The sequence below is a fragment of the Anabrus simplex genome, chromosome 4, assembly GCF_040414725.1.
Source record: "Anabrus simplex isolate iqAnaSimp1 chromosome 4, ASM4041472v1, whole genome shotgun sequence".
In the NCBI taxonomy this organism is placed as follows: Eukaryota; Metazoa; Arthropoda; class Insecta; order Orthoptera; family Tettigoniidae; genus Anabrus; species Anabrus simplex.
Genome location: NC_090268.1, coordinates 144,855,035 through 144,927,123, shown reverse-complemented (window position 1 = coordinate 144,927,123; position 72,089 = coordinate 144,855,035). Strand labels below are relative to the sequence as shown.

General features: G+C 42.9%; 1 protein-coding gene across 1 annotated transcript; it reads left to right on the top strand.

Moving 5' to 3' along the window:
• The first annotated feature begins 28,036 nt into the window (after positions 1-28,036).
• Positions 28,037-60,494, top strand: LOC136871727 (uncharacterized). Its single transcript, XM_067145267.2, has 4 exons — positions 28,037-28,179; positions 43,788-43,850; positions 43,933-44,235; positions 60,205-60,494. Exons 1-4 carry the CDS (start codon positions 28,120-28,122, stop codon positions 60,244-60,246), a joined length of 468 nt encoding a protein of 155 aa, XP_067001368.2. The 5' UTR covers positions 28,037-28,119; the 3' UTR covers positions 60,247-60,494.
• Positions 60,495-72,089: the final 11,595 nt, after the last annotated feature.

The window sequence follows — 72,089 nt, the reverse complement described above, 5'->3', positions numbered from 1 at the left end:
TCCGCGTGGTGGTACTAATCACATGTAGTTGCATGGTTCGAATACAACCATCCCTTGGTCGCCCCTTTTAGTCGGCTCTCACGACAGGCAGGGGATACCGTGGGTGTATTATTCGTCTGCCTCCCCCACCCACAGGGGGTGTGCGTTTGGTCCGCGAAAGGTATTTTATTTCCCTCAAGTCCGCCGGCAAGCCGGTTAGGACCCCCCTATCCGCCACCTGGGACGCGCCACGTGGGAGTATCACCTCTCCCCCTGCTACGCCAGCGTAGGAGGTTCGTGGCTTTTTCATTAAGGCCGTGTAGGTTGGGTACTAGATACCTCGGTGTAATAAGATTTCTAAGGCCTAATAAGGTAATTTACAGAGCAAGTGCTCCATGTATTACGGAATTTCTGCCCTTAAGTAAATTTGGGCTATTTTGTAAATTTGAGCTTGTAGCTCAGGAAATGTAAAGCTAGGGGCTTAAAGCCCAAAGAATTAAGGTTCTGAATCTTGGATTTTCTCCCAATCTTTTTGATGATTGTTACTTGTACGTGTAATATTGTCATGAAAAAATTGTTAAGTTTGACATTTGGAAAATATAACCTTCAGTTTAAGTTTTAAATTCAATTCTTGACATTGTAGTTAGACCCATTCATCCCGGCACCCCTTCTTTCACCTCTGCGATCGACGATAAACCCTGCAATAATAATAATAATAATAATAATAATAATAATAATAATAATAATAATAATAATAATAATAATAACTGTACCAAGAGGTACACCTCAACTCCGCTCATTCAAAAGAAGCGCCTTAATGTACTCTATCTATCCAACAAAACGTGAAACTGCTACTACATAAAGTTGGGACATTAATCAGAAGATGTCACTACTGCAAAATTGCGAAGTTTATAATTTCTAAGTTTCCTAAACTGATTGGATTAATTTTGGTTGATGATGATGATGCTTGTTGTTTAGAGAGGCCTAACATCTAGGTCATCGGCCCCTATGGTACGAAATGCGATTAGAATTAAAAGTACAAAATTCATCCACTGATCAGAATTAAAAACGTGATGATGAGGAATGAACTGATGAATATGAATTTAAAACAATCAGTGGATAAGACGCGTAATGCCTCACATTCCGAGAAACAATATTACTGACCAAGGGACGGCTTCCAAAGCCCAATCCTGAATCGATGATGCTTGTCTAAATTGGTCAATATCTATGTCAACGATCCCACATAATGGCACTTATCGCTAGTAAAGGAGAACCAATATATTTCTCAAGCTGCGGTACCAATCAATGGTAGCGTAAACCCACGGTGTTCCAAACATTAAGGTACTAATCACAAGTGAGTCGCCTAGTTGGAAAACCAGCTAACTGACAAAAATGTGAAAAATTAGCTTTTAGCGCCATTGGATATATTTTCGCGTCCTCTAGCGATTAGTGAAAGGCTCAGGGTGCAAAACCGACTACAACGTTCTCAAAATGAGCTTTGAAAGAAGCGTTCTGTTGCAAAACCAGCTACGTGTCACGCGTGTTCGGATGCAGAACCAGCCAAGTGGCCAACGGTTGCAAAACCAGCTAAGTTGGGTATATCGACTGCCCGCTTCGCACCGTATGGATGCAAAACCTGCCAACTGTTGCTGTGTTCCGCATTGTACCGTTTATCGCTTATTATTTTATAGTATTTATTTATTTATTTATTTATTTATTTATTTATTTATTTATTTATTTATTTATTTATTTATTTATTTATTTATTCATGAACATAACAGGCGTTCAGCCCCAAATACATGTTCATAATAAAATAGTCCAACCTAAGCCACCACTCTCCACCATATACAAAATAAAATGAACAATAAGACTAAGAATAACAACTGTCCCATTTCTTATTGCTGGTCCCAAACTATCTTACCTCCTCAGCCGGGTCTATGTTGACATTCTACTGCTGGTGTTGCAACTTTCTGCTTGTTATCACTCACACGTACCCACTCATCACGCAACCTTCTTGCTTCAGCATTTTCATCACCTTTATTGTTCCCTGACCTACTCCAAAATAAGCTACAACAGCAACATTACACGATTGCATACCAAACCAGCCATAACACTAACATTGCAATATTCCGTCATTGCAATCCAATCCACCATACCACAACTTTTACCAATCCGCGTTAACATTGCTTCATTTCATTTCATTCCGCCATAACACTCCATAATAAAATTACCTCTCCATCTCCAAAAATTTCGGCAATGAATAACAAATACCAATCACGCATATACCAACACCTCTCCAACATCACATTTCTTCGTCCTCTTCATACAAACAAACCAAAATTTACAAAATGATAATAAAATCACCTCTCTCCAACTCCAAAAATTCAATTCCAAAAATTCAATACTCATACCAGACACCAATACAATAATACCACCTCCCAATCATAAATACTAAGCCTTCAATACTTCCAACACCACATTTCAGCAATACAACACCAACTCCACATTATATACCACCTCTACTTATATCACCACTTCTCTCACACCACATTCCAACGATATAACACCTCCTAAATTAATCATAACACATAATCATAAAAACCAAGCCCTCAATATTTTCCAACACCACATCTCAGCAATACAACACCAACTCCACCTCATACCTCATAAATTAATCATAACACATAATCATCAATACTAAGCCTTCAATACTTCCAACAAAACATTTCAGCAATACAACACCAACTCCACATCATATACCACCTCTACTTATATCACCACTTCTCCCACACCACATTCCAACGATATAACACCTCCTAAATTAATCATAACACATAATCATAAATACCAAGCCCTCATTATTTTCCAACACCACATTTCAGCAATACAACACCAACTCCACCTCATATACCATCTCTACTTCTTCATAACTTTCAACTCCACTAACACCACCTCCATCTCTTACCTCTTCTACAATCATGCCCTTAATTACTTACTTACTCGCTATATTATTGGTTTTTTTGCTTCTTGTTACAATACCCTCATTACTTTTCATAACTCTCCACGTGTCCGCAAAGTTTCTATTTCTCCCTCCGCTCAAACTCTGATTCCGCTCGAAACCTTACTTTTTTACCCTGATCTTGCCTTACTACACCACTACACTCAGCTCTCTCAGCTTCTTGTTGCTCACTCTCCTTGCCCCCATCACCCATTTGTTCTTCAGCCTCTCCACTGCACTGTCCGTCCACTGCTCTTTCCTTGCCGTTGTTCATACTTCCATTTAGCACCTCTCTCTGTTTCTCTTGACACGTTTCAGTAATACTTCCGATAATTACACTTCTACCCTCGTTATCTTTCACTTGCCTATTATCTTCCACTCGTTTGTCTTCCCCATTATTCACTACACTTCTCTTAGCCTCCTCATCTTGTTTCATCCTCCGTTCTAGATCCATCAGTCTATTCACCGACCATATTCTCCTCCAGTTATTGCCTGTCACCACTAATTCCTGTCCTCTGATGACTGCATTCAACCCCTGCTGCCTGGCTCGTATCATGTGTTTTTTAAGGATTCTTTCATTCCTCCACGCTTTAGTTCCCATGTCCCTCCTTATCCATATTTTTCCCTTTGCACGTTACCTGCATTACGCACCACTGGATCAGCCATCAATGTAGAAAATAATTGCACTTTGATAGGCCTATTACCTCTAAATCTTCCCACTCTTGTCACATCATCAATGTCCACTTCACTAAAATTTATTTTCATTTTACCCTGAATTATGTCCACTACTTTATAAATTATACTCGTCTTATCTTCCTTCTTCCCCTCTTGCACTCCATATATAAATAAGCATTTATTTCTGCGACTTCGGGTGTTAGCAACTACGTCGGCTTTCAGTTTCGACATCTCCTCTTCCAATCTCCCTATCTCCTCTCTTAATGCTGAAACTTCTGCACCATTTCTTCTCACCTGTGAAGCTGTGTCTTCTACCTTTTCTTGAAATCACCCCTTCATTTTTCAAACTCCCTCGTTTGTTCCTTGATCATGTTTTTGATTTGTTCGAAGGGACATGTCTCCGCGACCACCTCTTTTACGATTTTTCTGATTGTTTCCATGTCCTCCCAGCTCATATTTCCCCTGGAAGTCGGACCTGGGTTCAGTTCTACTCCCCCGATCCAAAGCAATATCAAAATCACCGCTGCAGAAAGCATACATTCTCCTATTTTATCCAGTTCTATTTTACATCCTCTTGTCTTCACTTCTTCTTTCTTCTTTCTTCCCTCCCAACCACCTATGCTCGCCCTGTACTGTTCTACACCAATCATTGCCTGTAAGCACCTCGCTGACTTCCAACACTCCGCACTTACACTCCCTTCTCCCACTCCAGGGACCCTCCACTCTGTACATCTGCACTCGCCGGTGGCTCTAGGTGGACTGATTATTTTATAGAATATCGACAGCGTCGCAGAAGTAGTGTTAGGTAGGCAGTAATGGTATTGCTTAAGTTAGTAGTACGTGAAGGTAGAGTCACTATCAATTTTTGTGGACGATAGAACAACGTTTGAAATCAAATGTTGAGTTGGATGCTAGCATAACTTTGATTGGTGAGTGTTTTTAATAGCAATTGTTTACGTTAGGGCTGCAGCTAATTATTTATTGAAAGATCCAATATTGTGTTGTTGGGCTTTACAGCAATGAGTCGCCATAATGCGGATTCGGAATGGGAGAATAAGGGTTCAGGTAGAAGTACGACAGGTAGTGATGAAACGTTGATGACTCCTGGTCAAAATGTAACAAACAAGACTACTATTTCTACTCCCAATGGTCAAGAGCCGACAAGAAGAGGCCGGAAAAGACATAAATTCCCACAACAATGGAAGAGGAGTGTACAGAAGAACATGTTATCAACTTAGACCTGACCAACCGAATAACATTGCGAATTTTCTGCGACGGCTGCGGCGGCCAAAATAAAAATACCACTATGATGGGCATGATTATCCGGTGGTTTCTGCATGAAGCTCCGAATACATTGAAGAGAATCATTTCATGTTTTCCTATCGTCGGACATTCATTTATTCCACCAGACCGAGTTTTCGGCAACATAGAACGACAACTCTGGAAGCTTTCTGTTGTTGAAAATACTATTAAATGCGTCGAAATCATCAAGAAATTTTCCACGCTGGTTCGTTTGGGAGATGATTGCACAGTACATGATTGGAAGACTTATGCCCAGAGCATCCTGAAAACCCCAGGAACATGGCACTTCCAGTCCCATAAGTCCAAGAAGCTGATTTTTACGAAAGACCTTGTGTAGCTACTCCAACCACTACTCTTATACCTTCATCTCCTTCACACAATATACATAACATTTGTTTGAGCGCCAGTTGCTTTTTAAGAAAAAACAAAAAAAATTGGTAGAGCATATCTCTTATATCAATTATCTCAAGGCGTGAGGTGATAAACTCACACATCTGGCAATATACAGGGATATGGATCAGGACAATATTAGATTACGGTTGCATTTCCACAATTGAGGATTGTACATGGAACTAGAATCACTTATTATAATTAAAATAAAACTGAGTTTATGACTATAATTTACGTCACAATGAACAAGCATTGACGTATTTTAATTTAACAAAAAATATATATAGTGAGATTTGCGGTAACATTTAAAAGGAAAATTTAATCTAAACAAAGAAAGCTATTGGCATGAACTTGAAGTGAAATGTGATATCGCCGCTGATTACATTCTTCTTCATGTTATGAATGCATAACATGTCTGATGCTTTAATTACCTGATGTCTGCATATACCGCTAATGAACTTGAAATTCCTGGAGAAACCTATGAGCTGAAGTCGGGAGCCGTCTGCTGTTATCTTCTTATGTAACAAGGAGTTGACCTACATACCATGTACGCGTGTAGGAAGCTCCAATGTAAATACGTCCACTCAATAGATAGTAAGAAATTGGAAAATATTATTGAAACACCTTGTGAAGTCCATCCTCATAAGTAAATGATGTTTCACTATCAGCATAGTACCAGTCTCTACTCGGATCCAACTACCACTTGTAGACCTCCTCGATGATTCCAAAACATCTTCAAACACAACTCTTAGCTCTGACCACTACTCTAAAACCACTGACCATCACTCTTCCTTCACTTCTTCCATTTGATTCATATGATCTGATGCCTCTCACCACCGTTGCATCGACTTATATAACCTCGTGATGACCACTCGTCTCCCTACTCTCGGGTCATCCCTTCCACCTCAACATACAGTAGATGGCGAATACAGACACTTGGTCGCAATCACGTGCCCACGCACTGATGTCATCAGTCATGTGTCGTATAAGCGTGCCCAAGCGGATTACAGATGACTATACTGCATGCGTCACCGGGAAACCTACTTGCACATTACATTCTCAGTTAAACTTACCCTCTATTGCAAAATACTCTGCCAGCTCATCTGGCCAGAGTTACAAGCCACAGCATGACTATTTGAAACCAACAAATCTCACTTATTACAATACAGAATAATTACAAACAAAATTCACTTAACCTATGATTAAATACAATAATATGCGTGATACCTAATTATTACAGTCTAAATGATGAGAAACATAATATAAAATCGCATGAATCGGGTTAATAATAATAAATACTGAATGGAATCTGTAACCCTGTTGTACGGTTACACTTGACTAAAAAGTGTGCTTTGTACAAGGAGAGCCTTTTTAAAATTTTGAAGCGTACCAGCCGAAGAGTCTTACTAAGAAAGGCAAAACGTTTACGAACGAACTCCCTTACGTCATTACAAAAGGTAATGTCGTGAAAAAAGCTAAACTCGATGACGTGAAGAGACATTTGGCTCCCCACTATGGAGATCAATGGGACCAAGATGAAACTTCAAGTTTCTTTAAGGACGTGTTCACTCAACAGGAAAGCATTACTGCAGAGCCCAGCAGAGTAGCTGAAAAAACAGACGAAATTATCGAACTAATCGACGACGCTGACGGAGAGAGTGTCGTTTAAAGCTAAGAGTCTGTAAAAATGTGATTGTGGTAGTAATGTACTCTATGTATTAAACAGAAGCTTAACAATATAATATAATATAATATAATATAATATTGACAAAGTGAAATTATTTCCCATTTCTACTTCTGAAAAAATATGACTTCGAATATCATCGCAGTTATTTTTAATAATTAATGATAGTTCAATATCTAATAATGTAAGAACCGCTTTGTCCAAATACATTTACACCTATTTCACGTCTCACAACTCGCATTTTAGGTTGTCCGAATTCCTAGCTTGGATCTTTCAAAAGTTTGCAAAACCTGCTAAACGTGCGTTCGGTTGCAAAACCAGCTAACTGCAAATTTTAAGTGTAAAATACGACTAAAGTACAAATGTACGATTTCTCGCTCTATGGTATTTATGATCCACTACTTTTTCTCTGTTTTTTAAACAGAATCTTTTTCGTGCCTCTTTTAAACCGCTTTAAAACAGTTTTTGCTGTTTTCCCAACATTTAAAAAAAGTGCATTTAGCTGGTTTTGCAACTAGGCGACTAAAGTATTGTACGTCTTAAAGGTAACGCAGACCTATGGTGTTTCTCACACAATGGCGCCACTCATACACAACGCAAACCAATGAGGTTCCTCACTTAGGTGTACTAATCACGGGCGCCGGTATTCCCGCGGTGTTCCTCACATAGTGGGTACTAATCACAGGCAACGCAGACTCACAGTGTCGCTCACATAGTGGTACAACTCATAGGCAACGCCCAGACCCGTGGTGTTGCTCACATGGGTACGACTCACGGGTACTTGAAACCCACAGTGAATCCCGCTTGATTGCTACGAATCACAAAACTTTCCAGTACCTAACAGAGTGGTACTACTCGCACGTAAAGGCGACCCATGGTGTTCCGCGCGTGATGGTACTAATCAAACGTAGTTTCATGGTTCTAATACCATCATCCCTTGGTCGCCCCTTTTAGCCGCCTCTCACGACAGGCAGGGGATACCGTGGGTTTATTATTCGTCTGCCTCCCCACCCAGAGGGGGTGTGTGTTTGGTCCGCGAGTGGTATTTTATTTCCCTCAAGTCCGCCGGCAAGCCGGTTAGGATCCCCCTATCCGCCACCTGGGACGCGCCAAGTGGGAGTATCACCTCTCCCCCTGCTACGCCTGCGTAGCAGGTTCGTGGGATTTATTTTGGTTTTGTTTTGCTGTACATCAAGAAGTTTGGACATTTCTACATACCAAAAAAAACTGTGGTCATGCACTCTGGTGAAAGGTAAAAGGAGTTGTTATTGAAAGAAATTTTGTGTTTATGGGTTTTATCAAGTAAATTAACTTTCATTTGTTTTTTGTATATATTTCAAAGATTTCAACACTTCTTTCTCATTCCGCCAGTTTTGAATCTGGCCAATAAGAATGTTCTGTAATTATTTTTCAGCCTATCACAGGCTTCTTGTTGCTTTTTGGGTGTAAATTTTGAATTTGCCAATAAAATTGAGAGGATGTGTCGTGATTAGTCCAGAATCATTTCGAACAATCCCCTCGGGTATATAAGCTGAGGCTTTTCTGGCTACATTCTCTCTTTGATCGTCGTCTTTCTGAGTGTGTGTGCGTGTAAGACAGGAGGCGGGGCGCCTCATTTTTCGGCAGGCAGAGCAACAGCCAGGCAAAGGCCCCCAATATTCTATCTTTCAAGCTGTCTCCGCAAACTTATCCGAGGGGAAGTTTCGAATTTCTAACTATGTAACCAACCTTTTCTAAAATGTAAATTTTCGTTCGCCTAATGTAACATTTCATAAAGTCTTTAACTGAAAATCTGGGATAGAGAGTGCGTTACCCTCTCGAGTACCCCTTCAATTTTGTTTGAGGTGACTACGATTTTGTAAATGTTTTTCTTTCCTGTAATTAACCTTCATTCGAGTCACCTCAGTAGATTGGAATTAGCCCCTGTATCATTTTGCCGAGGTCCCCGTTAGGATTTTATTCTTCATTACCTAGGAGTGCAAGTATACGAATCCATTTATTTTGTGTTCGGGCCATTAATTTAACCTGTTATTCTTTTTCCACGAAGGCCCAGAAGGTTGGGTACTGAAACATGCTGGCTCAGCATGGTTTCCAAGATGTCTTACCAATATTTCACTGTATAAGTATCAACCTGTTACTACATCTTAGGTGTTTCCAGCTTTTTTCGATAGAGGGCAGCCCCCTCTGTCAAGAGCATTGATGATCTTGTCTCGACTAGGTCTTTTAACTATCTTCTCCTTGATAATTATTTTGTTCTGATGATGGGGAAGATTAATAATATGGAGCCCTCACACACAGGAGTGATATTATTACCTTTCAAATGGATGTATTTTATATTTAAAACCGTGCTAAATCACTGCACGATTAAGGTGTTCTGAAGACTGATATTGTGGGTTAATGTACCATTTTGAATTTGTATATCTTGTGTATGATCGGTCTTTCTTTTCTTTTTTATTTTCGGTGACCGAAAACCCGTCTTGATACTCGGAGAGAGGATGGTATGTGTTTGTGTGCGTTGTTGATATTATTGTGGTGCAACTAAATCTGAGCCTCTGTCTATTATAATGGGTTTCTCAATGAAACGTCTTTGCCCTCGGTTGGAATTATGGTTTGTGTGTCGACCGGAAGATTTATTCTGGCCGTACACAGCGATGTTTGTGGGTGGTCTACGCGTGGCCATGATATATGCCGCTGACGTTTGCGGTGAGTAGGACTATTTGGCCACTATTGGCGTTTGTCCTTATTGATTTTTGGTTATATTGTGCCCTACGAGTTGGCCGGATTTACCTATTAGCACCAATGGCCGTTGTTATTTGCCTTTAAAGCGATTTGTTCGTATGCTTGAATGAATATATGAATGAGCCGAGTAATAAGATGAAGTATCGGTCTATTAAATTTATGTTTATCTGTTCATTATCGCCCCTTTTCTCTCGGGTGCTGTCTCTTCTCCTTATTTAGTAAGCGCCCCGATCCTTTTCGACCTGGACGTTGCCATGTTGATTTATTTCTTTCTTGGCCGCACGCTGGCCCGTGTTAATCTAATTGATTTATTTTCCGTTCTTTTCCCCATTGTATCTGTTTCTCTTTGCCCGCTGGGGTTTGCTTTATCCTGGGTCGGGCTTTTTGTGTGCTCCTTGGTGTGTGGGGACCTAATGAAAGGAGATCGTGGTACTGTTTGTAAAAAAATGAAAGATATATAGAATGTTATTTAATAAAAGATAAAGTAAGAAAAATTGGATAAGGTACTCCCGACTTGTAATTAAGTACTAACCCTCGATAAATGGGAGCAATCGATTTAAGGCCTAGCCTAAAACTATTCTCTTCGCAAATGTTGTATGCGAAGTCGTCAAGAGTAAAAAATTACTAAGATCCCTTGCATAATTATGAAACTGTGCATGTGTGAATTGATGAGTTCAGGATACCATGATTGATTGTCATTCGGGCTAATCTGTATACGTATGTATTACCCAACTATCATCTTATATTTTCCTTTTCCAATTAATTCTCTAATTAACGTTGAGTTTTAATAAACTATCATTTATCACTTATTTGGATTTTGACTCAAAGTAGAGTTAGTTTAAGCTTGTACTGATTTAAGTGAATAACATTTTCAGTTCAAGGCAGAGTTATTCGCCCTTCCTGGTCGCGGTTCACGTGTAGTTTCCTCTTTTATCCTCGTCGTCGTCTAAATATTTATGTCAGATTGAGGGTGGGTGTGGCTCAGTAAATGGTAGCATAGACGTGCTCGATCAGGATATCTCATCTGGAAAAATAACGCGGGTGAGGTAGAACTGGGAATGGTATTCTGTTTCCGATGCATTAAGAAAATCATTATTACTTTTCGATTTAACCTTTTGAAACCTCTTATATTAATTCTGACCTTGTGTGTCGTTTATTAATTAACTCTTTCGATGACCATTGTGTATGTGTGGGTCTTTCATACTGACGAAACCTTGGTTGAGACATGGAAAGTGATAAATTTGTTGACATGAGTGGTGAGAGTGATGTATTTGCTGGAGAGGTCTCCGATATCGAAAGAGAAAGGCGAGAACGTATTAATCGGGATAGTGCTTCTGCCATATCAGGTAGTGAGAGTAATATGTGCTTAGGAGATAACAATGTTGTTGTTGACAGAAATTGTGGCCTCAATGAGAATCGTGTCGGTTTGGTTTCCCCTGTTATGGACCCAGTAGTGAACGTAGTCCTCATATTAACCCCGTTTTCGATATAGTTAGGAAATGGAAGCTCAATTTTTCCGGGGAAGGGGACAATTCTAATGTAATTTAATTTCTCGAGAGGGTCGAGGACATCGCTGAGTGCAGCTCGATATCCCTTAACCTTTTCGTTCCTGTAATTCCGGGGATGCTCGAAGGGCCGGCATTGAGGTGGTTTAGGTTGGTTAAAGCAAATGTCCGGTCGTAGTAGGATTTCGCTGATCGCATTAAAAAAACGTTTCGGGTTGTCCGACATGAACTATTGCCTGAAACAAGAGATCTTTAGAAGAACCCAAGGCGTTGGGGAAGGTGTTGACGACTATGCAACTAGTATTTTGACCCTGTATTACCGATTGGGTGTGAAGGTTATTCAGTGCGAAATATTCGACCAGTTTTACCGAAACCTGTCCCCTCAATACAAATTATTCATTAAGAGATCCTAGGTTCAGACCGTCGATAATGTTATTAACTTGGTTCGCGAGTTTGAATCGATCGTATGTGAAAATAAACAATATCGTCCTCCGACTCCGTCCGAATGCTCTTTCCCCGACGTCGCCTGCCGCACGTCCGTCAAGTCAGTATCCTTTGATGCGCCCCCTTCGCCGTCGCGCCCCTCGAGTAATCCCGAGCGGAGGACCAACATTGTGTCTTGGGCTCGACGCTGTATTAACGCCGTCCAACCCTCCGACTCGCCTGTTGAACGTGGTTCCGCTACAAGAAAGTGCTGGAATTGCGGTAAGGCTGGCATATTTCTAAAAGTTGTTGGTCAAAATCCCGACTGAAGTGTTCAAAATGTGGCCTCGTTGATGTCAATGCGCGTGTATGCCCTAGATGTAATTCCGGGCAGGGACACTGAACGCGCGCCGGCGTAATGGCCCTCCGTTGGCGCAAAATGTCGGTGTTAACAAAAGGATCTGGGGCCGTCCTTCGGCGACACCATGGGCCAAAGTTTGTATGGGATCGCGCACGCTATAAGCCCTGCTGGATACCGGTTCCTACGTTTCCTTCTTGAATCAGTGCCTTGTATCTTCCATGCATTTAAAGTATCTCTCGAATTGCGGGGAGATAAGAAAGTTTATGTCTGCTGAAGGCCGTCAAGTGTGTCCGGTGGGCCACGTCGTGTGCCACATCAAAATTCATAATCTTTCATGGAATTGGAAATTTTATGTTGTTACAGATCTGTCTGTCCCGATCATTTTAGGGACTGACTTTATGCAAGCGACGGGTCTATCCATTGATTTCATCACTCGAAGTTTCGCCTTCCGGTTCCGGTCTGACGTAAATAATCCCTTCGAAACCCCCTTTCTGCGTAATATTGTGTGTCCTCCTTCAACTCTTGTGACTCAAGTGCATCGTGTGACCTAACCGACGGATAGAATCTGATGCTAAACAGTCTAATGGAGGAATTTTCTGATGTTTTAACGCCTGAGTTGGGTTGTGCGAAAAACGTTCCTTATTCAATTGAGGAGCTCAAAGATAAAACCCCTGTTAGATCCCCTCCTTTCGGGTGTTCACCTCCTTAGTTGTCCGCCACGAGAGAATGTGTCAACGAACTTTTAAGAAAAAAGGTTATCAGTCCATCCAAGTCACCATACGGCAGCCCCGCCTTCCAAATCCCTAAAAAGGGCGGAAAATTCAGGTTCATCATTGATTACCGGAAGGCGAATAGAAACATTGTGTTTGACAGCTTCCCATTGCTCACCATCGAAAGCGCCTTCCAGCATTTTCATGGCGCTAGATTTTTCACTGCCTTCGACTTTGATAATGATGATGCTTGTTGTTTAGAGGGGCCTAACATCGAGGTCATCGGCCCCTAATGGTACGAAATAAGATAACAAAAAATAAAAAGCATCCACTGACCAAAATAAAAATAAAAAACAAAAAATGTCATGAAGAATGAATGGATGGACATGAACACAACAAAAAACAGTGGATCAGACACAAAAAAGATTGTAAATAACAGTATTAGTGACCAAGGGACCACTTATAAAGCACAATGATGCTAATGGCACTTATCGGTAGTAAAGGAGAACCATGGTATTTCTCAAGCTGCGGTAATAATCAAAGGTAGCGTAAACTCACGGTGTTCCAAACATTAAGGTACTACTCACAAGTATTGTACGCCGTAAAGGTAACGCAGACCTATGGTGTTTCTCACACAATGGCGCCACTCATAGCCAACGCAATCCGATGAGGTTCCTCACCTAGGTGTACTAATCACGGGCACCGGTATTCCCGTGGTGTTCCTATAGAGTGGGTACTAATCACTGGCAACGCAGACCTACGGTGTCGCTCGTATAGTGGTACAACTCACAGGCTATGCCCAGACGCGTGGTGTCGCTCACACAGGTACAACTCTCAGGCAACGCCCAGACCTGCGGTGTTGCACACATGGGCACGACTCACGGGTACTGGAAACCCACACTGAACCCCACTCGAGTGCTACGAATCACAAAACTATAGAGTACCTAACAGAGAGGTACTACTCGCAAGTAAAAGCGACCGATGGTGTTCCGCGCGTGATGGTACTAATCAAAAGTAGTTTCATGGTTCTAATACAATCATTCCTTGGTCGCCCCTTTTAGTCGCCTCTCACGACAGGCAGGGGATATCGTGGGTGTATTATTCGTCAGCCTCCCCCACCCACAGGGGGTGTGTGTATGGTCCGCGAGAGGTATTTTATTTCCCTCAAGTCCGCCGGCAAGCCGGTTAGGACCCCCTATCCGCCACCTGGGACGCGCCACATGGGAGTATCACATCTCCCCCTGCTGCGCCTGCGTAGCAGGTTCGTGGTCTTCGACTTTAACCCGGCGTATTACCAGATTCCTTTAGATCCCAAAAGTCGCCCTTGTACAGCCTTTGACACCCCTTTTGGTCTCTTTCAATTCAATAAAGTACCCATGGGCATCTCGATCACGGGACAAGCGCTTAGCCGGGTCATGGATTCGATTTTCAGTGATCTAAAATTCTCTTATGTATTTAATTTTCTGGATGATCTCCTCATATACTCTGCAAGCTTTGACGAACACCTAGCTCACCTACGTGAGGTACTTAGTCGTCTGCGCAAACACGGATTCACTATTAACCCCAGAAAGGTCTCTCTCTGTTCCAAACGATTGAATTTCTTGGGGCATGTCATCTCGGATTCCGGTATAGCTGTAAACCCTGAGAGGGTTAAATGTATTAAAGAGTTTCCTCAGCCAAAGAACGTCCGTGGCGTGAGAAGGTTCTTGGGTATAGTGGGTTTTTACGGTCGGTTCATCCAGAACGTTTCTCAAATTTCGGCCCCTTTGAATCTTCTAAAAAGGAAGAATTGTCGTTTCGTCTGGGGTGAAGCCCAGACCCTTGCCTTCAATCGGCTAAAAGATGCCCTTAGTCGAGCCCCTGTTCTCCACAGCCCCGATTTCTCCCGCGACTTCGTTCTCCAATGTGATTCCAGTGAAACTGCGATTTCCGCTGTGCTTAACCAAACCGATGGGGACGGAAAACGAATCCCGATCGCATATTTTAGCAAGTTACTACACGGGGCCGAGTTACGTTATTCCATTTACGAAAAAGAATGTTTGGCTGTCGTGTTGGGTGTACAAAAGTTTAGAACTTATCTCGAACATCGTCACTTCTTTGTCCACACTGATAATCAGGCCCTGTCATGAATGAGTGCCAACATTAAGAGACTTGGAAGAACAGCCAGGTGGATTCTTCGACTGTCTGCGTATAAGTGCTCCGTTGTACATGTTCGCGGAAAGGAAAATGTCGTGGCTGACTGTCTGTCACGTATGTTTGACGGAATAAACATGAGTGAAGCAGAGGAGAAATGCCGTAGATCTGATAGTGTTGGATGTATAAATATTTTGCAGAAATATCCTTGGTCATTTACTGATATTTCAGAGCACCAGAATACCGATGACGAGTGTCAAAATCTGATGAAAAGAGTTGCTGATGGGTCACTTCACGATAAATCATTTTGCATTAAACGTGGATTGTTAGTTCGTCGTTGTGGTAAAAGGGGGAAGGACAAGATTTACATTCCGGATAAGGTAAGAAGCATGGTATTACATTATTACCATGACTCTTATTTAGGGGCTCATTTGGGTCAGTACAAGACATTACATTGCGTTTCTCGTGACTTCTACCGGCCAAATATGAAAAAAGAAGTGCTCGACTACGTGAAAAGCTGCGACGTGTGTCAACGGTCTAAACCTGCTAAATCATCCCAATTTGGGTTGCATTCCGCTGATGTAGCAACGTACCCCGGAGAAAGGTTATTCGTCGATTATTTCGGTCCTCTCATCAAGTCCCGTAAAGGTAACGTTGGAATCCTATCTGTCGTTGATGGTTTCTCAAAATTCGTCTGGTTGTTCCCAGTGCGAAAATCAACTCTAATAACGCCGTTCACTTCTTCTCTCGTCACATCTTTGCAATTTACGGCCCCCCAAAAAGTTGGTAACTGACAATGCATCCACTTTCGTCAATTGTGTTTTGGGTGGTGAGTGGACCAGATATTTCTCAGCCCTCACTACCCTAAACCGTCTCATGTAGAGAGGTTTCATCGTAATCTTAAGGCATGTCTAACCGCGTTCCACAGCGCTGATCAGCGCAGTTGGGACGAAAACTTAAATTTCATTGTTCTAGCTTTCAACAGTGCTCAACACGAGTCGCATCGGCACACACCGGCAGAGTTGCTCTTGGACAGGAATGTGGCTGACCCATTACAATTAAGATGGAATTTTGGATATTTGTCCGAACCGTTAAGGACCAAGAGCGTCGAAGAAAAATGGAGGGAAGCGGTCGAGCAACTCATCAAAGCCAGAGATCGAGTAGCCAAAAGGTTCAACAAGGGAAGGAAAGAAGTCACCCTAAAGGTTGGAGACTTAGTAATGGTAAAAATGTTCCCAACAAGCTCGGCAGCAGACCAAATTGAAGTGAAACTCTGGCTAAAATGGTCTGGTCCCAACCGTATTGTGAAATTCTTGGGACCTGTGACCGTGTTGTTGGAGGATGAAATAAATAAGATGGTATCCAGAGCTCACGTGAGTCTGTTGAAGCCCTACCATTCAAGGGGCCAGAAATAAGTGATCTAGTAGCTATTAGTGCCTGGTGGTAACATGATTTGATTAATTTATCACTCTTAAACTCGTTCTAAAGTCTTTCTCTTTTCAGGAAAAAAGAGAGAGAAAGAAGAGAAGAGTCAAACGATATTTCAGTATCGAAGGACAAAATATAAAATAGACAACAGACCTATTGATAGGACACGAACATTGACTGACTACTGTTTTCCTTTACCTGCCTGCAACCGATTCGTGAAAATGTCATACTAATGATAGGAAAAATTCAGCACCTTTACTTCTTTTTAAAGCAACGTGCAATCCGCCAGTCTATGCCACCATGTGACTGTTGGTGATAATGAATGTCATTTACTCTGATTAATTAGGTTAGTTAATTTTAGTTATATAGTGCGCACTATATATATGTGTATATTTCTTCGAGTATGTAATTTTATAATAAGCTTTACACCTCACTTTAAAATGTGTCCCTTTGACCCTTCGTCAAGATCGGACACATTTTAAAGACGCATGGGTGTGATGATGAAACATGCTGGCTCAGCATGGTTTCCAAGATGTCTTACCAATGTTTCACTGCATAAGTATCAACCTGTTACTACATCTTAGGTGTTTCCCTCTTTTTTCGATAGAGGGCGGCCCCCTCTGTCAAGAGCATTGATGATCTTGTCTCGACTAGGTCTTTTAACTATCTTCTCCTTGATAATTATTTTGTTCTGATGATGGGGAAGAATAATAATATGGAGCCCTCACACACAGGAGCGATGTTATTACCTTTCAAATGGATGTATTTTATATTTAAAACCGTGCTAATCACTGCACGATTAACGAGTTCTGAAGATTGATATTGTGGGTAATGTACCAAAGGGGGTGTCCAAAACAGACATTTTGAATTTGTATCTCTTGTGTATGATCAGTCTTTCTTTTCTTTTTTATTTTCGCTGACCGAAAACCCGTCTTGATACTCGGGGAGAGGATGGTATGTGTTTGTGTGCGTTGTTGATATCATTGTGGTGCAACTAAATCTGAGCCTCTGTCTATTATAATGGGTTTCTCAATGAAACGTCTTTGCCCTCGGTTGGAATTACGGTTTGTGTATCGACCGGAAGATTTATTCTGGCCGTACACAGCGATGTTTGTGGGTGGTCTACGCGTGACCATGAAGCCACGATATGTGCCGCTGACGTTCGCGGTGAGTGGGACTATTTGGCCACTATTGACGCTTGTCCTTATATTTTTGGTTATATTGCGCTCTACGAGTTGGAGGGATTTACCTATTAGCACCAATGGCCGTTGTTATTTGCCTTTAAGGCGATTTGTACGTATGGTTGAATGAATGAATAAATGAACGACCCGAGTAATAAGATGAAGTATCGATCTATTGAATGTATGTTTATCTGTTCATTATCGCCCCTTTTCTCTCGGGTGCTGCCTCTTCTCTTTATTTAGTGCGCGTCCCGATCCTCTTCGACCTGGACGTTGCCATGTTCATTTATTTCTTTCTTGGCCGCACGCTGGCCCGTTTTTATGTAATTGATTTATTTTCCGTTCTTTTCCCCATTGTATCTTTTTCTCTTTGTCTGCTGGGGTTTGCTTTTTCCTGGGTCGGGCGTTTTGTGTGCTCCTTGGAGTGTGGGAACCTAATGAAAAGGAGATCGTGGTACTGTTTGTAAAAAAAAAATGAAAGATATATAGAACGTTATTAAAAAAAGATAAATTAAGAAAAAATGGATAAGGTACTCCCGACTTGTAATTAAGTATTAACCCTCGATAAATAGGAGCAATCGATTTAAGGCCTAGCCTAAAACTATTCTCTTCGCAAATGTTGCATGCGAAGTCATCAAGAGTAAAAAAAAAAAAAATGCTAAGATCCCTTGCATAATTATGAAACTGTGCATGTGTGAATAGATGAGTTCAGAATACCATGATTGATTGTCATTCGGGCTAACCTGTATACGTATGCATTACTCTATTATCATCTTATAACGCTGAGTTTTAATAAAATATCATTTATCACTTATTTGGATTTTGACTCAAAGCAGAGTCTGTTTACGCTTGTACTGATTTAGGTGAATAACATTTGATGATGATGATCGTTGTTTAAAGGGGCCTTAACATCGAGGTCATCGGCCCCTAATGGTACGAAATAAGACGAAATGGAATGACAAATTAAAAGTGTAAAATTCTCCACTGACCAGAATTCAAAGTGTGAGAACGAAGAATGAATGGATGGACATGAATTTGAAACAATCAGTGGATGCGACCCGCAGTGCTTTACTTTCACACAAAGTGACGTAAAACAATAGGATTACTGACCAAGGGACTGTTGCTATAGCATAATACTGAAATGATGATGCTTGCAGTCTAAAGGAGGTCCGAAATCCAAGTTATCGGCCCCTCATAATGGTACTGATCGCTAGGAAAGTAGAACCATGCTATTTGTCATATTGCGGTACTAATCAAAAGTAGAAGAGACTTGCGGTATTTCACACATTATTGTACTATTCACAGATTATGAAATTCAACATGTAATACAGCCTATGTTTTTCTCACTTTGCGGCGCAATTTACAGGCAACGCAAAACTATGGTGTTCAGCACATAAGAGTACTAACCACAGGGACCTCCCCCTATCCCGTGGTGTTCCTCATATAGTGGGTACTAATCACAGGCAAGGCAGAACCATGGTAGCTATCATTCCATGTTCCTGCTCATATGGTGGTACTAATCACAGGTACTGAAAAAGCCGACCGCTCGGTGATCCTGTGTGCTACTAATCACAAACCTATTTGGTACCTAATATAGTGGTACTACGCGCAAGTAAAAGCGACCCATGATGCTCTCCACGTGGTGGTACTAATCACAAGTAGTTTCACGGTTCCAAGACAATCATCCCTTGGTCGCCCCTTTTAGCCGCCTCTTACGACGGGCAGGGGATACCGTGGGTGTATTCTTCGTCGGCGTCCCCCACCCACAGGGGTTGTGTGTTTGGTCCGCGAGAGGTATTTTATTTCCCTCAAGTCCGCCGGCAAGCCGGTTAGGACCCCTCTATCCGCCACGTGGGAGTATCACCTCTCCCCCTGCTGCGTCAGCGTAGTAGGTTCGTGGTGAATAACATTTTCAGTTCAGGGCTGTGTTATTCGCCCTTCCTGGTCGCGGTTCGCGTGTAGTTTCCTCTTCAATCCTCGTCGTCGTCTAAGTATTTATGTCAGATTGAGGGTGGTGTGGCTCAGTACTATATACCCCTGTGTACTAACTTTGGTTAATTGTAAATTGTGCCTAGAGAGGCCAGTTATTGTAAGGGGTTGTGTAAGTTTGTCCCAAGCGAGCTGTAAGAGATTAGTTAAGGTTGGAGAGCATGTAAGTTCTTTTCTGTGTTTCCTAAATTCAAACTGCATATTGACGTGCGCCTCTGGAAGGCTGTAAAGTTGTTGGAGCAAAATGCTCTTAAATAGGAATATTCTGATTCTTGTCTAAACATTGAGATTTTGCAAAATTTTGTAAACTTGATCCGGTATCCCAGAATTTGTAAACTAAGGGCTTTAAGCCCTAAATCTGTAAAATTCCCTAACCTTGGGTTTTCCAGTTATTGTTTCAAGATTGTTATTTGTACCTATCTCTTTACTATTTCACCAAGTGAAAAGTCTGTTAAGTTTGAGATTCTAAGAGAAATATAACCTTTATTTAAAGGTTTAATTCAATGTTTGATATCGTAGTTATACCCATTCCACCCAGCACCTTCTTTCACCTCTTTCTGCTAAACGGATATCTCCGTAACAATAATAATAGTAATAATAACAATAGTACCGAGCTCGATAGCTGCAGTCGCTTAAATGCAGCCAGTATCCAGTATTCGGTAGATAGTAGGTTCGAACCCCACTGTCGGCAGCCCTGAAGATGGTTTTCCATGGTTTCCCATTTTCCCACCACGCAAATGCTGGGGCTGTACCTTAATTAAGGCCACGGCCGTCCGACTCGTTGGCTGAATGGTCAGTCTACTGGCCTTTGGTTCAGAGGGTCCCGGGTTCGATTCCCGGCTGGGTCGAGGATTTTTAACCTTAATTGGTTAATTCCAATGGCACGGGGGCTGGGTGTAAGTGTTGTCTTCATCAACATTTCATCCTCATCACGACGCGAAGGTCGCCTACGGGAGTCAAATAGAAAGACCTGCACCTGGCGAGCCGAACCCGTCCTGGGATATCCCGCCACTAAAAGACATACGCCATTTCAATTTCAAGGCCACGGCCGATTCCTTCCCACTCACAGCCCTTTCCTGTCCCACCGTCGCCATAAGACTTATCTGTGTCGGTCCGACGTAAAGCAACTTGCAAAGAAAATAATAATAATAATAATAATAATAATAATAATAATAATAATAATAATAATAATGTGACTGGCTTTGCGTTTCAGATGGTGGAGATAATGGCGGTGATTATTACTTTAAAGGGAAATACAATGCGATGATAATTTTTCCCCCACAAACTCTAACTACAGGAGAAGGGCGAAAATTTGCGATCTTTTGAAGAATGAAGTCATCAATAAAAGAACGGGAAGGGCTGTGAAAGACTCTTTAGACCTTCAAAACGTAATAATGTCAGGGTCGTAAGTGAAAAACTGTTGACCAAGAAAGGTTCAAAGAAATAATCCGTCCAAAATTTTGACGATTTGTGGTAAGTGACACTGTACAGTATAGTCGCACCCTTCCTAAGTAACAAGCCATTTGCCGAGCATTTCTGAAACGGTTATCGATCGACAGCTCTTAGTTCACAAGTATGTATTGCGACTGTCGAGATGTCTGAATATAACGAGCACAGCATCGATATTCGCAGAGTTGGGAAGTAATTTACTTAACTACTTGTAATGTAATCGTTACATATGTATTTTTTTAACTTCTAAGTAAATTGTGGGCCACCTCTGTGGTGTAGTGGTTAGTGCGATTACCTGCCAACTCCCGAAGGCCCGAAATTTGGAAAGTGATTGGAACAGCGTCCACTCAACATCGAAAGGTCAACTGAGTAGAGGGGCAGCTCAGCCATCCTCGAAGTGGTTTTGCGTAATTCCCCACTCCTCCTCTAGGCAAATGCCGGGATGGTACCCGATGATGATGATGCTTGTTGTTTAAAGGGGCCTAACATCGAGGTCATCGGCCCCTATGGTATGAAATGAGACGAAATGCAATTTAAAAGTACAAAATTCATCCAGAGACCAGAATTCAAAACGTGATGAAGAATGAATTGATGAATATGAATTTAAAACAATCAGTGGATCTGACCCGCAATGCCTCACAATCCCAACACAAATTATTACTGACCAAGGGACTGCTTTAAAAGCACATTCCTGAAACGATGATGCTTGTCTAAAGGGGTGCAATATCCATGTCAACGGTCCCTCATAATTACACTTATAGCTAGCAAAGCAGAACCATAGTATCTCTCAAGTTGCGGGACTAATCAAAGGTAGCGTAAACTCACGGTGTTCCAAACATTTTGGTACTACGCACAAGTACTGTACGTCGCACAGGTAACGCAGACCTCTGGTGTTTCTCACATGATGTCACCACTCATAGGCAACGCAAACCCATAGTGTTCCCCACCTAGGTGTACTAATCGACGATGATGATGCTTGTTGTTTAAAGGGGCCTAACATCGAGGTCATCGCCCCTAATGGTACGAAATAAAAATAACAACAAAAAGTTAAAAATCATCCACCGGCCAAAATAAAAAAAGTTATGAAGAATGAATGCATAGACATAAACCAAAAAAAACATGAAACAAGCAAACAAAAAACAGTGGATTCAACTCAAAAAAGATCATAAATATCCAGGTCTAGGGGCCCTCAGAATGGTACATGTCGCGAGTAAAGTAGAACCATGGTATTTGTCATCTTCGGGTACTAATCAAAAGTAGGGAAGACTCACGGTCTTCCACACAAGATGATGATGATTGTTGTTTTAAGGGGCCTAACATCGCAGGTCATCGGCCCCTAATGGTACGAAATGAAAGAACAAAAATGTCAAATTCATCCACTGACCAAAAATATAATAATGTCATGAAGAATGAATGGATGGTCATGACCCAACAAAGAAAAAAAAAGAAACAAACAACCAAAATACAGTGGATCAGACTCAAACAAAGATTATACATAATTGATTACTGACCAAGGGACCACTCATAAAGCACAATGATGCTTCCACACAAGATGGTACTACTCACAAGTATTGTACGTCGTACAGGTAACGCAGACCTATGGTGTTTCTCACACAATGGCGCCACAAATAGCCAACGCAAACCGATGAAGTTCCTCGCCTAGGTGTACTAACCACAGGGACTCGTACTATCCCGTGGTGTTCCTCACATAGTGGGTACTAATCACAGGCAACGCAGACCCACGGTGTCGCACATATAGTGGTACAACTCACAGGCAACGCCCAGACCCGCGGTGTTGCTCACATGGCTACGACTCACGGGTACTGAAAAACCCATACTGATTCACCCCCTGTTGCTACTAAACACAAACCTATTTCGTACGTAATACAGTAGTAGTACTCGCAAGTAAAGGCGACTCATGGTGTTCCCCGCGTGATGGTAATAATCAAAAGTAGTTTCATGGTTCTAATTCAATCATCCCTTGGTCGCCCCTTTTGGTCACCTCTCACGACAGGCAGGGGATACCGTGGGTGTATTTTTCGTCTGCGTCCCCCACCCACAGGGGGTAAAGAGAGAGAAAAAAATAAGAAAAAAGGTATCCGTCACTTCGAAAAATGAAGGAAGGTCGGACAGGACAGACGAAAGTGAGAAGCCTGGCACAAGTAAGTGGAAGTAATGCCAAGACTCAGCTAAGGGCCCCGTGGTCGCCAATCCACACTCCCAAGTTGAGAGCCCCTTGGGCCCCTTTTAGTCGCCTCTTACGACAGGCAGGGGATACCGCGGGTGTACTCATTGTGCGTCCCCCACCCGCAGGGGGTAGGGTGTTTGGTCCGCGAGAGGTATTTTATTTCGCTCAAGTCCGCCGGCAAGCCGGTTAGGACCCCCTACCCGCCACCTGGGACGCGCCACGTGGGAGCATCACTTCTCCCCCCTGCTACGCCAGCGTAGTAGGTTCGTGGGGTGTACTAATCACGGGCGCCGGTATTCCCGTGTTGTTCCTCCCATAGTGAGTACTAAACATAGGCAACGAAGAGCCACGGTGTCGCTCATATTGTGTTACGAACCAGAAGCAACTCCCAGACCCGTGGTGTGTCTCACATAATGGTACTAATCACAGGCAACGCCCAGAATCGTGGTGTAACGCATTTAGTGGTACGAATCACAGGTACTGGACACCCACAGTGAACCATACTGGAGTGCTACGAATTACAAAACTATTGAGTACCTAACAGAGTGGTACTACTCGCAAGTTTTTTTTTTGTATTGGCTTTACGTCGCACCGACACAGATAGGTCTTATGGCGACGATGGGACGGGAAAGGGCTGGAGGTGGGAAGGAAGCGGCCGTGGCCTTAATTAAGGTACAGCCCCAGCATTTGCCTGGTGTGAAAATGGGAAACCACGGAAAACCATCTTCAGGGCTGCCGACAGTGGGGTTCGAGCCCACGATCTCCCGAATACTGGATACTGGCCGCACTTAAGCGACTGCAGCTATCGAGCTCGGTACTCGCAAGTAAACACGACCTATGGTGTTCCCCGCGAGATGGTACTAATCACAAGTAGTTTCATGGTTCTGATTCAATCATCCCTTGGTCGCCCCTTTTAGTCTCCTCTTATGACAGGCAGGGGCTACCGTGGGTGAATTTTTCGTCTGTGTTCCCCACCCACAAGGGGTAGACAAAGAGAAAAAAAAGGAAAAAGAACGGAGAAGTCACTTCGAAAAATGAAGTAACGGACGAAGAAAGGCAACGGCTACGAAGGGCGTGAAAAAAAGACTCCCTAGGCCTCGAATGCTCTAATCCCGTCGGGGTCGAAAAATAACAAGAGTTGACCAAGGGAGGTCAGACAGGATAGATGAAAGTGAGGAGCCTGGCACAAGTAATTGGAAGAAATGCCAGGACTCAGCTAAAGGCCCCGTGATCGCCAACCCACACTCCCCAAGTAGAGAGCCCCTGGGGCCCCTTTTAGTCGCCTCTTACGACAGGCAGGGGATACCGCGGGTGTATTCTACATGTGCGTCCTCCACCCGCAGAGGGTGTGTGTGTTTGGTCCGCGAGAGGTATTTTATTTCCCTCAAGTCCTCCGGCAAGCCGGTTAGGACCCCCCTATCCGCCACCTGGGACACACCACGTGGGAGTATCACCTCTCCCCCTGCTACGCCAGCGTAGTAGGTTCGTAGCGGATGGTACCCGACCTAAGGCCACGGCAGCTTCTTCCCCTCTTCCTTGTCTATCCCTTCCGATCTTCCCATCCCCCCACAAGGCCCTGCTCAGCATAGCAGGTGAGAACGCCTGGTCATTCTCTACAGTTGTATCTCCGACCCAAAGTCTCACAATCTAGGACACTGCCATTGAGGTGGTAGAGGTTGAATCCCTCGGTGAGTCCGAGGGAAAAACCAACCCAGGAACGTAAACGGATTAAGGGGAGACCCTACTGAGTTTTTCAGTCAAAAATGGTCCAGAAACCGAAAATGAGATTTTTCCATCAGATGATCTTTCATTCCTTGCCGCGCATTGTGATATACTTTTTTGCTTGTACGGCCATTTTTAAATGCTCTGCGGGGGCGTTAAAATGACACGTGCACTTCAGTTTGAATGGACACGCCCACTTCCCTGCAGATAAAGTGGCATAGCTCAAAGATTCTTTTGTGTTTCAACTTGATTCTTGAGCATGATGTTTAGGAATGGCCTAGTGCTGCCATCTGTTATCTTATTTTTGATGATTTGTTGAAGAGGTGTATTAGGGAAAAAACTCAAAATCCAAATGAGAGTTTACAATCTGTTATTTGGCATAAATGCCCTAAACAGACCTTTGTTTCCAAAGCAAGGGTGGACATGGCTGTTGTAAATGCTGTGGGGGAGTTCAGTATGGGTTCCGTAGCCTGTCAAAAGGTCAAAATGGCAGTTGATGGCAGACAATTGAGTGAAACCACTTACAAAGTGGGTCATGAACGTGACAGAGACAGGAAGCTAAAAAGTGCCATGAATAGTAAAGAAGACAAAAAAACTGTTAGCAAGAAGCAGAAGCAGTCAAAATCAGTTGCTGAAGAGAGAAAAAGGGCTAAGGAAGGAGAAACATAGGTGCTGGGAAGTTCTGATGAAGGTATTATTACTTGACAGATGTTTATTTATAAAACTATCTTTTTCTCAGAACTAACAATTTCAGATGTTTAAAACATTCCTTGCACAACAGTTTTTGCACGATTACCTTCAAACTGTGTCCACACACTCTACATTATAAGGTTCATGAAACTTAGTATCCGTTTTAAAATGTAATTATAATTTTCAGAGATATTGGGTGTGAAATCCAAAATATTCATAGGTTTTAACATGGTTATGAGGTGTAGCGAGAAAAATGGAAATAATTGGATAACCAATGGATTGTTTTTGAAATGAATACCAATTATTATTAAAATATGTGTTGTGACTATTGTAAGAAAGTTTCAAGAAAATATTTTCAAAAATATTGTGCATGGGACATTTTGAAAATAATGTACTTTTTTCAAAAAAATTATTATAAATTGAAAAATATCCATTCAAACTCATTCAAATGTTATAATTAGCTTAAACTTACTTATCTCATTGTACTACCAAAATTTGGTGAAAATCAGATAAGAATTGTAGAAAAATTAAAACTCAGTAGGGTCTCCCCTTAGTCTCACAATCTAGGACACTGCCATTGAGGTGGTAGAGGTTGAATCCCTCGGTGAGTCCGAGGGAAAAACCAACCCAGGAACGTAAACGGATTAAGAAAGAACTGTAATAGTGCACAGTTACTTTTTCCGTGTACTCTTCCCATCACTGAATAGTCGCTTTTGGTCCAAATGGGACACATAGTGGTTTGGAAAGTATTTGCACAGACCGAAAATTATTTGGTAGGTCGGATCGAACGTGAAAGTGTTGTTGATGGACTTTTTTTAACATCAACGGTGTTGTGCACCATGCATTCCTACCTGAGGGTCAAATGGTGAACCGCTGCTATTATCGTGAGACATTTGAGAGAAAATGTCAGGAGAAAAAATCTGACTAAAGCCTGAAGCCTCAACAATGCCTCTCACGAATGAACCTACTACTCACTTCGAATTGAGGCTTTCCTGAAGTGAAAATATCTTTTGTAAATTTTTTGACTTCCTTACGGTGAGTCGAACCTACATACTTCCAGGTGAACGAAGCACTTTTTTAGTGCCTCGGCTAGGCAGCGCCAGAAGAATAATATATGTGGAAGCTGCTCCAGTATCAGCTAGGGCGTTCCGTGGTCTCCATTGCACCTTCTGAAATAGAGCCCCTTCGGAGGGAGGCTATCTTAGGCTCAACTACAAGATCATGGTTGCCACCCATGACCTACAAGGAATTAATCCTTACAGGATGGTAGCAATATGCCCAAATCAGGAGATTCTTCGTCACAGATAACCTGTTATTTTATTTGTTTATTTATTTATTTACGTATTTATATTAGCCTCCGTGGCTCAGGCGGCAGCGAGCCGGCCTCTCACCGCTGGCTTCCGTAGTTCAACTCCCGGTTACTCCATGTGAGATATGTGCTGGACAAATTGGAGGCGGAGCAGGTTTTACTCCGGGTACTCAGGTTTTCCCTGCAATCTTTAATTCCAGCAACATTCTCCAATATTATTGCATCTGTCAGTCATTAATCGTTGCCCCAGAGGAGTGGAACAGGCTTCGGCAGCCGGCGCAATTCCTGTCCTCGCCGGTAGATGGGGGCTCCATTCATTTCATTCCTAACCCGGCGGAATGACTGGAAAGGGGAGTTAGGGATTGGAATAACTTACCAAGGGATATGTTCAATAAATTTCCAATTTCTTTGAAATCATTTAGGAAAAGGCTTGGAATACAACAGATAGGGAATCAGCCACCTGGGCGACTGCCCTAAATTGCAGATCAGTATTGATTGATTGATTGACTGATTGATTGATTGATTGATTGATTGATTGATTGATTGATTGATTGATTGATTGATTGATTGATTGATTGATTGATTGATTGATTGATTGATTGATTGATTGATTGATTGGTTGATTGAACAGGCTGACGATTTTCATCTATTTATTTATTTTGTTAAGAAGAAAGTTATTGTTCAGTCCCGAAACAGTTAACAAAACTTATAAATGTTTCACTCTGTCGGAACACGAAAAGTAACACTTAGAACGCTATTACACGGGTCAACCTGTAAAAAATGGACTAATGTAAGTTTTTACAGTCATAAAGTTCGTATTTCGATAGAATGAAAAGCTGATGTTTTATTTACACACAACCTAAACTAGGAGTTGATAACAACATAAAACAACTACCATAAACACTCGGTACTCTTCCCCTATATACGTTATCTGGTGCATCAAGAACTGTAATCACGATCGTTACGATGTTCGCTTTGTTTAGGTGTGAAGCATGCTTGTAGTATGATACTGTGTTTAACTTCCACAACGCATCCGGTTTCCGTCGTGTTGACCCTGAGGTTCATACAGCATGTTTAGCGAAGTGACCACGTTCGAACATCAACAAGAGATAGCTATTCTCATTAATAATCAGTTTATTCATCAAAGATATCATTGCATTAATAAATATGTATCTCATCAAATGGTCGTACAGCTTCGAGAACCTATAAATAGAACGTAAGGTGGTCATTGTCCCTACTATAGTCTTCCACTCGGCGGAGTACTATGGCAGTAAAGGCATTCTCCGTCTTGGTTGTTGGGACGCTCTTCATCACGCTCGTTGGGGTAAGTAATGATGTAGGCTAATATTATTGTCACAAGTCTGATGATGATGATGATGATGCTTGTTGTTTAAAGGGGCCTAACATCTAGGTCAACGACCCCTAATGGTACGAAATGAGACGAAATGAAAGGTCAACTTAAATGTCCAAAATCCTCCACTGACGAGAATTAAAAACGTGAGGACGAAGAATGAATGGATGGACGGATATGAATTTAAAACGACCAGTGGATGCGACCCACAGTGCCTCACATGCACAGAAACTGGCACAAAACAATAGTATTACTGACCAAGGGACTGCTTCTATAGCACGATGCTGAATGGATTATACTTATAGTCGAAACGGGTCCAAAATCCAGGTCATCGGCCCCTCACAATGGTATTTATCGCTAGGAAAGTAGAACCATGCTATGTGTAATGTTGCGGTACTAATCAAAATTAGCGGAGACTCGCGGTATTCCACACATTTTAGTACTGCTGACAGGTAGTGTAATGTGCACATGTAACACAGACTTAAGGTATTTCGCACATTGCGGCGCAACCTATGGCGTTCCTCACATAAGTGGACTAACCACAGGGACTCCTACTATCCCGTGGAATTCCTCACATAGTGGGAATGGAACATAGGTAATGCAGAACCATGTTGTCGCTCATATAGGGGTACGAATCACAGGTACTGTAGGACCCACCTCCTGATTCACACAATATCGCTACTAGTCACAAACCTATTGCGTACCTAACATAGTGGTACTACGCGCAAGTAAATGCAACTCATGGTGTTCCCTGCGTGATGGTACTAATTAGAAGTAGTTTCATGGTTCTAATTCAATCCTCCCTTGGTCGCCCCTTATAGTCGCCTCTTACGACAGGCAATGGATACCGTGGGTGTATTCTTCGTCTGCGTCCCCCACCCACAGGGGGGATAGGACACGTATACTCATGGGGTCGCTCACATACAAACACGTCATAAACAGCCAGTCCCTAAGTAAGGGGAATTGATGATGATGATGCTTGTTGTTTAAAGGGGCCTAACATCGAGGTCATCGGCCCCTAATGGTACGAAATGAAATAACAAAAGAAATCAAATTCATCCACTGACCAAAATAAAATAACAATGTCGTGAAGAAAGAATGGATGGACATGAACCACAAAAACAAAAAACGAGCAAACAAAAAAACAGTGGATCCAATTCAAAAAAGATCATAATTAATGTATGACTGACCAAGGGACCACTCATAAAGCACAATCCTGAATCGAGAATGCTTGATGTCGATAGGGGTCCAAAATCCAGATCTAAGGCCCCTCAGAATGGTACATGTCGCGAGTAAAGTAGAACCATGGTATTTGTCATGTCGGGGTACTAATCAAAAGTAGCGAAGACTAACGGTGTTCCACACAAGAAGGTACTACTCACAAGTTTGGCACTTCGTACAGGGAACGCAGACCTATGGTGTCTCGCACACAGAGGCGCCACTCATAGCCAACGCAAACCGATAAGGTTCCTCACCTAGGTGTACTAACCACACATCCCGTGGTGTTCCTCACAGAGTGGGTACCAATCACAGCCAACGCAGACCCACGGTGTCGCTCATATAGTGGTACAACTCACAGGCAACGCCCAGACCCGCGGTGTTGCTCACATGGGTACGACGCACGGGTACTGGAAACCCACAGGAGAACCCCCTCCAGCTGCTACTAATCACAAACGTATTTCATACCTAATAGAGTGGTACTTCTCGCAAGTACAGGCAACCCATGGTGTTCCCCACGTGTTGGTACGAATCAAAAGTAGTTTCATGGTTCTAATTCCGTCATCCCTTGGTCGCCCCTTTTAGTCGCCTCTCACGACAGGCAGGGGATACCGCGGGTGTATTCTACATGTGCGTCCCCCACCCGCAGGGGGTAGTGTGTTTGGTCCGCAAGAGGTATTTTATTTCCCTCAAGTCCGCCGGCAAGCCGGTTAGGACCCCCCTATCCGCCACCTGGGACGCGCCACGTGGGAGTATCACCTCTCCCCCTGCTACGCCTGCGTAGCAGGTTCGTGGTAAGGGGAATTAAAAGTACGACGGGGTTGATTCTAAGAATCGATGATGATGATGATGATGATGATGATGATGATGATGATGCTTGTTGTTTAAAGGGGTCTAACATCGAGGCCATCGGCCCCTAATGGTACGAATGAGACGAAATGGAATGACAAATTAAAAGCCCAAAATTCTCCACTGACCAGAATTCAAAACATGAGGACGAAGAATGAATGGATGGATATGAATTTAAAACAATCAGTGGATGCCACACGCAATACCTTACATTCATAGAAACTGACGGAAAAACAATAGCATTACTGACCAAGGGACTGCTGCTAGAGCATAATACTGAATCGAGGATGCTTGCAGTCTAAAGTGGGTCCAAAATCCAAGTTATCGCCCCTCATAACGGTACTTATCGCTAGGAAAGTAGAACCATGGTATTTGTCATGTTGCGGTACTAATCAAAAGTAGCAGAGACTCGCGGTATTCCACACATTATGGTACTACTCACAGGTTATGAAATTCGACATATAATACAGATCTATGTTTTTCTCACTTTGCGGCGCCATTTACAGGCAACGCAAACCTATGGTGTTCATCACATAAGAGTACTAACCACATGGACCTTCCCCTATCCCGTGGTGTTCCTCATATAGTGGGTACTAATCATAGGCAAGGCAGAACCATGGTAGCTATCATCCCATGGTCCTGCTCATATGGTGGTACTAATCACAGGTACTGCAAAAACCGACCGCACGGTGCTCCTGTGTGCTACTAATCACAAACCTATTTCGTACCTATTATAGTGGTACTACGCGCAAGTAAAAGCGGCCCTTGGTGTTCTCCGCGTGGTGGTACTGATCACAAGTAGTTTCATAGTTCTATACAATCATCCCTTGGTCGCCCCTTTTGGTCGCCTCGCACGACAGGCAGGGGATACCGTGGGTGTATTCTTCGTCGGTGTCCCCCACCCACAGGGGGTAGTGTGTTTGGTCCGCGAGAGGTATTTTATTTCCCTCAAGTCCGCCGGCAAGCCGGTTAGGACCCCCCTATCCGCCACCTGGGACGCGCCACGTGGGAGTATCAACTCTCCCCCTGCTACGCCAGCGTAGTAGGTTCGTGGTCTGAGAATCGAACCGGGGCTCTCGGACCAAAGGCAAGCATTCTATCCGTTTAGCCAATTAGCCGCAGGGGAGTGCACTCAGCCGTGCGCAGAAGGTGTTGCATTTTCCTCGATTTTTGCGCATGACGTCACAGTGGAACAGCTAGCCACGCGGGACCAGGGTAGATCGCGGCAAAATTCGTCAGTTATCGCATGTATCGGATGTATTTACATTTACAGTGCATGGGTGTTTAAAAGAGTGTCCGAGGACCTAGTTTCTTTTTTCGTTGGTGCTGTTCGACTATAACTTACGCGGTACAAGGTATGAGTTAATTGTGAATTGGGAAGCCGTAAGGTGTATTCACAGAGACATCGCTTAACAGGCGGTCGTGATACGGTGACGACGGTTCTATTCTTCACAGTGCTCTAGAATTATGACAAACAATGCCGGGCTGCGCTGTAGTAAACTGTAAACCCCACAACCGAAACACCAAAGAAAGTGAAATAGTTTTGCATGCTTTCCCGCGTGATATTAAACTACAAAAGGTTTGGGTATCGAAGTTCTGCAGAAAAGACTCGGTAAATATTAAAAATGCTCGAATATGCTCTCTTCATTTCCAGCAGTCAGACTACATAAGAGACTTGAGGTCTGAATTGTTAAATTTGCCTCGGAAGTGGGTGCTCAAACCCGGAGCTGTTCCCTCACTTATGTTGCCATACATTAACACGAATGCTGATTTAGTAAATAGGAATGATAACATGCCTGTAGTTAGTGCCTGCATGATCTCGCCTACTGCAGAAGAGAGGAAAGAGCGGTACGACAAAAGACTAGTGCAGAAACGAACTTTTGACACTTTGAAACAACTATCACTCATTAAGAGAACAGCTGACAAATGCACTGACACACAAGATAACCCTACTGCTACTTCAGAAAAGGACAACTTACTAAAAACTACTGCAGCTATTGAAGCAAGAAACGTTCGGTTGTCTGATGTGAATATGAAATTAAAATTACGAAACAAAGGTCTTGCGAATAAGCTGTCACTTTCACAAAACAAATGTTCACAAACTAAAGAAGAACATGAGTACTCAAGTGTCTGACGAAATTAAACGAATATCGAGGAAAATATTTTCACCCAGCCAAATAAGACGTCTGTTAAATGGATCTAAACGAGTTCAATGGAATAAGGAGGACATTTGTGCTGTTTCGCAGAAATGATACATTCACTTGCGAGAAAAAATGAGATACCCACTGCCTGCAGTTTCAACGCTAAGAACATGGATAAACCGCTCCTTTCGCTGCCGGCCAGGCATACTGCAAGACGCTCTACTTCTGATGAAAATACAAGCTGAAAGACTGAGCGACAAAGAACGACTCTGCGTTGTATCATTCGATGAAATGAACATCGATAGCAGAACTTGTTATGACCAAGAAGAAGACAATAGTAGGCCCACATAGCAATGTTCTCGTTGTTATGGTACGAGGGTTGTTTTCATCTTGGAAACAACCTGTCTACTTTGATTTTGACGTACAAATGACAGCTACGCTTCTGAAAAGAATAATATTGGCTTTAGAGTGCGTCTCGTACAGTGTTGTAGCTACGGTAGCAGACATGGGAGCCAAGAATGCATCTGTGTGGAAAGAACTTGAGAAAAGATACCTAAACACTAATTTTCCTAATCCTCACAATGCGAGCAGAAATGTGTGGGAGTTTGCTGATGTACCTAATTTATTTAAGTTAATGAGAAATCACTTCTTGGACAAAGGTATTGTAGGTACTACCTTGCAAAAAACCAGCAACGAAAAATGTGATTGAAAAATGATTGGTTCTGGATAGTGGTGAATTTAAAATGTGTCCTAAGCTTTCTCAGCATCACATTAATCTGGTAGGCAGGGAGCGACAGCGTGTACGATTAGCAGCTGAGTTGTTTTCTAACACAATAGCACCGGCTATCCGGTACTTGATGCCAGAGGAAGATCATGTTAGTGCGTTCATACAGCTTGCCGATGAGATACTAGACATTTTAAATTGTAGAATACCTGAGAGTGACAAGCCACTTGAATGTGGGTTTGGTATTCATCGCTATGAACAGGAGAAATGCCTCACAGAATTTTATGAATGTTGTGAGAACATGCGTGTTGGTTCTGAGAAACATATGCTTCCCTTTCAAAAAGGATTTTTGAAAAGTATCCGTTCCCTGCTTGGCCTTTTCAAAGACATGGAATCTTTCGGCGCTAAATACATTCTCACAGCACGTTTGAATGAAGTTTGCCTGGAGAATTTATTTTCGCGCCTAAGAGGTCTTGGACATTTTTACGATCATCCATCTCCACCTGATGTCAAAAATAGGATCATACTGTTGTTGTTAGCAGCCAATTCCAGCTATATTTCCCTTTCGAATGTAACACCTGTAGCTCCTGCCGAAGGAGGAGAATTTGTTACGTCGGCTATGTTTGGCAACATGCTCCCGGATATGACTGAAGCTCTGGCGATGACTGAGGGTGACAAGGATATTAATGACATTGAATTGCCAGCTATTGATAGTGATGATCTATCCTTACAGGAAGATACTGAGTGTAGTGTGGAGGGATCCAAATACGTTGCGAGGGTCATCGCATAGCGCTGCCGAAAATTTGACAGATCCCTGGGCACGCCTACAGGAGAGTTATTGACACCGCCAGATGACCCAAGTCTGGGGTGGATACACGTGCTGTCTCGGGGAGGTTTGCTCGTCCCTTCCGATGATTTCATGGAAATGATCACTAAATTCGAACTGATATTTGCTGAAGTTCACGGACGAACAGATTTGAACAGGGAACCCGAAGTTGTGAACAATATGTTTGTAAAGCTGAAAAGCCGTTTTCCTGACGTCCATTCACAAGTCTTGAAATCATATGCTAAGATCCGAACCTTACTCCGTTTGCGATGGTTGGCCGCAAAACAGAATTCCAAAAAAATAGAGGCGAAAAGCGAGAATGTGGCATTTATCAACAAAATAAATGTTTTCAAGGTCAAGAAATGTTCGCGACCGTTGTATTTGTTATTTTAAACATGTGCACAGCGACGGGAACTTTGCCTTTTGCGCAGAACTCGGAAAAGAACTTATTTCATACTCTGTCTTAATTTCATCGACTACGATTCGAACTGTAGCCCTTTTGATGAAAATCGAGTAGGTAGTGAATAGACTGTACTAGACTATGATACTCTTCTTGACTTAAGTAGTGGTGACGGTCCCATACACCGGAACCATCCTCTAGCTGCGGTCTTACCAAAGACTTATTCACTATGTCCTTTACATCCTTACTACAACTCCTAAATACTCTGATAACCATGGATTTCCTGCACTAACTTCTAACTGAACATTAGTCATATTTGAAAAGATAACAGACGGATTTTCGCTACATCCCGTTGTTGGCGATCTCATTACTCTACTCCTGTTTCCTGTATTGTCCATCCACAGGCACCACAGCCTAAGTATCATCTAGTGTTCTCTTTACAAATTTGTTTAAGGTACCTTCCTGTCGTGCTGTTTCTGTCTTCTCCTTCTTACGCTTTGTCTTTGGAGAACCTGACAAGTATTTTCTATCCATTTTATGTTACGTTATGATAAACCACGGTCAGGAGCGTACCCAATGAGGGGGGGGGGGATTACTGGAGGTTAGACACTCCCCTCCCCCGCCTTGGCAACGATTCAAGATGTTGACTCTTTTGAACATTTAGATGCATAATTATAAAAACAACAGATTTCTTGAAGCTATTTTCAAAGAAGCCCCTAAAGTTCGATTTTAGATTGTAATATGATGAAGATGATGCTTGTTGTTTAAAGGGGCCTAACATCGAGGTCATCCGCCCCTAATGGTACGAAATGAAATAACAAAAAGTTCAAATTCATCCACTGACCAAAATAAAATAAGAAATGTCATGAAGAATGAATGGATGGACAATGGACATGAACCAAACCAAAAAAAAACAAAGAAAAAACAGTGAAGAATGAATGGATGGACATGAACCCAACAAAAAAGTGGATCAGGCTCAAAAAAAGATCGTAAATAAAGGTATTACTGACCAAGGGACCACTCATAAAGCACAATGATGCTTGATGCCTAAAGGGGGTGCAAAATCCATGTCTAAGGCCCCACAGAATGGTACATGTCGCGAGTAAAGTAGAACCATGGTGTTTGTCATGTTGGGGTACTAATCAAAAGTAGCGAAACTCACGGTGTTTCACACAAGACGGTACTACTCACAAGTATTGCACTTCGTACAGGTAACGCAGACCTATGGTGTTTCTCACACAGTGGCGCCATTCATAGCCATCGCAAACCGATGAGTTTCCTCACCTAGGTGTAGTAATCACGGGCGCCGGTATTCCCGTGGTGTCCCTCACATAATGGGTACTAATTACAGGCAACGCAGACCCACGGTGTCGTTCATATAGCGGTACAACTCACAGGCTACGCCCAGACCCGCGGTGTTGCTCAGATGGGTACGACGCACGGGTACTGGAAACCCCCAGGCCAGACTCTTTACTGCTACTAATCACAAACCTATTTCGTACCAATGTAGTGATACTACATAGTAGTGATACTATAGTGTTCCCCGCATGATGGTACGAATCAAGAGTAGTTTTATGGTTCTAATTCAATCATCCCTTGGTCGCCCCTTTGAGTCGCCTCTCACGACAGGCAGGGGATACCGTGGGTGTATTATTCGTCTACGTCCCCCACTCACAGGGGGTAAAGAGAGAGAGAAAAGAAGAAGAAAGAAGGGATCCGTCACTTCGAAAGATGATGTAACGGACGAAGAAAGGCAAGGGCCACGAAGGGCGTGAAAATGAAAGACTCCCTAGGCCTCGAATGCTCTAATACCGTCGAGGTCGGAAAAGAACAAGAGTTGACCAAGGGAGGTCGGACAGGATAGACGAAAGTGAGGAGCCTGGCACAAGTAAGTGGAAGCAATGCCAAGACACAGCTAAGGGCCCGTGGTCGCCAATCCACACTCCAAAGTTGAGAGCCCCTTGGGCCCCTTTTAGTCGCCTCTTACGACAAGCAGGGGATACCACGGGTGTATTCTACATGTGCGTCCCCCACCGACGGGGGGTTGTGTGTGGTCCGCGAGAGGTATTTTAATTCCCTCAAGTCCACCGTCAAGCCGGTTAGGACCCCCCTATCCGCCACCTGGGACGCGCCACGTGGGAGTATCACCTCTCCCCCCTGCTACACCAGCGTAAGTAGGTTCGTGAATATTGTAATATGAACATAACATTCGCCTTGATCATATTGTTCTCTATTTTAATGTAAGATTTTGTAATGTACTGCAATCTGAATATCAACAGTGTATCATTGTCCTTATAATGACACTCACGCATGCGCGCACCACACACGCACAAGCACCTTCATTTTGTTCTATCATCATTTTGTAAAACTATAACTCCCTGCCCTCCATTGGTCGATCCTGGCTACGCTACTGACCACGGGGCAAAGCATGAGCTTCCCCGACTAACGCATAATCAACAAACATGCTAACCACAAGGGAACAGGAACTACACGTACCAGAAATTCTTGATCGATACATAGGGACAACTGATCAAGAACTACAGAGGTGTGAAACTCCGTTCGAGATTTTAGTGATTGAGAAACACTGATAATTCAACTGGAAGATTAAGGAATTTCATAAGAAGACAGTTTCAGCAGGAAATTCACTTATAACTAACAACGCATTTGCAGGAGGGTGACGATGGGGACCCTAAAACTCGGGCACCCCCGTACCTGCGAGTTCTACGGGGTGCTTAAATCGGCTATGTATTGATCTGAATCTTTTCGTTTATGGATCCTTCAAATCCTTTTTCAACACTTTCCTTATAATGCTGTAGGTTTTTAAAACCACTGTCTCCTGGAGCTCAATGCAGAAGTCCTTGTTAAGCTTCAACTGGTGAACTGGAATAACAACAACCCTGTCCTGACGCCAAATCTTCCTTGTTACATTTGTAGACATTTTGTATGTTCGCAGGAGTTTCTAATGCAATGTCTCTCAGATATGTGACCTTTGATGCCTTGCCTATCAGTACAATATCATGTTGGTGATGATGATGATGATGAAGCTTGTTGTTTAAAGGGGTCTAACATCTAGGTCATCTGCCCTTAATGATACGAAACGTAATGACCATTTAGAAGTCCAAAATTCATCCACTGACCAGAATTCAAAACGTGATGATGAAAAATGAATGAATGAATATGAATTTAAAATTATCATTCGATCCAACCCACAATACTGAAAGTTAAAAATAATTCCAAAATCGATCCACTGACTAGGATTCAAAAAGTCGACGATGAACAATGATTATGAACTTAGAAGAATCAGTATATCCGACCCGCAATGCCCCACCTTCACAGACACTATCTTAAAACAATAGTATTACTGACCAAGGGACTGCTTCTAAAGCACAGCCCTGAATCGATGATACTTGTTGTCTAAAGGGGTCCAAAATCTAGGCCAACGGCCCCTGCACATGTGACGTCATGGTTGGCTTAGGTCGTGTCGGCCGTATTCATTGTGTTATTTTCTGGTGTATATTGAAGTTAGACGCCAAAAACATGTTTCTACTGCTGCAGTAAGTTGCATTAGAGTATTCAATACATAAATTAGATCGGTAGATATTCATATAATTCCTTAATCGTGCAGTTTTATAATCGTAATGTGTATGTAAACATTAAAACACCAGTGTTGCCAAACTAATTAATTGAAGTGACGGGGTATCCTCACTGTCACGTTCTTTTGTCAAGTCAAGTCGATATATCGAAAGAGTGTAGCGATGAGTACCTGCCTGGAATGTACAAAGGCCGTGCCTATGCAAGACGCAACAGCAAAGGTTCAGTGCAATGACTGTAGTAATTGGTTTCATAGCAAGTGTGTGAATCTTTAGGAAACGGATGTGGAGTATATGTTGTCACAAGGTAAAGTATGAAGGTTCAAACAGTGTTCTGACAAGAGGCGTGTGAGTTTACATAGTGGTGCCATGTGTGGGTGATATTTATAAACTACTGCTAACTATGCAAGAGAAGCTGGACAGTGTAAACAAGTCTACTACTGACATCGAGCGACAACTAGGCAATTCAATTAATGTTTGTCATGAGAGAATGGATGAAAACAGTAAACTTATTAGTAAACAACAGAAAATAATAGACAGGCAACAAACTATTATAGACAATTTGGTCACCGAAAATAAGCGACTGACGAACATGTTAAACAGTCTTGCTATGAGGTGTGATGACCTTGAGCAAACTTCAAGCTGAATCTTTAGGAAATATTTGGTGTTCCCGAGTCGCCTAATGAGGTTGTAGTGCAGACTGTCATCAATATAGGCAAGGCTTTACACTTAGACTTGAAGGAGGACGTGATTGACGATTGTCATCGATTGAAAAAGATCTCTAATCGTCCAACTTATGGAATTATAGTTAAATTTGTTAGAAGGACCCATAAAGAGCAATTACTCGCCAGGCGCAAGGTGAAGCGAACCCTGTCCACAATTCAGCTCGGCATGTCAACCCCTAACCCAATCTACTGTATATCAATCAATCAATCAATCAATCAATCAATCAATCGATTGCCCCACTTAGAAGAGTTTTATTTGCAAAGACGAAGCAGTTGCAACGTGAAAAGGACTATAAATACTTCTGGGTTGGTAGAAGTGGAACGATCATGATTAGGAAGGTAGACGGTAGTCCTATACATGTTATCAGTAATAACGAGGACCTGAGTAAGCTCTCATCTCCATGCATTTGCATGTACATTTATTTATGTTTTCTTTGAAATTGTTTAATTATTTGTGTGTAAATATTTACTTCTTTTTTCTAATATTTATAATCTTCTACTAATATCTGATGATGCCTGAGAATGAACTAACCTATTATTATAAAAACGTTTGCGGCATAGAAACAAAAACTGTCGTATTTCTTTAAAATCTTATATATAGTGATTATGATGTAATTGTACTGAAAGAGAGTTTTTGGATCAGGATATCATGGATAGTGATGATGATGATTGTTCTTTAAAGGGGCCTAACTTCGAGGTCATCGAGACCTCCACTCACCAGAATTCAAAGCGTGAGAACGAAGAATGAATGGATGGACATGAACTTACAACAATCAGTGGATGCGACCCGCAATGCTTTACATTCACACAAACTGACGTAAAAGAATACGATTACTGACCAAGGGACTGCTGCTAGAGCATAACAGTGAAACGATGATGCTTGCAGTCTAAAGGGGGTCCAATGATGATGATGATGCTTGTTGTTTAAAGGGGACTAACATCGAGGTCATCGGCCCCTAATGGTACGAAATGAAATAACCAAGAGTTCAAATTAATCCACTGAACAAAATAAAATAAGAATGTCATGAAGAATGAATGGATGGATATGAAACCTACAAAAACACAAAAAACAAATAAACAAACAAACAAACTCAAAAAACGGGCATAAATAATAGTATCACTGACCAAGGGACCACTTATAAAGCACAGTCCGGAATCGATTATGCTTGATGTCTAAAGGGGTCCAAAAACCAGGTCTACGGCCCCGCAGTATGGTACAAGTCGCGAGGACAGTAGAACCATGATATGTCTCGAGATGCGGTACTAATCAAAGGCAGCGTAAACTCACGGTGTGCCAAGCATTAAGGTACTACTCACAAGTATTGTACGTCGTAAAGGTAACGCAGACCTATGGCGTTCCTCACACAATGGCGCCACTCATAGCCAACGCAAACCGATGAGGTTCCTCACCTAGGTGTACTAAGCACGGGCGCCGGCATTCCCGTGGTGTTCCTCACATAGTGGGTACTAATCACTGGCAACGCAGACCTACGGTGTCGCTCGTACAGTGGTACAACTCACAGGCTACGCCCAGACGCGTGGTGTCGCGCACACGGGTACAACTCACAGGCAACGCCAAGACCTGTGGTGTTGCACACACGGGCACGACTCACGGGTACTGGAAACCCACACGGAACCCCCCTCGAGTGCTACGAATCACAAAAATATGGAGTACCTAACAGAGTGGTACTACTCGCAAGTAAAAGCGACCGATGGTGTTCCACGCGTGATGGTACTAATCAAAAGGAGTTTCATGGTTCTATTCCAAGCATCCCTTGGTCGCCCCTTTTAGTCGCCTCTCACGACAGGCAGGGGATACCGTGGGTGTATTATTCGTCTGCCTCCCCCACCCACAGGGGGTGTGTGTTTGGTCCGCGAGAGGTATTTTATTTCCCTCAAGTCCGCCGGCAAGCCGGTTAGGACCCCCTAAAGGGGGTCCAAAATCCAAGTTATCGGCCCATCATAACGGTACTTATCGCTAGGAAAGTAGAACCATGGTATTTGTCCTGTTGCGGTACTAATCAAAAGTAGCAGAGAGTCGCGGTATTCCACACATTATGGTACTACTCACAGGTTATGAAATTCGACAGACCTATGTTTTTCTCACATTGCGGCGCCATTTACAGGCAACGCAAACCTATGGTGTTCATCACATAAGAGTTCTAACCATAGGGACCTTCCTCTATCCCGTGGTGTTCCTCATATAGTGGGTACTAATCACAGGCAAGGCAGAATGATGGTAGCTATCATCCCATGGTCCTACTCATATGGTGGTACTAAGCACAGGTACTGAAAAAGCCGACCGCACGGTGATCCTGTTTGCTACTAATCACAAACCTATTTGGTACCTAATATAGTTGTACTACGCGCAAGTAAAAGAGACCCATGATGCTCTCCGCGTGGTGGTACTAATCACAAGTAGTTTCATGGTTCCAAGCCAATCATCCCTTGGTCGCCCCTTTTAGTCGCCTCTTACGACAGGCAGGGGATACCGCATGTGTATTCTTCGTCGGCGTCCCCCACCCACAGGGGGTTGTATGTTTGGTCCGCGAGAGGTATTTTATTTTCCTCAAGTCCGCCGGCAAACCGATTAGGACCCCCCTATCCGCCACCTGGCACGCGCCACATGGGAGTATCACCTCTCCCCCTGCTACGCCAGCGTAGCAGGTTCGTGGTCATGGATAGTGAGTTTTGCTATGATCGCTATGTAGTATTCAGAAATGACAGGGGCTTGTTTTTATCTGAGAAAACTACAGGAGGTGGAGTATTAGTAGCTGTAAGATGATGATGATGTTTGTTGTTTAAAGGGGCCTAACATCGAGGTCATCGGCGCCTAATGGTACGAAATGACAGGACAAAAATGTCAAATTCATCCACTGATCAAAACAAAATTAATGACATGAAGAATGAATAGATGGACATGAACCCCACAAAAAAAAAGGAGGAAACAAACAAACAAAATACAGTGATCAGACTAAAACAAAGGTCATACATAATTGATTACTGACCAAGAGACCACTCATAAAGCACAATGATGCTTGATGTCTAAAGGGGTGCAAAATCCATGTCTAAGGCCGCACAGAATGGTACATCTCGCGAGTAAAGTAGAACCATGGTACTTGTCATGTTGCGGTACTAATCAAATGTAGCGAAACTCACGGTGTTCCACACAAGACGGTACTACTCACAAGTATTGTACTTCGTACAGGTAACGCAGACCTATGGTGTTTCACACACAATGGCGCCACTCATAGCCAACGCAAACCAATGAGTTTCCTCACCTAGGTGTACTAGGCACGGATGCCGGTCCCACGGACTCCGTGGTGTTCCTCACATAGTGGATACTAATCAAAGGCAACGCAGACCCACGGTGTCGCTCATATAGTGGTACAACTCACAGGCTACGCCCAGACCCGCGGTGTTGCTCACATGGGTACGACGCACGGGTACTGGAAACCACCAGGCCAGGCTTTTTACTGCAACAAATCACAAACCTATTTCGTACCAATGTAGTGATACTACATAGTAGTGATACTATAGTGTTCCCCGCATGATGGTACGAATCAAGAGTAGTTTTATGGTTCTAATTCAATCATCCCTTGGTCGCCCCTTGTAGTCGCCTCTTACGACAGGCAGGGGATACCGCGGGTTTTTCTACATCTGCGTCCCCCACCCGCAGGGGGTAGTGTGTTTGGTCGGCGAGAGGTATTCTATTTCCCTCAAGTCCGCCGGCAAGCCGGTTAGGACCCCCCTATCTGCCACCTGGGGCGCGCCACGTGGGAGTATCACGGTGGAAGATAACTCCACGAACCAGATTCAAGTTCTTGTGCTCTTCCACTTTGATGGGAATATCGCCAAAGTGATCGCACTTGAGCAATAGATCAGCTTACATGGCAGAGCGCGTCTTTAACAACATACTACCGTTGGGCATTTTCCTCTGTTACTCTAGTTCACCGTAGACACCTGCTATGTGCCTGCTAAACAAAATAGGCTTTGCCAGCTTGAAGTCATTCCCATCAGTTTTGGTAGCAACCAGAAACCTAGGGAAGCTGGATCCCATTCCTTCACGCTTCGCTTGCTCACAGGGGGATGAACCGTTCAAGGAATCGAAAGGTAAAGACTTCGGTGGGAGACCACCCTGGGCAGGTCGAAGACGTTTCGAAGCCATGCCCGAAATCATCTTCTCCGAATGCCACCCACTCCGATCAGGGCTCTCTGTAGCCGAACCAAGCAGCCAAGGCAATACCCACCTGGTCGTATCCGGCACTGACCGGGGTCCGATGTTGGACATGCCCATTACAGGATGACTGAGGCAATGAGCACTAGGACTCCCTTCCTCCAATCACCCGCAACAGCACGCACCCATAGCGTGTGCGGAGCACTAAATATAGAGAAAAAAACAATAATAGCATGTCCTTCTGGCATTCGGCTGTTGGGGGACGTGTTTTGTCAGGCGGATACTACTGCAGGGTTACGAGACGCTCCTACCCGCCGATCCCTGTGTGGTCACTACGCGCACTTTCGGGCGTAATCGCACACGTAAGATGCCCATCTCCGAGCAGCACGCACATCAAGAATTTTAAATCGATCTACAACTAACCCTCAAAAAAACAAAAAAATAATGTGGGGACCATGTCACATGACCCTTTTAGTAGCCTTCTACGACAGGCGGGGATTACCTGAGAATGTATTCAGCCCCTCCCATCCACAGGAGATTGAACACATGATATCACGTTGCAATACATGTCCAAGACAAGGTCGCCCCTTACAGTTGCCTCTTACGACAGGCAGGGAATACCCTGGGTGTATTCTTCGTCTGCATCCTCCACCCACAAGGAGTACAAAACTTGCTTTGTCTCCCTAGTCTATTTCGTAACAATTACATCAATTATGAGCTGCTGCTTACATCCTTGAGCGCTCTTGGGGCATTCTTTTCCTTTCTCAGCAAGGATGTTGTCTTCTGTCAGGTGACGTAGGATCTTCTTTGTGAGGACGAAATTATTATTATTATTATTATTATTATTATTATTATTATTATTATTATTATTATTATTATTATTATTCCTCTTGTCTCAGATGCGTAAGTACTAGTTCTTTTCCTATTGCAGGATTCCTATGGTACCTTCTGGAATCATGGGCTTAAGAAGAAGGGCGGAGGTTTCAAGTACATGGTAAGTCTCAACTTTATTGCCGTATTTGTATGAGTTTTTTCGAGGGCAGATGCGAACTAATGCATGTCTTATTTTCTTTCAGTATTCGTCTCCACAACTGTATGGATACAAACCTCTGTTAAAACCTGGCCTCCTATCCAAACCCTTTCCTCCTCCTCTGAAGAAACCATTGTATCATCCCCTATTGAAACATCTTAAACATCCGCTGTTCAAACACCATCATCCCCTATCAAAACTCCATCATCCCCTGAAGAAATTCCATCAACCCCTAAAGAAATTCCACCACCACCTTTCGAAACCATTCTACCATCCACTTCACTCACATCTGAAACCCAAACCCAAACCCAAACCCCTCTTGGGCGCGCACAGCTATGGAATTTGCCCGGTAAGTAAATTTTCTTACGGACTCAATCAGCCATGCAAGCAAATCTGGAGACACAGCATTCCTACTAAAGAAACAATTATATGAAAAAGTATATCTTTCTGCTTAAGGTGTTTTTAATTGCACTCTTCCACTTCGAAAAGTTTGTCAATTTGAATGTGCTAACGTTAAGAATTTTATAAAATACGTAAAAGAGTCACAGTTAGTGCATAAAAAATTATACACTGAGTGGCCAAAGGTCATGGGAAGTCACCGAATGTCATGTTAATTGTTACGGGGTTGCCCGTGGAGCAGAAAGAGGTTAAAGAAGGTGCCGGGTTGAATGGGTCTAACTAAAAATATCAAAATTAATTTTTAAACATAAACTGAAGGTTATATTTTTAGAACTTCAAACTTAACAATTTTTCATAACAATGAAACATCAGATACAATAACAATCTTGAAACAAGTCTAGGAAAATACAAGATTAGTGAACTTTATAGATCTTGGCCATCACGCCCCTCGCTTTACACTTCCTGAGCTCCTAGCTCACATTTACAAAAGAGCCCAATTTTTTTCAAGGGCAGAAATCCCCTAATTCAAAGAGCACTTGCTCCCAAAATTACAACATCTAGCCTTCAAGAGGGATTCGGTACTCTTACAACATTTTGGAAAAGAGCTAACAGGCTCTCAGTTTCTCAAGCCTACCCAAGGCAACATCAACTTACAATCTCTGGCCTCTCAAGGCACACTTACTAATTGAAAAAAAAAAGTTTTCTACAGAGGTATCTAGTACCCAACCTACAAGGCCTTCGCGAAAAGAACAGGTTAAATGAACGGCCCGAACATAAACAGAATGGAGGCGTACACTGCACTCCCAGATAATGAAAATTTAAAACCTACAGGGCTCTCGGCCTATGAAAAAGGGGCTAATCCCAAGCTACTTGAGGTGGCGCGAATGGAAATAACTGTAATAAATTGCAAAAAGGTTGCTAATCACCTCAAAACAAGATGAAGGGGAGCTCGAGAGGGTAACTCACTCTCTATCCCCGATTTACAATTAAATATTTTATGAAATGTTTACAATAGCCGAAAGAAAAGTTACATTTTAGAAAAGTATGGTTACAAAATTAAAGAGTCGGACCTTTCCCTCGGATTCAACTGCGGATGTAGCAAGAAAGAATGAAGTTATGTGGTTATTACCTTATAGATGTTCTACTGCCGACGAAAGAGGCCGCACGCCTCCTGCTAAACACACACTCTCAGAACGACAACGATCAACTGGCCAAGAAACGTGAAAAGCCGCAGTTTATAAACCCTCAGGGAAGGTTCGAGATCGTTTAAGACAAAACCAGCCACACCCTCTCAATTTAATTGGTTAATCTCAAAGTTACACTCAGAATCGAACAAGAAGACTGTGATAGGTTGAAAATTAATTTCAGAAATTTTTCATTGACCAGTCTCAAAACTGGCGGAAAGAAAAAGGAAATATTGCCAACCCAAAAATAAATGAACATCAATCAGTTACAAAACCCCAGATATACAAAACTTCTTTAAATTATAACTTCTTACACTTCGCACCAGGGTGCATGATCATAGTTTTTTGGTAGTGTCATCTATGGAAGAATGTCCAAACTTCTTGATGAATGGCAAACAAAACAACGAAAATTCACTCAGTTTAGGAAATTTTACAACTAAACAATTACTTAATTATTCAGTGGTGACATCTTCTGATTAAAGGTCTAAGTTCCTGTTGAAGCAGTTTCCACTTTTGTTCGATAGAGGAGTTCATTAAGGCGCTTATTTTGAATGCGCGGCGTTGAGGTATACCTTCCGGTATATTAATAATAAGTTGGTCCTTGGCAAGCCCTCAAAACGGCACCAATACGCCTAAGCATCGACTCTACAAGGAGTTGGAATCGTTCTGGAGGGATCTGGACCAACGTATTGAACCTATAATTCTACGGTGAGGAAAATATTTTTTTCTCCAATATTTATTTGGTATTAAGAAAGTACTTTTATGTTTGAAGGCAGCCATGTTGCGCTCCTAAGAGCCCCGATGTCGCGTGGGAAGGTTCTCACTCACGGCAAGCTCGTGAATTGCCGGGACACCTCGGTGGGACTCGAGTGCCCGACAATTCTTTAAATTCATGGAATTCTGCACAACGAGGGATTTTGACAATACAGTAAAGAAAGAAATAAATAAGCAAAATTATTAGTACACCCTACGTGAAGACAGAGCCCCCAGGGAAAAACTTAAATGCAGTTAAGCCTAAGTACATGTTAGCGTGAGATCAGCGAACCAGCTACACGTGCCAAGGTCAGGGGAGGAAGAAAACGCGCGAAACGCACGGGCAGAAATAATTTATTTCCCCGGTTGTGAGTGTAGAAAAATTAAAAGTTTAACATCTAACATAAGTGCAAGCCTGTCCGGAGTTCTGGGACAAGTCTCATAAAAATCGGTCTATTAGACGCAAAATTGGCAGATTTCACAATCAAGCCTCATAGAGGGGATAGCGTCCCTCCTGAGATTATAAAAGAAACCCCCCACCGTAGATTTTTCAGTGTCGATCTGGAACTTGAAGCCGCGGGAGCTTGTGCCCGTCGTCATTGGAAATTCGCGCCAGATTGACCGACAAATAATTAAATACATGTCCGTGGCTAAGGTCCATATACTTGGTTAAGAAGAGAAAGTGATTGGAAAAGTTCTGAACGTTTGCCGACGAACTAGGAAGGTGTAGGCTGGTTGAAATATACACAGCAGGTTTTATTTATATCATCTCATGTCCACTTGAAAGTGAAGAGGGTCTGGGGGAAGCTATTCAGAGTAGTTCTGCTCCCTTTATCTGCTGAACACCTGTTTCATTGAAGTAACGGAGAGAAACCACTCTGGGAACGCATCAGACAGTTGTAGTCGACTGCAGAACGAGGGAAGTTCGTGGTGCAAATTACAGAGAAAGTGCCTGAGTTATATGGTAATTTTAATATCGTGTGTGTGAAGGGTAGTGTTTGTATGAGTGAGATTTTGGAAATGAAAATGTTATCTGTGAAAATGAGCGGCTAAGCCCGAGGTCAGCTGGTGATGATGTAACCAGAATGCCGGGAATGTCTCCATTGTGCAGGTCTGTCTATTATATATTATGTTGTAGTTAGTTAGTTATTGTTCTGTCCCAACAAATTTTTCAAGATGATTGTCGGGTTGCTATTCGTAATTATCAGGCGAAAGGTGTTGTAATTTTTGGTCAGCGTGTGAAAATTTCAGTGTGTAACTTTTATGTCAAGAACGGTAAAATGCGACGCTTAAAATTTTGTGTTGAATGTTCGATGAGATATCATCCAAAGCGTGGATTTTTGGAACGTTATAAGTGTAAATTAGTCGTGGCGAATATCTTAATCTCAGATGTCAGTTGAATTCAGAAATGTTGGTCAATAATAATAATAATAATAATAATAATAATAATGTCTACCGCGGGATAAGGAAATTTTTCTATGTTAAAGTGCCTTTAACCAGTATATTTTTACAAGGATCGCAGGCATATTTAGATGATTTCGGTGAAATTTGTTAGTCACAGTCATTAATGGGAAGGAAATTTTGAGACATCGTGTATATCAATGATACGAAAAGTCGCTGGGTGCTCTTGGACTCTCGAGGTTCGAAAGTCGTAATAATAGTAAAGTAAGAGATGTGTTTAATAATGGTTGTCGTTTCCACCAGGGGATCGAAGTATGAAAAAGGGTCTTGAAGGAAAAGGGATTGAGAGCGACGAATTTATATGTATGTGGAGAAGTGATACCGCTGGAATAAAGCGAGGAGAAGGAGTTTGAGACAAGCTATATTTTTGAAGAGGAAGTATTTAGGAAACAGGCTGTGTTGAGGCAGGCTGTATTGTTTTCCGCAATCAATCCGAATTTGAGACGACTATGGTGTGAAGCATCGTAAATTTATAGAAAGATCCCAAGTGAAAACGACTCTCGTAAAATGTTAAAGTCTTGGTAGTAAACGTCCAGTGATTTTGTTACGTAAAGCCCGTATGGATAATAAGATAATGAGCGACCTCAAGGATCAAAGAGCACTTTGGACCCATGGTTGGGTTGTATTGAATTTGGTCACTGGAGAGGTCATTGATAAAATAGTTGGAATTGATGATAGGCGATTTGAGAATTTCGGATGCGGTAGTGATGATTATTATTTTGAAGGCATCTACTAAATGGTAAATGTGTGTAGGGAATTTTCATTTGCTTCCCTAACACTTCAGTGCACAGGCTGAGATTGTGTTCGAGGTGGAGAATCGTTCGTCACGTATATTTATTTTTGAGTTCACGTATTGTAATGGTAGAGACTTACTGTGTTTTTCGACTTGCATTCATTTGATAGTAAGAGACGTGGTTCCGTCGTGCGTATTTTGTCTGACCAGATTTAGTGTTAAATGTCGGAGGTGTTTGAAATTGCTGTTCGCCTGATATGTTAAGGGAGGCGTAGTACGACCCACTTTGACGCCCGACGATAGATTTAGGACGTCACATGTTATTCTTGGAGTCACTGATGATGAGACGTCCTAGGTCACGCCCGACGATAGAATTTGGAAGGCATCATGTACATAATGATTAGTGTTAGGGTGTACAGATTTCAAGTGAGCCCGACGATAGGTCTGGGATGGTAGCTGTACACACTCAAGTCTCAGTTTAGATGTTTCTTTTGTTTTTTTTTTGTTGAAGTGGCCTGGATGAAGGTAGCATCTACAGTACGATATGATTTATGAAGAGGGTCAATGCGTAGCTCTCCATTGAGATAACGGGACTGCTATCAACGAGTGAGGGTTGTCCAAGTGTTGGATATCGGCTCGATATAGATTAAATATTTTTACTGTGATTCTTCGTGCGTGTTAAGCTTTAATGACTTCGAGATGTTAATTTAATTTACGGACTTTATTGTTTTCTCGTTTTAACGTCCGTTTTCGTTTGATAGTGTGCATATTGACACTCAGTGTATTAGTGTGAGACTTGAGTTGCGAATGCGGTTTCGATTCGTCAGTCAGTATTTTATTTTATTTTCAATCTTGTCGTACTTTCATTTTTATTCATAGTTAAAGTAAGTAAGTAATCACTTTACAAGTAGTGTGTTGGGACAGACAGTAAATAGAGAGATCTGTACTGGTAGCATTGTTTTTCAAGGGAAAGAATTCCTTAAAGTTATAGTAAATTTTAGCGTGGACTGGTAATTTTATTAAGCATAACAAACCCATTTCTAACCTGAAAATCGGTTCGATACTGATATTTTTCAAATGACTTTCCATTTTTTAATTATCTTCAGTGTTTGGCATTTCTTCTAAATGCATGATTAGTAATTGTTTCCTGCATTTCGCAGTTTTGTTCCTTTAGAACGACATAACGTAAGATCCTCTCGGATCATGTTGTTGTTGGTTCCTTCCGAACAGCTGTTTTGGGTGATGCACATTTAGCATCGGGATTACCTTATCACTTAAGGGTGTCATGAATGACAAATACATGGTGGGATTTTATTTCAATAGTGAATGATGCTGTTAACTTTTAGTGAACACCATGCTTTCCCATAATATTTCGCAACCTATCCAAAGCAACTGATAGTCAGTTTGGTTCGATTAAGGGTCCATTCGGCGGGTGTTCCGTATCCGTTAAGGGTATTCGACTGGTGGATAACCTTAATTGAGAGAAAATCAGGCGTTCTACTTGTTGAAAGTCAGATTTTCCACGGATCGTGTGGATTAACTCTCAGTTCTCGTTTGGAATAATAGGTGCCCGGTTTTCAGGTCTTCCCTTTTTCAGTTTTTCAGTTTCGCTGTCCACTAACATATTAGCTTCTCTGAAGCAACTCTTCGACATTGTAAGAAACAAATTGACGTTATGTAATGTGACTGTGTTTGGAACATTCAAAAATCAATAATTTATATTCTTTTATTTTGCAAGAATGCATATTAAATTAATGATGTTATCGTGCTCTTTCAATTTAATAAAAGTTAGTAAGCATATTTTTGCTCCTCATTTCAAGTAGTTAGGCTCTCTTCTGAACCCCATCGTTTGGTTAAGATCGTGACCGAATTTATTCCCGCAACGACCCAGGATTTAAGAGTTCTAAATTGTTCTACTGTAGCAGCCGTGGCCGACCAACGATGGAATGGTAAGTTCAAGGGTTCAGTATCTCGCACTGCAACCCACAATTGGTGGTGATAATGATGATGATGATAATGCTTATTGTTTTAAGGGGCCTAACATCGCAGGTCATCGGCCCCATTGGAACGAGATGGACGACATGATATATGATAATTAAAATTTTAAAAATTTATCCAATGACCAGAGTTTAAAAAAATGGTAATGAAGAAAAATGAGTATGAGATTAAAACAATCAGTGGATCTAATTCGCAATGTATTATTTTCTAATAAAATAAAAGAAAGTACAGGAGACAAAGGAATGAGGCATTGCCTGGTAGTACAGATACATATACATTGTTCCGTGGTTTTTCGTGGATCGCACAGGTGAAAGAAGGTGCCGGGAGAATGGGTCTAACTACAATGTCAAGAATGAATTTAAAACGTAAACTGAAGGTTATATTTTCAAAACACAAAATTTAACAATTTTACAGGTACAAGTAGCAATCATTAAACAAGTTTAGGAAAGACAAGATTGGTGGTATAAACAGATCGTGGGCTTCAAGCCCTCACTTTACTTTTCCTGAGCTTCTAGCTCAAATTTACAAAAGGGCACAAATGTATACAAGGGCAGAAATCCCCTAATACATGGAGCACTTGCTCCCTAAATTACAATATCAGGCTCCCCAGAGCCACTTTTACAACACTTGAAAAAGAGCTAACGTGCTCTCAGTTTTCCAAGCCTACTCAAGGCAACATACCATGAAACTCTAATAATCTCTGGCCTTAGAAGGCACTATTTACAAATAGACGTCTTATTACACAGAGGTATCTAGTACCCAACCTACAGGGCCTTAGTGAAAAGGAACAGGTTAAATAAACGGCCCGAGTACAATTAAAATGGTGTCGAAGATTGAGCTCCAAAAAAAATTTAAAGACCTATAGGGTCGACGAAACATGGGCTATTCCCAAACTACTGAGGTTGCTTTAATACATTGTAGAAACGAAAGGTTACAAAACGTGGCACCGCAAACCAAGATGAACGGGAGCTCGAGAGGGTACTTCACTCTCTATCCCCGATTTATAGTTAAAGATTGTATGAAGTTATTACATTAGCCGGCAGAAGTTACATTTTAGAAAAGAAGGTTACATGGTTAACGATTCCGAACTTTCCCTCGGGTTAAACTGCGGAGCTAGCATGAAATAAAGATGTTATGTGGCCATTACCTTGTCGATGTACTGCTGCCTGATGAAAGAGGCCTCCCGCCTCCCGCTTTGACACACACACTTATTAAGATGACGATCAAATGGCCAAGAAACGTGAAAACCGCAGTTTATAAACCCTCGGGGAAAGTTCGAGAGAATTCAAGATTAAACTAGCCACACCCTCTCATTTTTATTGGACAATATAAAAGTTACACTCAAAATCTAACAAGAAGAAGAAGACTGTGATTGGTAGAAAAATAATTACAGAAATTAGGGATTGGCTAGATTCAACACTGGCGGAAACAAAAAGGAAATACTGCCAACCCAAAAATAAATGAACATTAATCAGTTAAAAAACTTATGAATACAAAACTTCTCTAAATCAAAAGTTCTTTCACTTCGCACAAGGGTGCATGATCATAATTGTTAGTAGAGACATCTGTGTAAGAATGTCCAAACTTCTTGATGGGTAGCAAACAAAACTAGTAAAATACAGTCAGTTCAGGACACTTCACAAAAACATTATTACATCATCTTTTAGTGGAGATACTTTCTGAGTAAATTTCTAGGTTGGATTAGTTTCAGTTTGACTGTTTCACCAATAGAGGATTTCTTTTAAGCGCTAATTTTGAATGCGCGGAGTAGAGGTGCACCTCCCGGTACATACATAATTTACGTTAGACGTTAAATTAACACATTAAAGTACGCAACACAAACTAAAATGAAGTCAATGGGATAAAAGCGCAATTGACACAAATACACTAGGACAAAGGACATCATTATACACGATAAAACATACCACTCTCCCTCATAAAGTGGATGACGAGGTCTCCTGACTGCTCCTCATCTCGCAAGATAAGGGAGATTGTACTCGAGAGGTTAAGACTACGGCGAAGATCGACCAGGTCCATAAACTCCATAAGGATGTGTACCACGGTAAGATGATGGCAGCAGGTACACCCCGGAGGGGGTTCTCCTTTCAAAAGATGCGAGTGAGGCAGGATACCGTGGCCGATCCGAAGACGACATAATACCACAGCTTCCCTCCGCGAAGCCCGAAGTGAAGTCCACCATACTTTCGTTGCTCCTTTTATCGCTCTCAGCTTATTTGGAAGTGGACTGGCCTGCCACTCCGTCTCCCAAAGGGACATAGCCAGAAGTCTCAGCTGAGTGCGAATATCACTTGCTGGAACCTTGAAAGGCAACGGGGGCAGCTTAACTTCCTCCTTGGCAGCCTCATCTTCGAATACATTTCCCTCTGCACCTATGTAGCTTAGGAGCCATATAAAAGTGATTCTGGTATCGGCATCCGAATACGCGGCCAGTAGGTCCTGGACCCGCTGCACCAGAGGGTGTCGAAGGAAACAAGTATCATTAGACCACAGCGAGCTCAAGGAGTCGGTACACAGAAGAAAGTGTCGGCGTCCATTGGACAGTGCGTACCGCAGAGTTTCACAGATAGCATAGAGCTATGCTGTGTACACACTACAGGTTTCCGAAAGGGCAAAAAGGAACCTATCATTGTCGACAACGAACGCACAGCCCACCTTCGTAGCTGTCCTTGAACCATCCGTGTAGACGACGACTGAACCTGGATAGCGGCCAACAACGGACAGGGAGAGCCTCCGATAAATCGAAGGGCCCGTGTTTTCCTTCGGGCCAGTGTGCAGATCCAGGATTATTTCAGGTCGTCGAACTACCCACGGAGGTAGCCCACTTCGTTGTCTGACGAGGCAAGGAACCGAAGGTACGTGAAACAATCTGTAACTGCTATTAAAGCGCATTCCAACCGGCGCGTTGCTCGAGGACAAGCAGCGTACAGCAAACGGTTGCCATTGTTGAACACGCAAGGATAGCTTGGATGAAGTGGCATCTGTCGCAAATTTGCAGCATACGTAAGTAGGAGCTGCTGGCGCCTCAGGTGTAAAGGCGGCACACCAGACTCAGCGAGGAGGCTGGCAACGGGGCTTGAACGAGAAGCTCCCGTCGCGAAGCTAACCCCGCTGTGGTGGATGCTGTTCCGCTTCGCAAGGACGCTTATCCTCGCTGAGCCATATGCTGCACTGTCGTAGTCTAGCCGAGATAAAATATGTGCCCTATAGAATCGTAGGAGCACCATGCGGTCAGCACCCCAATTAGTGCTGCTAAGAAGCTTAATGATATTCAGCTTCTTAGTGCATTGCACTTTTAACTGCCGCACATGTGGCTCCCACGATAATTTGCTATCGAAAAGGAGCCCAAGAAATCGGTGTCAACTACAGGAATAGCTATATTTCCTTAGTAAAGTTCAGGAGGAGGGTGAAGGGAACGTTGGCAACAAAAATGGACAACACAGGTCTTTGTGGTGGAAAACCGAAAGCAATCTTCGAAAATCCACTGCTCCACTCTCCTAATAATTTGGTGTAATTGTCGCTCTGTGACTGCCATATTACACGAGCTATAGTGCAGACCAAGGTCGTCCACACATATCGACGGTATGACTGCTGTACCAGCAGCAGCAACAATACTGTTTATGGCAATCGCGAACAGGGTGACACTAAGGACCGATCCCTGTGGGACTCCATTTTTCTGAACGTGGTACTGCGAATCTGTCCTCTCTACTCAGACACGGAATAGACGGAGGGAAAAAAATTCGCAATAAATACCGGCAAGCGACCTCGGAATCTCCATTGATGCAGGACCGAAAGGATACCATATCGCCTTGTGGTGACATAGGTCTTTTCTAAGTCAAAGAAAACAGCTACCAAATGCTGTTTGCGGAGAAACGCATTCTGGATAAAGCTCTCCAGGCGTACGAAGTGGTCAGTGGTCGAGCGGCCGTCTCGTAAACCACATTGGTACTCGGACAAGAGTCATTGTTTCTCCAGACACCACACGAGTCGGCGATTTACCATCCTCTCAAATAGCTTACACAGGCCGTTTGTAATACAAAACGGTCTGTAACTTCGTGCACACTTAGGATCTCTGTCAGGCTTGAGGACAGGAATGACGATGCCCTCTCGCCACTGGACGGAAAATCACTCTCTATACAGATTCGATTGAACACACGAAGGAGAAATAGTAGACTATGATCACTAAGGTGTTTCAACATCTTGTTATGGGCGTTGTCCCGTCCAGGTGATGTGTCCTTGCAAAGCGCTTAGGCGCTGCGGAGTTCACACTCTGTAAAGGGCACATAGTAGTCATCTGAAGCTTGAGTGTCAAAACTAACGTGATGACGTTCTGCCGCACTGTGCTCCTGTGTGTTTCCAATCACAAACCTATTTGCTACCTAACATAGTGGTACTACGCGCAAGTAATTGCGACCCATTGTGTTCCCCGCGTGGTGGTACTAATCGCAAGTAGTTTCATGGTTCTAATCCAAACATCCCTTGGTCGCCCCTTTTAGTCGCCTCTTACGACAGGCAGAGGAAATCACAATGGTAATTTCCGCTGCCAGTTACATCCGCGAAATGACTCTCTGTTCATGATTGATATTTGTTGTTTAAAGGGGCTTAACATCGAGGTTATCGGTCCCTAATAGTACGAAATGAGACTAAATGAAATGACAACTTAAAATTCCAAAATCCTCCACTGACCAGAATTCAAAGCGTGAGGACGAAAAATGAACGGATGGATATGAATTTAAAACAATCAGTGGAGCCGACCCGCAATGCCTCAGTCTTACAAACTAACGGAAAAAAATAGTAATACTGACCAAGGGACTGCTTCTATAGCTCAATACTGAATCGGTGATGCTTGCAAGCTAAAGGGGTCAAGAATATAGGTTATTGGCCTCTCATAATGGTACTTATCGCTTGGAAAGTAGAACCATGGTATTTGTCATGGTGCGGTAATAATCAAAAGTATCGTAGACTCGCGGTATTCCACACACTATGGTACAACTGACAGGTTATGAAATTCCCACATGTAATACGGACCTATGGTGTTCCGCACATAGCGGCGCCATTTACAGGCAACGCAAACCTATGGTTTCATTCACCTAAGTGTACTAACCACAGGGACTCGTACTATCCCGTGGTATTCTTTATATAGTGGGTACTAATCATAGGCAAGCCATATAGTGCTACTAATCACAGATACCGTAAAAGCCTGACCGCGCTGTGCTCCTGTGTGTTTCCAATCACAAACCTATTTGCTACCTAACATAGTGGTACTACGCGCAAGTAATATCGACCCATTGTGTTCCCCGCGTGGTGGTACTAATCGCAAGTAGTTTCATGGTTCTAATCCGAACACCCCTTGGTCACCCCTTTTAGTCGCCTCTTACGACAGGCAGAGGATACTGTGGGTGTATTTTTCGTCTGCGTCCCCCACCCACAGGGGGTTGTGTGTTTGGTCCGCGAGAGGTATTTTATTTCCCTCAAATCCGTCGGCAAGTCGGTTAGGACCCCCCTATCCGCCACCTGGGACGCGCCACGTGGGAGTACCACCTCTCCCCCTGCTACGCCAGCGTAGTAGGTTCGTGGACTGACCAAAATAATAAAATGTCATGAAGAATGAGTGGATGGACATGAACCCAAAACAACAAAAACAAACAAGAAAGAAACACCAAAAAAACAGTGGATCCGACTCAAAAAATGTCAAAAAATAATAGTATTCTGACCAAGGGACCACTTATAAAGCACAACCCTGAATCGAGGATGCTTGATGTCTAAAGGGCTCCAAAATCCAGCTCGACGGCCCCTCACAATGGCACATGCCGCGAGTAAAGTAGAACCATAGCATTTGTCATGGTGGGGTACTAATCAAAAGTAGCGAAGACTCAGGGGGTTCCATATAATATGGTACTACTCACAAGTATTGTACTTCGTACAGGTAACGCAGACCTATGGTGTTTCTCACACAATAGCGCCACTCATAGCCAAAGCAAACCGATGAGGTTTCTCACCTAGTTGTACTAGTCACGGGTGCCGGTATTCCCTTGGTGTTCCTCACATAGTGGGTACTAATCAAAGGCAACGCAGACCGACGGTATCGCTCATACAGTGGTACAACACACAGGCTACGCCCAGACCCGCCGTGTTGCTCACATGGGTACGACGCACGGTACTGGAAACACACAGACCAGCTTCTTTGCTGCTACTAATCATGATGATGATGATGATGATGATGATGATGCTTGTTGTTTAAAGGGGCCTAACATCGAGGTCATCGGCCCCTAATGGTACGAAATGAAACGACAAAGTAAAAGTTCAAAATCATACACTGACCAAAATAAAAATTGTCATGAAGAATGAATGAATGAAGGAATGAATGAATGAATGAATGAATGAATGAATGAATGAATGAATGAACATGAATTTAAAAAAATCAGTGGATCCGTCTCAAAAAACTATCATAGTTAAAAGTAGTACAGACCAAGGGACCACTTCCAAAGCACAATCCTGAATCGAGAATGCTTGGTGTCTAAATGGGTCCAAAATACAGATCAAAGGCCCCTCAGAATGATACTTATCGCTTGTATTGTAGAACCATGGTATCCGTCCTGTTGCGGTACTAATCAAAAGTAGCAGAGACTTGCGGTATTCCACACATTATTGTACTACTCAGAGGTTATGAAATTCGACGTATAATACAGACCTATGTTTTTCTCAATTTGCGGCGCCATTTACAGGCAACGCAAACCTATGGTGTTCATAACATGAGAGTACTAACCACAGGGACCTCTCCCTATCCCGTGGTGTTCCTCATATAGTGGGTACTAATCATAGGCAAGGCAGAACCATGGTAGCTATCATCCCATGGTTCTGCTCATATAGTGGTACTAATCAAAGGTACTGCAAAAGCCGACCGCGCGGTGCTCCTGTGTGCTACTAATCAGAAACCTATTTTGTACCTAAAATAGTGGTACTACGCACAAGTAAAAGCGACCCTTGGTGTTCTCCGCGTGGTGGTACTAATCACATGTAGTTTCATGGTTCGAATGCAATCATCCCTTGGTCGCCCCTTTTAGTCGCCTCTCACGACAGGCAGGGGATACCGTGGGTGTATTATTCGTCTGCCTCTCCCACCCACAGGGGGTGTGTGTTTGGTCCGCGAGAGGTATTTTATTTCCCTCAAGTCCGCCGGCAAGCCGGTTAGGACCCCCCTATCCGCCACCTGGGACACGCCACGTGGGAGTATCACCTCTCCCCCTGCTACGCCTGCGTAGCAGGTTCGTGGGCTACTAATCACAAACCAATTTCATACCTGATATTGTGATACTACTCGCAAGTACAGGCAACCCCTGGTGTTCCCCGCGTGATGGTACGAATCAAAAGTAGTTTCATGGTTCTAATTCAATCATCCCTTGTTTGCCCCTTAGAGTCGCCTCTCACGACAGGCAGGGGTACCCTGGGTGTATTATTCGTCTGCGTCCGCACCCACACGGGGTAAAGGGAGAAAGGAAAGAAGAAGGAAGAAGGGATCCGTCACTTCGAAGGGTGAAGTAAGGACGAAAAAAGGCAAGGGTCAGGAAGGGCTTTAAAATGAAAGACTCCCTAGGCCTCGAATGCTCTAATACCGTCGCGGTCGGAAAAGAACAAGAGTTGACCAAGGGAGGTCGGATAGGATAGAAGAAAGTAAGTGGAAGCAGTGCCAGGACTCAGCTGAGGGCCCCGTGGTCTCCAACCCACACTCTAAAGTTCAGAGCCCCTGAGGCCCCTTTTAGTCGCTTCTTACGACAGGCACGGGATACCGTGGGTGTTATTTTACCGCCCCCACCCACAGGGGGGGGGCCTCGTGGAGAGCAATAGGGCGTGCACGGGCGCAGAGCTTACCCTTGAGAAATCCATTTTGTCACGTGATTCTCATGCGACCTCGTTCGAAAGGTGGGCTAGCCGATCGATACAACTGTCTCGCTGAAACTTGTCAAGTTACTTAATACACGCTGGCACAGCTCGTCGATAATAAAATCTAGCCCTTGACTTACAATAAAATAACTTATGCTGGCTCTTAAATACATGCTAATTAATCACCAAATTTGACGGGTACATTATGTATGCATGCATGTATGTATGTATTACGTACGCTGAGTCTTCAGCCCAAAGATTGGTTGGATCCTTCCACCAGCTATCATGATGATGATGATGATGCTTGTTGTTTAAAGGGGCCTAACATCGAGGTCATCGGCCCCTAACGGTACGAAATGAAATAACAAAATTTTCAGATTCATCCACTGACCAAAATGAAATAAAAAATGTCATGAAGAATGAATGGATGGACATGAACCCTACAAAAAACAAAAACAAACAAACAAAAACAGTGGATCAGACACAAAAAAAGATCGTGAATAATAGTATTACTGACCAGGGGACCACTTATAAAGCACAATGATGCTTGATGTCAATAGGGGTGCAAAATCCACGACTAAGGCCCCACAGAATGGTACATGTCGCGAGTAAAGTAGAACCATGGTATTTGTCATTTTGGGGTACTGATCAAAAGTAGCGAAGACTCACGGCGTTCCACACAAGATGGTACTACTCACAAGTATTGTACTTAGTACAGGTAACGCAGACCTAGGGTGTTTCGCACACAATGGCGCCACTCACAGCCAACGCAAACCGATGAGTTTCCTCACCAAGGTGTACTAGTCACGGGTGCCGGTCCCAAGGGCCCCGTGGTGTTCCTCACATAGTGAGTACTAATCACAGGCAACGCAGACCCACGGTGTTGCTCATATAGTGGTACAACTCACAGGCTACGCCCAGACCCGCGGTGTTGCCCACATGAGTACAACGCACAGGTACTGGAATACACCAGGCCAAGCTTTTTACTGCAACTAATCACAAACCTAATTCGTACCAAGTTAGTGATACTACTCGCAAGTACATGCAACACATGGTGTTCCCCGCATGATGGTACGAATCAAGAGTGGTTTCATGGTTCTAATTCAATCATCCCTTGGTCGCCCCTTGTAGTCGCCTCTTACGACAGGCAGGGGATACCGCGGGTGTATTCTACATGTGCGTCCCCCACCCGCACGGGGTAGTGTGTTTGGTCCGCGAGAGGTATTTTATTTCCCTCAAGTCCGCCGGCAAGCCGGTTAGGACCCCCCTATCCGCCACCTGGGACGCGCCACGTAGGAGTATCACCTCTCCCCCTGCTACGCCTGCGCAGCAGGTTCGTGGACCAGCTATCATAGATAGCCAAGGCGCCTCTAAAGTAGCCTAGGAGAATGAGGAGTGATGTAGTTTCCCGTATCTTTCCTTTGTGACGCAGAAAGTACTATTACAAATCAGTCTGTCAAATCCACTGAAATGCTCATACCAACCGACTCCAGTCACTTTCATATCATCAAAGTCAAAGATGAGATGACGCATGTCCATTAAAAAAATGTTTTAGCATATACCAGAAGACACTAGAAAAGTCTCACGAGAAACAGTTCTGAGCTTTTACATGAAAGTATATCATTAGTGATCTTTATTTTAACCCATACCAGAAGACACTTCAAATGTCTCACGAGAAACAGATTTGAGCTTTTATATGAAAATATATCATTAGTGATCTTTATTTTAGCCCCTAGAAATGTCTCACGAGAAACAGATCTGAGCTTCTATATATGAAAGTATATCATTAGTGATCTTTGTGCAATGGATTTTTAAAATAGTTCATGACTTTGTGTAAGCCCTGGAATTTCCAACTAAATATCGTTTCATAAATATATTATCTTGTTTTCAGAAGTGTCTGAAGCCCGGACTTTGCAATTGTCATAAGTTCTAATGAACATCCAGATCAGCACCACTGGATTTACGAGCTCTAGAGTAAGACGATTCAAGGGAAGTTCAAGTCCACCCACTATTGGCGGCCAGTCTGAGGGAGTTCCCGTAAACTGAGCAAGATCCTACAACTTATTTCCTGTATTTACTGAATCATTTATTTATACATTTATATTTCATTCATTATGTATTTATCCATTATCAACTTCAAAGGATTGAAAAAATTATAGCCTATATTATATGTTTCTTCCATATTTGTTATTTTCTTTACCCTCTAGTAATATTACTATTGAGTTACAGATAAGATTGTATGTCGAATTTGGAGAATTTTGACATTTTTCACTCTTTGCCTAATAAAAATCTTTAGCATTTTGCGATCATTTTGGCATATTAATCACAGGTATTGGACAATATTTAGGGTATTCAATACATTTTTAAAGAAACTGTTGCACCTGGAAAGTTTCCTAGGCTTGGTTGTAATGGAACACTTGACCGGGCATATCTTTACAATCACGCAATCTAGAAAGCTATGGTTCCATCGAGGTTGATATCATGCTGAATAATTTGGCTACACGGGTAAAGAATGCAGCGCGGGGTTGTGACGCGGTTGCCTTGTTATCAGAGTACATCATAGTGATTTCATGATCGAATATTTCTCTCTCTCTCTCTCTCTCTCTCTGTCTCTCTCTCTCTCTCTCTCTCTCTCTCTTTCACGATTCTTAAAAAAAAATTGCGTAAAATGACGAAACCGAAAGGCGTATTCAAAAGGGGGTATTCAGAGGTAATAAATACTCTAAAGATAATCCGACGAGTGAGATTAGTGGAAATGCAAGTCTCAAAGGTGGACGTGAACAAAATTAGAATTGTGGAAGTGAAGGTGCCACGCCCCCTCGTGCTTCAAAACGAAAACTGAACGTGTGCAAGCAAATTACAGTATAGATAATGTGATTATACATCTAAGTATCATTGCAAATGTCCTTCTTGAAAGTGTGTCTTGCTCTCGCTGTGGTGGAGAGATCATATACAGGCCTGTTAAAGAAATGCTTGCATGGGAAAACTCAAAATGTGAACGGATCATTCAACAACATCGTATGGCCTCGTGTCAACAAAAATGTTTTGTTGTACGAAGAACCATTAATAATAGGCAATGCTGATGCTGTTATAACTTTCAATGATGGGAGAATTAGTATACTGATAGTTTTTGAGAAGCTGGGGGGTTAATTCGGGGCACAACAAGAACTGGACATAGTTTGTGTACAGAAAGAAGAGTTGGCAGCTCAACAAATGACAATGGCGGCTAGGAAGAAGAGAAGAAGGAAGTTAATAGAAGGTTGCGATGAAGAAGAATATCCAAACTACGCAGCAGGAGGTTTTATGTCACTAGAGTAACAAACCCGTGAATTCCTTCTGTTATTTACAATTTAAAGACTTCAAAGCTTAATACCTCTGAACTAGTCTACGTTTTTCACTACAAGAGATCCATTTTTAAAACTAATAAAGCTAGAGTAATGAAATGTTTGTATATTGCACATATTTATGTTTCAAATGTATGGTACTTCTCCTGTAACACCACTGCAATTAACTTTCGCCTCATATAAAAACACATTGTGATAATTAATTTAGAATGACATAAATGTAATAAGGAAGAAATTTTTAACTCATTCATTATTAAACATGTTTCATAATTTTACTACAGTGTGTTCAGACCGGTATATGGATTGGCGAGAAAAAAAAATAGGGAAAAAACTTGTGTACTTCCCAAGATAAAGGGTCATCAAATGCGTCAATTTAGCATTAGCAGCAGAGGCCATTCAATCTTGCCTTAAATAAGAAATGACTTTATATTCAAAAGAAGAAACTTTTTTTATGCTGTCGTTGGAAATGTGGCTAGTTGCGCTATTGCTGAAAATAGCCAGTACGAGTTCGTCATCCAGCTGATACACAAACTGGTTAGATTCCAATGCAGGCTACAGTGTTCACAGGTGTGTCGTGATGATGATGATCATAATGATGATGACGATGATGATGCTTGTTGTTTTAAGGGGCCTAACATCGAAGGTCATCGGCCCCTAATGGAATGTGATGGACGACATGATACACGATATTTAAAATTTTAAAATGTATCCACTGGCAAGAGTTAAAACAAAATGGTGATGAGAAAATGAGTATGAGATTAAAAGAGCAGTGGATCTAATTCGCAATGACTTATTTTCTAATAAAATAATACAAAATACAGGGGGGGGGGGAGGAATAAAGCATTGCCTGGTAGTGCAGATATATATACATATTTTACATTAGACGTTAAAATAACACATTAAAATACGCGACAAAAACTAAAATGAAGTCAATGGGATAAAAGCGCAATTGACACTAATTCACTAGGACAAAGGACATCTTTAGACAGAATAAAAAGGACCACTATCATTCACAAAGCGGATGACGAGGACTGCTGACTGCTCGTCATCTCGCTAGATAAGGGAGATGGTACCCGGGAGGTTAAGTCTATGGCGAACATCGACCAGGTCCAAACACTCCTTAAGAATGTGTACCACGGTAAGATGGTCGCCGCAGGTACACACCGGAGGGGGTTCTCCTTTCAAAACATGAGAGTGAGTCAGGTGATGATGATGATGCTTGTTGTTTAGAGGGCCTAACATCTAGGTCATCGGCCCCTGTGGTACGAAATGAGAAGAAACGGGATTATAATTTAAAAATACAAAATTCATCCACTGACCCGAAGTCAAAACGTGATGATGAGGAAGGATTTGATGAATATGAATTTAAAACAAGCAGTGGATAAGACGCGCAATGCCTCACATTCCCAGAAAAAATGTCACTGACCAAGGGACTGCTTCCAAAGCCCAATCCTGAATCGATAATGCTTGTCTGAATGGATCAATATCAATGTAAACGATCCCGCATAATGGCACGTACCGGTAGTAAAGGAGAATCAAAGGTAGCGTAAACTCACGGTGTTCCAAACATTACATTACTACTCACAAGTATTGTACGCCGTAAAGTTAACGCAGACCCATGGTGTTTCTCACACAATGGCGCCAATCATAGCCAACGCAACCGATGAGGGTCCTCACCTAGGTGTACTAATCACGGGCGCCGGCATTCCCGTGGTGTTCCTCACATAATGGGTACTAATCACTGGCAACGCAGACCCACGGTTTCGCTCATATAGTGGTACAACTCACAGGCAACGCCAGGACCCGTGGTGTTGCTCACATGGGTACGACTCACGGGTACTGGAAACCCACACTGAACCCCGCTTGAGTGCTACGAATCACAAAACTATTCAGTACCTAACAGAGTGGTACTACTCGCAAGTAAAAGCGACCGATGGTGTTCCGTGCGTGATGGTACTATTCAAAAGTAGTTTCATACTTCTAATACAATCAGCCCTTGGTCGCCCCTTTTAGTCGACTCTCACGACAGGCAGGAGATACCGCGGGTGTATTATTCGTCTGCCTCCCCCACCCACAGGGGGTGTGTGTTTGCTCCGCGAGAGGTATTTTATTTCCTTCAAGTCCGGCGGCAAGCCAGTTAGGACCCCCGTATCCGCCACTGGGACGCGCCACGTGGGAGTATCACCTCTCCCCTTGCTACGCCTGCGTAGCAGGTTCGTGGAGAGAGTCAGGAAACCATGGCCGATCCGAAGGCGACATAATACCATGGCCTCCCTCTGCGAAGCCCGAAGGGAAGTCCTCCATACCTTCGTAGTTCCTTTAATCGCTCTAAGCTTATTAGGAAGTGGAATGGCCTGCCACTCCATCTCCTAATGGGACATAACCAGATGTCTCAGCTGGGTGCGAATATCACTTGCTGGAACCTTGAAAGGCAACGGGGGCAGTGTAACTGCCTCCTTGGCAGCCTGATCTGCTAACTCGTTTCCCTCTATGCCCATGTGGCTTGGGAGCAACAGAAACGTGATTCTGGTGCCGGCATCCCAACACCCGGCCATCAGGTCCTGGATCCGCTGCACCAGAGGGTGCCGAGGGAATCAGGTATCTATAGACTGGAGCGAACTCAAGGAGTCAGTACACAGAAGATAGTGTCGGCGCTCATTGTACAGTGCGTACCGCAGAGCCTCACAGATAGCATAGAGCTCTGCTGTGTACACACTACAGGTTGCCGGAAGAGCAAAAAGGAACCTATCATTGTCAACAACCTTCGTATCTGTCCTTGAACCATCCGTGTAGACGACGACTGAACCTGGATAGCGGCCAACAACGGACCGGAAGAACCTCCGATAAATCGAAGGGCCCGTGTTTTCCTTTGGGCCAGTGTGCAGATCCAGGATTATTCAGGTCGTCGTACGACCCACGGAGGTACCCCACTTGGTTGTCCGACAAGGCAAGGAACCAAAGGTACGTCAAACAATTCGGAACTGCTATCCAAGCGTATCCCAACCGGCCGCGTCGCTCGATAATACCTCATGTCACTGCAAGTGTATTACATTTAATATTGCCTCTTAAAATTTTCTAAAACATTATGAAAGGGTCTTGGAAACCCGTTTCGAGATTAACTGATTCCCTAATGTGTGTGACAGGACCATTTTGGTTCCTTATTGAATGTGAATTGTACTTGTTCCTTAGCTTTCTTCTTCCTTGTTCCTGTTGCAATTATTGTTCGCATACCTTTCATCCTGAAGCTGCTATTACTAGAAGCATCTGAAGACTGGTACATCATACCGATGTCATTGGAGCCCATCATTTGGTGCTGGATGCTTGCAAGTCATGTGACTGTTCACCATCTGGTGCGTTGTGTGCTGGGCTTACTGGCCATTTGTACACCGCCTCCCCTGCACATTGAACTGTCCGTATTATGCCTAGTGTTTGCGCTTTCGATGACATCTACTGAACAAGTAAGACAGTTCCTAAGAGTTATTTCTGGTTGCATGAAATGAAAGAATTCTACGTTGTGGATAAACATTTGTTACCTCTACCGTGATCCCGACATGATCGAACTTACCTTGTAAATTATACGAGGCACATTGGACGCCATTGTGTTCTAGTGATGGGACATTCGATTCATTTTAATGAATCGATTCATTTGATTCCGTTCACGTTACTGAATCGATACAGTGACCCGATTCACGGCACATTAGTCACCGCTCCTACTGCATCTGTGTAGTGTGTGCTGGTAAGACAGCAGCAACAGCATTCAGTGCTCGCACCTGCCATCTGGTCTTCATACTATGTACTTCTTTTTTAGAAAAAAATGCTAGTCACTCTAATACATCGAAGGTTTCCGGCGACGCAGGGTGGGAAAGGTTAGGATTAGGAAGGTAGCAGCCATGGTCTGAATTAAGGTACAGGCCCAGCATTTCCTGGTGTGAAAATGGGGAAACTACGGAAAACCATCTTAACGGCTGCCGACGGTTGGATTCGAACCTACCATCCCCCGAATGCAAGCGCATAGCTACGCGATACTAACTCATAGTCCTAGAGCAGGCTAGAGTCGAGTTTAACTGTCAAATGTCAACTAAGTTATAATACTAAGATTCATTAAACTAATAAATAGTATAACCTAATAGCCAACCTACTTACTAGCTACTTCTGAATTATGTTTTGACTACCTTTTTAACACTGCAAATAAATCCATCTATTATTTAAACCTCCCTGTAAGAAGAGGACAGTGAATGCAAATGGGTATTATTTTCAAATGAGCTGAGCTCGAGAGTCCGTTATAGCATAGATTCTTTCGGTGTGCCATGATTCACTGTCTCGCTTCAGCGGAAGCTCGACTCCCCGTCAACGTCCAGTGAGTGCGCCACTCAGCACTGTCCGCTGGGAGTAAACTGAATCGTGTGCCGTGAGCTCGCCGTTCCTGTGAATCGATTCATTCGGACACTTGAATGAATCGATACACTGCTTCGAATCATGCATTCAGTAGCCAACACTATTGTGTTCAGCGTTATGCTGTGTTAATTCAAGTGCATGTTACTGAAGTTCGTATACTAACCTTAAGACCCCCTGGTGTCTTTCTTCAGGCGGGGAGGATGTAACGTTATTACATTAACAAAATACTAATGGAATACAGACTCTCCTCTAAACACCGGTGTATATTATGATACGTGTCTGTACGGCACAGTTAATCTTATATTCTTGTATGGACTGAACACTGTCAACGTCGTATTCTGCTAATTTGAAAGGAGCCTATTTTGGCATATTGTCATCGTGTGATTCTGAAAGATCCCTTCGTGGCAGCCGCATGTGCTGTGTGAGGTGGTGGTGATTATTGTTTTAAGAGGAAGTACAACTAGGCAACCATCCTCTATATAACACTAATCAGAATGAAAAAATGCAAGGGGTCCGACACTTCGAAAAATGAAGCTATCGGCCAAAGAAAGACAAGGGCCACGAAGGGCGTGAAAATGAAAGACTCCCTAGCCCTCGCAAACCTAATAGCATCGGGGTCGGAAAAGAACAAAAGTTGACCAAGAGAGGTCGGATAGGATAGATGAAAGTGAGGAGCCTGGCACAAGTAAGTGGAAGCAATACCAGGACTCAGCTAAGGGCCCCGTGGTCGCCAACCCACGCTCCAAAGTTCAGAGCCCCTGGGGCTGTGCTGTGTGACGGCTGAGCCTACGAGCATTCAAATAGATAGAGAGGCGCCGCCGGAAGAACACGCGCCAGGTTAGAAATCAGCTGATGTTCGGCACCTATAGTGAATAATGCTCGGGCTGTCGGCGTCAACGGGAAATGTCAAGTAATCACTGTCGATATTCGAGGCGTTTTCTATATAATTGTAATGTAATTGTAATTGTAATTGTAATATAGACGCACATATTTTCGTAAATGTGATAAGTGAAGTACGCCAATTTGAAGGAATGCGGGAAAAATGGTCATATCTTGCGTTGCTTATAATTGCAGTCAGAGATTTGAAAAGGGGAATAAAACATCTTTTCACAGGTAAGGATTAAAATCTGTAACCGAAAAGACACTGGCATGATTACCGCATCTAGGCTGCCAGAGAAAGAGAGAGTATAAGTCACAAAATGACTTGTACTCTTCTCCCTTACATGGATATTGTTGGGTATTCAGCCCGAAGGCTGGTTTGTTCCTCTGCAGCTCCGCCAACGCTGTCATAAATAGCCTAGGCGTCACTGAAGAGGCGTACTAGGGAAATGAGGAGTGAGATAGTTTCCCGTTGCTTTCCTCACCGAGCCAGCCCACTGAAATGCATGCACCAACCGACCCTATGAGCGATATTTTCACACCATTCATAACAGGGACTGGCTGCATAAGGAATGGTATTACTAGCATCACTCATACCTGTCACTTTCATATTGTCAAAGCCAAGGATGAGACTGAGAAAGGTCAATGAAAGTAACAAATTTCATATAGCCCATACCAGAAGACATAGTGCATTGTAAACACTACATCTCGCCAGCAAGGGCATACATGGATATTAACATGTTTATTTTTACCATTAGAACGGAATGAAATATTGTACATAATGTAGTTTAATTCTGACTTATACTGCTTAGACCAAAGACCGAAATCCCTCCAGGACTCACATCGTGGACTTATCTTACTTTGAATATTATCTAAATATATTTATGGACCTCACAGCATATATTTATGGACCTCGCACCATGACCGTGCTGCTGAGCTGGATGTCCGGAGATAGAAGGTTCGAATCCTGGTCCTGACAGTGGCCATCCTGGGAGTGGTTTCCCCGGGTTTTCCCATACTATTTCCAATAAAATGCCAGAATGGTACCTTGTTTGAAGTCCTGGGGCACTTACCCCAACCCTAGAACCTAAAACCTAGTTATACACACTAAGTTATCAGACAAATTCAAGAAACACCTAAATATACCTGGATGATGGCCAATATGTCCCAAGACCCTCAAAAGAATTAACAACATAATTTATGTAATGCACTCTTATTATGTCGGCGTTTTAAGTTGTGTTATGTGTAAGCTCCGTATTATGATGGAAAATTGATAGTTTTATGGATAACCCAAGTGAGAATGGTATAGTTTCAAAGTGTAATCTATACTAATCCGTATAAGATAATTATTTGTGTGATCTTGTGGCTCTAAGTTAAATACTAAGCGATAATAGTGTGTACGTGCATCGTAACCAAGAATTACAAACATTGTGTTCATAGTAGCCAATTGTGAAATCTGAACAAAGAAACCAAAGGGTGTGCATTAGGAATGAGAATCTAGGACGCTACAGCTCCACCAATCACGGAATAAACGGTGCAAGCAATAAGTGCATAGTCAAGCGAATGAGTGCGACAAGGTTGTAAGAGCAAAGAACAGCAATGCTAACGGATACCGAAATCAGAGGGGTTGAAATGGGTGATGTCTGTAATATCTGTATGGAGATTGTGAGAGAGAACGAAAAAGCAGTTGAATGCGAACGTGGTAAAATTTGGCAACACGCTGACTGTATAATGTCAAATAAAGGTGAATACGATATCACTGACAGACGAACCTGCAAGTTGACATGGCTATGTGTCGCATGTAAATCGACTGTTTTGAAAACTCAAACGACAGTCGAACCAGACAACGACACCAGAGCTAACTTAACCTTGAAAGTAGATGCAATTCTTAAGTTTCTGCAAACGAACCTACAGGAAAAATCAGAGATGAAATTAAAAGAGCAACGGAAGATGAAAATAGGACACTCAAGTAGGAGACTGTAATAAAGAATGTAACAGAAGGACACACAGACCTGTCGATGAAGGAAAGAAAATAAACAGAAACTGGCAGTATTATCCAAAGACCAAGAAGCTCTAGCGAGGGAGATCGTCCAGTACAATATATACAAATGGAAACTCAACAAACAGGCAGCAGGAGAGCGAGAATGGAAGAGAACGAGGTAGAAATATGGCATGATGGCCCTTGGAAAATGCAGCGTAGCCGTAGACGGCACACACAGTTAACGGACGTCACGGAAGGACGCACAAGACAGGTGAGCCAACTTCAGAGACCTCGGTCTCATGAGAGAAGAGAGCTATTGCGTGGCAGTAAGCAGGGAGAGAGCAAGATCAAAGCAGTTGAGAGCAAAGGCTGGTTATACATTGAAAGGCTCGGTGCTGACACTACGAAGGGGGACCTCAAGGAATACCTGAAAGAAAACGGAATAAGCGACATCGACTGTCAACTAGTGAGCTCCAGACCTTCTAGTCGAGCATTCAAAATTGGCGTGCCACTGAAAGACCTATAGAAGGTATATGACACCAAGTTCTGGCCGGAAAATGTCACCTGTCGTACTTTTCGTGCCCCTTGGAGATTCAGAGGAAGAGACGAACGAAACCGTCAAATGTCTGTCGTGGAATATTGAGGCTATAGTAAATGTCATAAATATGATGCCTAAAGACATATTCGCATAATACGACATAGTTGTTTTAGTGGAGACATTTTTGACAAAAGAGTGGTGTCCATATAACGTGTACGCAGCGCATGTTCTTGCTTTACAAGGAGAGAAGGGTAGATCGAAAGGTGGCATAACATGCTTGGTGAGTCCGAGACTTGCCCCGATCAGGACTATATATAATACTGACAATATATTGGCAGTGAGAACAAACTCGTGTGTAATTATAGGAACATACTTTCAACCAGAATGAAAAGAGGAAGAAATAATAGACGATATAGGCACAACGCTGGCTAGAGTACGCAGCAGGGAGACAGTTATACTAGCAGGAGACCTGATGATGATGATGCTTGTTGTTTTAAGGGGCCTAACATCGAAGGTCATCGGCCCCTAATGGTACGAAATGCAAGAACAAAAATTGCAAAGGCATCCACTGACCAAAATAAAAATAAAGTATGGCATGAAGAATGAATGGATGGACAGGAACTCAACAAAACACAAAACAAACAAACAAAGGCCAGTGGATCGGACTCAATACAGATTGAAAATAACATTATTACCGACCAAGGAACCACTTATAAAGCACAATATGCTTGGTGTCTAAAGGGGGTGCAAAATCCACGTCTAAGGCCCCACAGAATGGTACATGTCGCGAGTAAAAGAGAACCATGGTATGTGTCATGTTGGGGTATTAATCAGAAGTAGGGAAGACTCACGGTGTTCCACAAAATATGGTACTACTCACAAGTATTGCAATACGTACAAGTAACGCAGACCTATGGTGTGTCTCACACAATGGCCCAACTCAGAGTCAACGAAAACCGAAAACGTTCCCCACCTAGGTGTACTAAACACGAGCGCCGGTATTCCCGTGGTGTTCCTCACATAGTGGGTACTAATCACAGGCAGCGCAGACCCACGGTGCTGCTCATATAGTGATACAACTTACAGGCTACGCCCAGACCCGCGGTGTTGCACACATGGGTACGACGCACGGGTACTGGAATCCACCAGGCCAGGCTTTTACTGCTACTAATCATAAACCTATTTCGTACCGAATTTAGTGGTACTACTCGTAAGTACAGGCAACCTATGGTGTTCCCCGCGTGATGGTACGATTCAAAATTAGTTGCATGGTTCTAATTCAGTCAGCCCTAGGTCGCCCCTTTTAGTCGCCTCTTACGACAGGCAGGAGATACCGCGGATGTATTCTACATGTGCGTCCCCCACCCGCAGGGGGTAGTGTGTTTGGTCCGCGAGAGGTATTTTATTTCCCTCAAGTCCGCCGGCAAGCCGGTTAGGACCCCCCTATCCGCCACCTGGGACGCGCCAGGTGGGAGTATCACCTCTCCCCCTGCTACGCCTGCGTAGCAGGTTCGTGGAGCAGGAGACCTGAACTGTCGGGTGGACCGAGTTAACAAGAAAACAGACAATATACTCAGTTATATACAAGGGGAAGGACTGACCCTTGTAAATGATTCCCACTGGAAGATGTATATTTGCAGCAATGGGAGCAGCACAACAGACTTTGTTTTTACAAACATGAAAACGTGCACAGTAACAGGCGGTAGAGTAAAGGTGCCCGTATACTTGAGAGTAAATACTGGCGAGAACCTTTCGATAGCGGTTACTCGCCAATGGACGCAGTGCCGAGAGCAACTAACGGAAATTCGCTCGCAACCCTCCGAGAGCTAACTTTTCTCAACTTGCTCGCTAGTCGACACGTACTCCCCGGCCCTCTCGGAGATTAGCTCTCCAGATACGAACTGTGTTCGAATTGTGGCGAAGCTATCGAGAGCTTGGTTCTATTTTCAATTGCAAGATGACTAAAGGTGCCCGTACACTTGAGAGTAACTACTGGCGAGAACCTCTCGATAGCAGTTACTCGCCAATGAAATCAATTAAGAAAAGGCTAGGAAAACAACAGATAGGGAATCTGCCACCTGGGCGACTGCCCTAAATGCAGATCAGTAGTAATTGATTGACTGAATGGACAGTGCCGGGAGTAACTAACGGAAATTCGCTCGCAACTCTCCGAGAGCTAACTTGTCTTAACTTGCTCGCTAGTCGACACATGCTCCCCGGCCCTCTCGGAGATTAGCTCTCCAGATACGAACTGTGCTCGAATTGTGGCGAAGCTATCGAGAGCTTGGTTCTATTTTTAATTTCAAGATGACTAAAAATTGGTCACCGGAGGAAACAAAACTCTTACGGTAATTGAAATGTGTAAAGTCCAGAAATTTTGTGGAAAATGAAATGTACCGATTACCGTGACAGGGTGAAGAAACATACAACTTTAGAGGACATAGGAGTGAAGTTTTCGTGTTCTGGAGCTGAAGTTCAAAGGAAACTTCACAACTTAAGGAAAAAGGTAAGTTAAGTCGGTTTAATAAAGGTGAATTAAGAGTAAATTGTCAGTTTATATTTTACTAGCAAGATACCCGTGCTTCGCTACGGTATTATACTGAAATTTATAATTGAATGCTTATTGTTTTAGATATATA

Bases quoted from the DNA above. Each gene is read 5' to 3' on its own strand.
- LOC136871727 (XM_067145267.2), top strand. From the start codon at position 28,120: ATGGCAGTAAAGGCATTCTCCGTCTTGGTTGTTGGGACGCTCTTCATC. The intron at 43,851-43,932 runs GTAAGTCTCAAC...ATTTTCTTTCAG, and splicing joins GCGGAGGTTTCAAGTACATG to TATTCGTCTCCACAACTGTA. The intron at 44,236-60,204 runs GTAAGTAAATTT...TCTTGTTTTCAG, and splicing joins ACAGCTATGGAATTTGCCCG to AAGTGTCTGAAGCCCGGACT.